At 42.2% G+C, this 72089-nt stretch overlaps 3 protein-coding genes, 4 long non-coding RNA genes and 1 pseudogene across 25 annotated transcripts; 3 read left to right on the top strand and 5 right to left on the bottom strand.

The window, feature by feature from the left end:
- The first annotated feature begins 33337 nt into the window (after positions 1–33337).
- LOC127297645 (acetylserotonin O-methyltransferase 1-like) lies at positions 33338–34571 on the top strand. The gene is made up of 2 exons (XM_071818385.1): positions 33338–34123; positions 34563–34571. The coding sequence occupies exons 1-2, from the start codon at positions 33338–33340 to the stop codon at positions 34569–34571; spliced, it is 795 nt and encodes a 264-aa protein (XP_071674486.1).
- Positions 34572–34987: 416 nt separating this feature from the next.
- LOC127297646 (uncharacterized) lies at positions 34988–40701 on the bottom strand. Of its 19 annotated transcripts, none has more exons than XR_007849351.2 (8): positions 40529–40701; positions 40216–40445; positions 39504–40106; positions 39265–39386; positions 36984–39177; positions 36581–36668; positions 35652–36494; positions 34988–35429 (listed from the first exon to the last, which is right to left on the bottom strand). It is a non-coding gene; the product is annotated as an uncharacterized lncRNA (long non-coding RNA). The 19 variants fall into 19 exon arrangements; XR_007849352.2 differs by having other exon boundaries at positions 34988–35371; XR_007849361.2 differs by having other exon boundaries at positions 34988–36134; positions 36327–36494.
- Positions 40702–40719: 18 nt separating this feature from the next.
- Positions 40720–41722, bottom strand: LOC139830750 (uncharacterized). The gene is made up of 2 exons (XM_071819547.1): positions 40896–41722; positions 40720–40756 (listed from the first exon to the last, which is right to left on the bottom strand). Exon 1 carries the CDS (start codon positions 41551–41553, stop codon positions 40999–41001), a length of 555 nt encoding a protein of 184 aa, XP_071675648.1. The 5' UTR covers positions 41554–41722; the 3' UTR covers positions 40720–40756; positions 40896–40998.
- Positions 41723–44243: 2521 nt separating this feature from the next.
- On the top strand, positions 44244–45113 carry LOC127297648 (uncharacterized). Its single transcript, XM_051327963.2, has one exon. It carries the CDS (start codon positions 44333–44335, stop codon positions 44873–44875), a length of 543 nt encoding a protein of 180 aa, XP_051183923.1. The 5' UTR covers positions 44244–44332; the 3' UTR covers positions 44876–45113.
- Positions 45114–47606: 2493 nt separating this feature from the next.
- Positions 47607–50054, bottom strand: LOC127297649 (uncharacterized). The gene is made up of 4 exons (XR_007849368.2): positions 49835–50054; positions 49592–49746; positions 48549–48712; positions 47607–48050 (listed from the first exon to the last, which is right to left on the bottom strand). It is a non-coding gene; the product is annotated as an uncharacterized lncRNA (long non-coding RNA).
- A 5020-nt stretch (positions 50055–55074) lies between these two features.
- Positions 55075–58057, bottom strand: LOC127297650 (uncharacterized). Its single transcript, XR_011744183.1, has 2 exons — positions 57968–58057; positions 55075–56267 (listed from the first exon to the last, which is right to left on the bottom strand). It is a non-coding gene; the product is annotated as an uncharacterized lncRNA (long non-coding RNA).
- A 1941-nt stretch (positions 58058–59998) lies between these two features.
- LOC127348262 (strigolactone esterase D14-like) lies at positions 59999–60730 on the top strand (annotated as a pseudogene).
- A 6616-nt stretch (positions 60731–67346) lies between these two features.
- Positions 67347–67973, bottom strand: LOC127349333 (uncharacterized). Its single transcript, XR_007880202.1, has 2 exons — positions 67793–67973; positions 67347–67700 (listed from the first exon to the last, which is right to left on the bottom strand). It is a non-coding gene; the product is annotated as an uncharacterized lncRNA (long non-coding RNA).
- Positions 67974–72089: the final 4116 nt, after the last annotated feature.

Below are 72089 nucleotides of genomic sequence, written 5' to 3'. Positions count from 1 at the left end.
TAAACAATTAGATACAGAACATGTTGCTCAAGCTTGGGAAAGAATGAAATCTCTGGTTAAAAATTGCCCAACCCATGGACTGACTACTTGGATGATCATCCAAACCTTCTATGCAGGACTAAATTTTTCTTCACGGAATTTATTGGATTCAGCTGCTGGAGGTACCTTTATGTCCATCACTCTTGGTGAAGCAACAAAGCTTCTTGATAATATGATGATCAACTACTCTGAATGGCACACGGAAAGAGCTCCACAAGGTAAGAAGGTAAATTCATGAAGAAACCTCTTCCTTGAGTGATAAGATTGATGCTATTATGTCTATGCTTGTGAATGATAGGACTAATATTGATCCTAATAATGTTCCATTAGCTTCATTGGTTGCACAAGAAGAACATGTTGATGTAAACTTCATTAAAAATAATAATTTCAACAACAATGCTTACCGGAACAATTCTAGTAACAACTATAGGCCATATCCTTATAATAATGGCAACGGCTATGGTAATTCTTATGGGAATTCTTACAACAATAATAGGAGTTCACCCCCTGGACTTGAAGCCATGCTTAAAGAATTTATTAGTACACAAACTGCTTTTAACAAATCTGTTGAAGAAAAGCTTGGGAAAATTGATATACTTGCTTCTAAAGTCGATAGTCTTGCTGCTGATGTTGATCTTTTGAAATCTAAAGTTATGCCTAATGAGAATCATCATAATAAAATTGTTACTATAGCAAATGCCATCCAAGTTAGAATTAATGAGAATATAAGATTAATGGCTGAACTGCGTGCTAGGTGGGATAGAGAAGAAAATGAAAAACTAGCTAAAGAGAAGAATGTAGCTAAAGTTTGGACTATTACCACCACTAGTAATGCTAATGCTACACATATTGCTGCACCTCCTACTAATACTAATAAAAGAATTGGTGTTAGCAATGTTTCCACTTCTAATGCAAAGCGCGAAAAAGCTAAATCGCTAAAACTCATTAAACTGCACAGTGATAAAGCTGCTGAAATTTTTTCCAACATTGGGGATGATGATCCCATTGCTTTAGATTATTATGGTTTGAATTTTGATGATTGCCACATCTCTGAAGTTATAAAGTTCTTGCAAAAACTTGCTAAAAGTCCTAATGCTAGTGCTATAAATTTGGCTTTTACACATCATATTACGAATGCTCTCATAAAAGCTAGAGAAGAGAAACTAGAGCGCGAAGCCTCTATTCCTAAAAAGCTAGAGGATGGTTGGGAGCCCATCATTAAGATGAAGGTTAAAGATTTTGATTGTAATGCTTTATGTGATCTTGGTGCAAGTATTTCTGTTATGCCTAAGAAAATTTATAATATGCTTGACTTGCCACCGCTGCAAAATTGTTATTTGGATGTTAATCTTGCTGATCATTCTACAAAGAAACCTTTGGGTAAAGTTGATAATGTTCGCATTACCGTTAACAATAACCTTGTTCCCGTTGATTTTGTTGTCTTGGATATTGAATGCAATGCATCTTGTCCCATTATATTGGGAAGACCTTTTCTTCGAACTGTGGGTGCTATCATTGATATGAAGGAAGGTAATATAAAATATCAATTTCCTCTCAAGAAAGGTATGGAACACTTCCCTAGAAAGAGAATGAAGTACCCTTTTGATTCTATTATGAGAACAAATTATGATGTTGACACTTCGTCTCTTGATAATACTTGATACACACTTTCTGCGCCTAGCTGAAAGGCGTTAAAGAAAAGCGCTTATGGGAGACAACCCATGTTTTTACCTACAGTACTTTGTTTTTATTTTGTGTCTTGGAAGTTGTTTACTACTGTAGCAACCTCTCCTTATCTTAGTTTAGTGTTTAATTGTGCCAAGTTAAGCCGTTGATAGAAAAGTAAGTACTAGATTTGGATTACTGCGCAGTTCCAGATTTCTTTGCTGTCACGAATCTGGGTCCACCTCCCTGTAGGTAGCTCAGAAAATTAAGCCAATTTACGTGCATGATCCTCAGATATGTACGCAACTTTCATTCAATTTGAGCATTTCCATTTGAGCAAGTCTGGTGCCATTTTAAAATTCGTCAATACGAACTGTTCTGTTTTGACAGATTCTGCCTTTTATTTCGCATTGCCTCTTTTGCTATGATGGATGAATTTCTTTGATCCACTAATGTCCAGTAGCATTATGCAATGTCTAAAAGTGTTAAGAATGATTGTGTCACCTCTGAATATGTTAATTTATATTGTGCACTAACCCTCTAATGAGTTGTTTCGAGTTTGGTGTGGAGGAAGTTTTCAAGGATCAAGAGAGGAGTATGATGCAACATGATCAAGGAGAGTGAAAGCTCTAAGCTTGGGGATGCCCCGGTGGTTCACCCCTGCATATATTAAGAAGACTCAAGCGTCTAAGCTTGGGGATGCCCAAGGCATCCCCTTCTTCATCGACAACATTATCAGGTTCCTCCCCTGAAACTATATTTTTATTCCATCACATCTTATGTGCTTTTTCTTGGAGCGTCGGTTTGTTTTTGTTTTTTGTTTTGTTTGAATAAAATGGATCCTAGCATTCACTTTATGGGAGAGAGACACGCTCCGCTGTAGCATATGGACAAGTATGTCCTTGGTTTCTACTCATAGTATTCATGGCGAAGTTTCTCCTTCGTTAAATTGTTATATGGTTGGAATTGGAAAATGATACATGTAGTAATTGCTATAAATGTCTTGGGTAATGTGATACTTGGCAATTGTTGTGCTCATGATTAAGCTCTTGCATCATATGATTTGCACCCATTAATGAAGAAATACATAGAGCATGCTAAAATTTGGTTTGCATATTCGGTTTCTCTAAGGTCTAGATAATTTCTAGTATTGAGTTTGAACAACAAGGAAGACGGTGTAGAGTCTTATAATGTTTTCAATATGTCTTTTATGTGAGTTTTGCTGCACCGGTTCATCCTTGTGTTTGTTTCAAATAAACCTTGCTAGCCTAAACCTTGTATCGAGAGGGAATACTTCTCATGCATCCAAAATACTTGAGCCAACCACTATGCCATTTGTGTCCACCATACCTACCTACTACATGGTATTTTCCACCATTCCAAAGTAAATTGCTTGAGTGCTACCTTTAAAATTCCATCATTCACCTTTGCAATATATAGCTCATGGGACAAATAGCTTAAAAACTATTGTGGTATTGAATATGTAATTATGCACTTTATCTCTTATTAAGTTGCTTGTTGTGCGATAACCATGTTCACTGGGGACGCCATCAACTATTCATTGTTGAATTTCATGTGAGTTGCTATGCATGTCCGTCTTGTCTGAAGTAAGAGAGATCTACCACCTTATGGTTAAGCATGCATATGTTAGAGAAGAACATTGGGCCGCTAACTAAAGCCATGATCCATGGTGGAAGTTTCAGTTTTGGACATATATCCTCAATCTCAAATGAGAAAATTATTAATTGTTGTTACATGCTTATGCATAAAAGAGGAGTCCATTATCTGTTGTCTATGTTGTCCCGGTATGGATGTCTAAGTTGAAGAATAATCAATAGCGAGAAATCCAATGCGAGCTTTCTCCTTAGACCTTTGTACAGGCGGCATAGAGGTACCCCTTTGTGACACTTGGTAAAAACAGTGCATTGTGATGATCCGGTAGTCCAAGCTAATTAGGACAAGGTGCGGGCACTATTAGTACACTATGCATGAGGCTTGCAACTTATAAGATATAATTTACATGATGCATATGCTTTATTACTACCGTTGACAAAATTGTTTCATGTTTTCAAAATCAAAGCTCTAGCACAAATATAGCAATCGATGCTTTTCCTCTATGGAGGACCATTCTTTTACTTTCAATGTTGAGTCAGTTCACCTATTTCTCTCCACCTCAAGAAGCAAACACTTGTGTGAACTATGCATTGATTCCTACATACTTGCTTATTGCACTTATTATATTACTCTATGTTGACAATATCCATGAGATATACATGTTACAAGTTGAAAGCAACCGCTGAAACTTAATCTTCTTTTGTGTTGCTTCAATGCCTTTACTTTGAATTATTGCTTTATGAGTTAACTCTTATGCAAGACTTAATTGATGCTTGTCTTGAAGTGCTATTCATGAAAAGTCTTTGCTTTATGATTCACTTGTTTACTCATGTCATATACATTGTTTTGATCGCTGCATTCACTACATATGCTTTACAAATAGTATGATCAAGATTATGATGGCATGTCACTCCAGAAATTATCTGTGTTATCGTTTTACCTGCTCGGGACGAGCAGAACTAAGCTTGGGGATGCTGATACGTCTCCGACGTATCGATAATTTCTTATGTTCCATGCCACATTATTGATGTTATCTACATGTTTTATGCACACTTTATGTCATATTCGTGCATTTTCTGGAACTAACCTATTAACAAGATGCCGAAGTGTCAGTTGCTGTTTTCTGCTGTTTTTGGTTTCAGAAATCCTAGTAAGGAAATATTCTCGGAATTGGACGAAATCAAAGCCCAGGGGCCTATTTTTCCACGAAGCTTCCAGAAGTCCGAAGATGAAACGAAGTGGGGCCACGAGGTGCCCGGACTACAGGGCGGCGCGGCCTAGGGTTGGGCCGCGCGGCCCTGTCATCTGGAGCCCTCGTGTGCCCTCCTGACTTGCCCTTCCGCCTACTTAAAGCCTCCGTGACGAAACCCCCAGTACCGAGAGCCACGATACGGAAAACCTTCCAGAGACGCCGCCAACGCCGATCCCATCTCGGGGGATCCAGGAGATCGCCTCCGGCACCCTGCCGGAGAGGGGAATCATCTCCGGAGGACTCTACGCCGCCATGGTCGCCTCCGTGTGATGTGTGAGTAGTCTACCCCTGGACTATGGGTCCATAGCAGTAGCTAGATGGTTGTCTTCTCCCCATTGTGCTATCATTGTCGGATCTTGTGAGCTGCCTAACATGATCAAGATCATCTATCTGTAATTCTATATGTTGCGTTTGTTGGGATCCGATGAATAGAGAATACTTGTTATGTTGATTATCAAAGTTATATCTACGTGTTATTTATGATCTTGCATGCTTTCCATTACTAGTAGATGCTCTGGCCAAGTAGATGCTTGTAACTCCAAGAGGGAGTACTTATGCTCGATAGTGGGTTCATGCCTGCATTGACACCTGGGACAAGGATGAAAGTTCTAAGGTTGTGTTGTGCTGTTGCCACTAGGGATAAAACATTGATGCTCTGTCTAAGGCGGTAGTTGTTGCTGACATTCCGCACCAGACTTAATGCCATTGTCTGTTGCTTTGCAACTTACCACCGGAGGGGGTTCGGATGATACCCTGAAGGTGGACTTTTTAGGCATAGATGCAGTTGGATGGCGGTCTATGTACTTTGTCGTAATGCCCAATTAAATCTCACTATACTCATCATGATATGTATGTGCATGGTCATGCTCTCTTTATTTGTCAATTTCCCAACTGTAATTTGTTCACCCAACATGCTGTTTGTCTTATGGGAGAGACACCTCTAGTGAACTGTGGACCCCGGTCCAATTCTCTTTACTGAAATACAATCTACTGCAATACTTGTTCTACTGTTTTCTGCAAACAATCATCTTCCACACAATACGGTTAATCCTTTGTTACAGCAAGCCGGTGAGATTGACAACCTCACTGTTTCGTTGGGGCAAAGTACTTTGGTTGTGTTGTGCAGGTTCCACGTTGGCGCCGGAATCCCTGGTGTTGCGCCGCACTACATCCCGCCGCCATCAACCTTCAACGTGCTTCTTGGCTCCTCCTGGTTCAATAAACCTTGGTTTCTTTCTGAGGGAAAACTTGCTGCTGTGCGCATCATACCTTCCTCTTGGGGTTCCCAACGAACGTGTGAGTTACACGCCATCAGGGCCCCCCTCCTCACTGGGCGGCGCGGCCAGGCCATGGGCCGCGCCGGCCTATGGTCTGGGCCCACCTCGGGTCCCCTCGGCTCCCCCTTCTGGCTTCCTTCGTCATCTGGAAAAATAGGATTTTTGGTATAATTTCCATCAGCTGTTGATCTTCCGAAATATTGCATTCTGACGGTGCTTTTTCCAGCAGAATCCTGGCTCCGGTGCTCGATCCTCCAATAATCATGAAACATGCAAAATAGATGAAATAACATAAGTATTATGTCCAAATATGAAATATATCAATGAATAACAACAAATTATGATACAAAATAGTGATGCAAATTGGACGTATCAACTCCCCCCAAGCTTAGACTTCGCTTGTCCCCAAGCGAAACTGAACTCGGTAAACAGGACCACATGTTTATAGAGTGAAGAGTCGATAAATAAAATACGGACAAGAAGCATCATATTCATTCACACAAGACATTCTAGTAAACAACTTCCTCATATAACTCAACTTGAAACAAGTATAAGGTAATCACAAATAAAGGTGCATAAGAAATCATAGTTGGTGATGGCAAACTTCGTTCTTGGTCAGAGAACAATTAACAGATTATACTTATCTCATTGAGTAGCGCTCTCATGTTAAGGTTTATATTGCACAACTTGCATACTCAATCATAATAGTCTCCTCATGATCATTGATAACTTGCAAAGCTATATTCATTCAGATAAAACTTGTACATAAACAAGGAAAAATAAAAGACATGATGTAGTAAATCACAGTATAATGATTTGATCACGACTACTCAAATGCTTGCTTGAGATGGAGGGAAATAGGTTTACTGACTCAACATAAAGTAAAAGACAGACCCTTCGCAGAGGGAAGCAGGGATTAAATCATGTGCTAGAGCTTTTTCAGTTTCGAAATCATATAAAGAGAATAAAAGTAATATTTTGAGAGGTGTTTGTTGTTGTCAACGACTGGTAGCGGGTACTCTAACCCCCTTGCCAGACAACCTTCAAAGAGCGGCTCCCATTTTATTTTTATTTTGTGTGGCACTCCTTCCAACCTTTCTTTCACAAACCATGGCTAACCGAATCCTCGGGTGCCTGCCAACAATCTCATACCATGAAGGAGTGCCTTTTATTTTAGTTTTATTATGATGACACTCCCCCCAACCTTTGCTTACACAAGCCATGGCTAACCGAATCCTTCGGGTGCCGTCCATCAATCACATACCATGGAGGAGTGTCTATTTAGTTTAATTAATTCGGGACTAGGAATCCCATTGCCAGCTCTTTTTGCAAAATTATTGGATAAGCGGATGAAGCCACTAGTCCATTGGTGAAAGTTGCCCAACAAGATTGAAAGATAAAACACCACATACTTCCTCATGAGCTATAAAACATTGACACAAATAAGAGATAGTAAATTTTGAATTATTTAAAGGTAGCACACGAAGTATTTACTTGGAATGGCAGAAAATACCATGTAGTAGGTAGATATGGTGGACACAAATGGCATAGGTTTGGGTTAAGGTTTGGATGCACGAGAAGTATTCCCTCTCAGTACAGGTCTTTGGCTAGCAAGGTTAATTAGCAAGCATAAGAGTTGAAGGAAACAAACAAATATACATGTGATAGAAACAATCATGCATCTTCCTTGCAAGCACAAACAATTTTAACTTCAGAATAATAATCTATGAGCTAACAAGAAAGAAAGGCAATGAAACAACTACATGTATTTCTCTTTTCTACTTAAACCTCAAAGTGTTGTTGCTATTGACCAATGCTAAGTTTGCCTAAACCAAATAGATTTATTCAATGCTCCCAAAGTGATACCAATACTAAAATCAAGATCAATCATATAATAGAGATTGCAAACTAAAATAAGATGTGCAATATGTAAATGATAAGACTTCTCATTAATATTCCATAACGATAACTCACACCAATGGATACATAGACGAATAACTAAAGGAGAGATACTTCCAAACTGCAACCCATCTTATATGATAACTTCCCTACGCATGATATGACACTACTTGACAGTAAAAAGTAAAAGATAGTGATGATGTGATATCGCGGCACTCCCCCAAGCTTGGAACAAACCATGGGGATGCCAATACCGATGATGAATTACTCCTTCGGCGATGGTGGTGATGAATTCCTGACAAGCTTCTCAACAAGCTCCTGAAGCTCATCAATCTTGTACGTGAGGTTGCGAATCATCTCCGAATTGTGCTCGACGCGGTTCAGAAGTATGTCCGACGGCGAGTCCCAACTCTTGGAGTTATTTCCCCACTCTTCACCCTCAGGCTTCGTCCTTCCTGCAGTGTTAGAATGATCTATATCCCAATTGCTAGGCAATGCTGCCCTGGGAGTCCTTTCAATTTGATTATTGAAAATTAGATTGCGGAAGGGATGGTGAGTGCCTGAGAAAGATGTCTTCGGAGCTAGGTAATGACGTGGAACCCCTCCTCCAGTGCGAATTCTTGCGCTCTTGTTTGCACTAGAAGGGTTGTCCACCACCTTGACACTTGCGATGGTAGCACGCGGGTGTGCGCGCGAGTCTTCCTCCACCTCTTCTTCATCCTCTTCCTTGACGCTCTTGTCCTCCTCTTTCCACTCGGGATCTTGAATATCTTCATCCGAAAGCTTCTTGCCCTTGTTCTTGGAGACCATGGTGCTTCTAGACTGAAAACAGATCCTGGCAGAAACAGCTCGAAACAAAACACATCGAGAAAACGATATACGGACCTCCAGGGGTCCGGGGGATTATATAGCAAAACATTTCACGACAAAAGGAAAGTACCAGGTCGAACCAGAGTCGGAAAGGGGCGACGAGGCGGCCAGCTCATAGGTCGGCGCGGGCCAAGGCCAGGTCGCGCCGGCCTATGGGGGCACGCCCTCGTGCGTCTCCTCCACTCCGTTTCGATCTCGTAATTTTTCATACTTTCCAAAAACAGCAAAAATATTGTTCGGAAAGTAATCATTACCAGTACTGTTACCTATTCAAAGTCGAGTTCTGGCGGACTGTCAATTTGTCCTTTGATGAAAGCCTCCGGTGTTTCCACTCGAATAATATCAACATCAACATTATAAGAATCACCTGAGATATAATGCTTGAGTCTTTGTCCATTCACCACTTGCGTGGCATTGCCTTGGAGAGAGCTAATTTTAATTGCTCCTGAACGATACACCTCCTCAACAACATATGGTCCTTCCCACTTCGAGAGTAATTTCCCTGCAAAGAATCTGAGACGAGACCGATACAATAGGACTTTATCCCCAATATTAAATTCTCTTTTGATAATCCTTCTATCATGCCATTTCTTAACTTTCTCTTTAAAGAGTTTAGCATTTTCATAGGCTTCACTCCTCCATTCATCTAGAGAACTCAATTGCAGCAATCTCTTATTACTGGCAAGGTTAGGATCTTTATTTAATTCTCTAACTGCCCAATAAGCTTTGTGCTCTAGTTCTAAAGGTAAATGACAAGCTTTCCCATAAACCATTTTATAAGGTGACATTCCTATGGGATTTTTATAAGCAGTTCTATAAGCCCAAAGTGCATCCTTCAATTTACTAGCCCAATTCTTTCTAGTTTTATTAACAGTCTTTTGCAAGATAGATTTAATTTCTCTATTTGATAGTTCTACTTGCCCACTAGTTTGAGGATGATAAGCGGAAGCAATTCTATGATTAATACCATATTTAGCAAGAGTTTTTCTAAAACCACCATGAATAAAATGAGAACCTCCATCAGTCATAATATATCTAGGAACTCCAAATCTAGGAAAAATAATATCTAAAAGCATTCTTAAAGAGGTCTCACCATCAGCACTTTTTGTAGGTATGGCTTCCACCCATTTAGTAACATAATCAACAGCAACAAGTATATGAGTGTTACCTTCTGAAGAGGGAAAAGGTCCCATGAAGTCAAATCCCCAACAATCGAACGGTTCAATAACAAGAGTATAATTCATAGGCATTTCATTGCGTCTGGAGATATTACCAACCCTTTGGCATTCATCACAAGATAAAATAAACTTTCTTGCATCTTTGAAGAGAGTCGGCCAATAAAAACCTGATTGTAGAACCTTTTGCGCGTTTCTTTCTCCGGCGTGATGTCCTCCATAGGCACTACCATGACATTTACTCAATATCTCTTGTTGTTCATATTCGGGAACACATCTTCGCAGAATACCATCCACTCCTTCTTTATATAAGTGTGGGTCATCCCAGAAATAATGCCTCAAGTCATAAAAGAATTTCCTCCTTTGCTGAGCTGAAAAGGTTGGAGGCAAGTACTTGGAAACAATAAAGTTAGCATAATCAGCATACCAAGGACTGTCTCGCGAGCTCACCTTTATTACAGCCAATTGTTCATTTGGAAAACTATCATTAACAGGAACAGGATCATAAGCAATATTTTCCAATCTAGACAAATTATCAGCAACGGGATTATCAGCACCTTTCCTATCTACAATATGTAAATCAAATTCTTGCAACAGAAGTACCCATCTAATAAGCCTTGGCTTAGCATCTTTCTTTTGCATAAGGTATGTATAGTAACTTTTGAATCAACAATATAAGATCTAAACTTATCACAAGCAAAGACTACAGCTAACAATTTTTTTTCAGTAGTAGCATAATTTCTTTGAGCAGCATCAAGAGTTTTACTAGCATAATGAATAACATTTAATTTTTTGTTTACTCGCTGTCCAAGAACAGCGCCTACAGCAAAATCACTAGCATCACACATAATTTCAAATGGTAAATTCCAATCAGGAGGTTCAACTATAGGAGCAGTTGTTAAGGCCTTCTTTAGAGTTTCAAAAGCTCCCTTACAATCATCATCAAAAACAAAAGGTACATCTTTTTGAAGAAGATTAGTAAGAGGCTTTGAAATCTTGGAGAAGTCTTTAATAAACCTCCTATAAAACCCAGCATGACCAAGAACACTACAAAAACCTTTAACATCCCTAGGATAGGGCATCTTCTCAATTGCTTCGACTTTAGCTCTATCAACTTCAATACCTCTCTCGGAAATTTTATGTCCCAATACAATTCCTTCATTAACCATAAAGTGGCATTTCTCCCAATTAAGAACAAGGTTAGTTTCTTCACATCTCTGCAAAACTTTTTCAAGGTTCCGCAAGCAATTATCAAAAGAATTCCCATAGACAGAAAAATCATCCATGAATACCTCTACAATACTCTCGCAAAAGCCATGAAAAATAGCAGACATGCATCTTTGAAAAGTAGCAGGAGCATTACATAAACCAAAAGGCATACGTCTATAAGCATAAGTTCCATAGGGACAAGTGAAAGTGGTTTTCTCTTGATCCTTAGTTTTAACAGCAATTTGTGAAAATCCAGAATAACCATCAAGAAAGCAAAAATGAGTATTTTTAGATAACCTTTCTAACATTTGATCAATAAAAGGCAAAGGGTAATGATCTTTTTTAGTTACCTTATTAACTTTCCGATAATAAATGCACATTCTATACCCTACAACTACTCTTTGAGGTATGAGCTCATCATTACCATTAGGCACAACAGTCATTCCTCCTTTCTTAGGAACACAATGCACAGGACTAACCCATCTACTATCAGCAATAGGATATATAATACCAGCTTCAAGAAGTCTTAATACCTCATTTCTTACCACATCCTTCATCTTAGGAATTAGACGACGCTGAGGTTCAACAACAGGCTTTGCATCATATTCCATATTAATGGCGTGTTGGCAAATAGAGGGAGAAATCCCCTTCAAGTCATCAAGAGTGTAGCCAATAGCTCCTCGGTGCTTCTTCAATATTTCCAATAACCTTTCTTCTTCAAACTCTGTAAGCTTAGAACTAATAATAACAGGATATATTTTCGTATCATCAATATGAGCATATTTAGGATTATCAGGCAAAGGTTTTAAATCAAAGACGGGATCTTCCTTTGGTGGCGGTGTTGTACCCAAATCTTCCACCGGTAAATCATGCTTAAGAATAGGTTGGCGAAGAAAAATTTCATCAAGCTCATCTCTTTCTTTCCTAAAAACTTCACTCTCGCTATTCTCCAAATGTTGCTGTAAGGGATTAGTAGGAACAAGAACAATAGATGCACACTGTTCCATTTTAAAATCATTATTAGGCAAATCAGCTTTATAAGGAGTTTTGGTAAATTTAGAGAAGTTAAACTCATAAGATTCACCAGCAAATTTAGTCAAAATTTTCTCTTTCTTGCAATCTATAATAGCTCCACAAGTATTTAGAAAAGGTCTACCAAAAATGATAGGACAATATTCACTAGCAGCAGAACCAAGTACCAAAAAGTCAGCGGGATATTTAATCTTACCGCATAGAACTTCCACATCTCGAACAATACCAATTGGAGAAATAGTTTCTCTATTAGCCAGCTGAATAACCACATCAATATCTTCAAGTTCACAAGAACCAATTTCGTGCATAATCTCCGTGTAAAGCTCATAAGGAATAGCACTAATACTTGCACCAATATCACATAAACCATAATAGCAATGATCACCAATTCTAACAGATAGCATAGGAACACTAGCTTGCTTGGGTTTATTAGGATGTGAAACAATATTAGAAGCATCTTCACAGAAAATAATATGACCATCCTCCAAATTTTCAGTCACAAGATCTTTAACTATTGCAACAGCAGGTTCAACTTTTATTTGTTCTTCAGGTTCTATAGGTTTCTTTTCACTTTTATGAACCGCACTATTTATAACAGAGTACTCCTTCATTTTAGCAGGGAAAGGAGTTTTTTCAATATAAGCTTCAGGAATAACATGATCAACAGTTTCAACTACAACGCATTTATTAATAGATGAATCAATTTTATCTTTATACGGTTCATGATACTTATCAAAATTCTTCTTAGGCAATTCATAATGAGAGGCAAAAGCTTTATAAAGATTTGCAGCAACTTGAGAATCAAGACCATAAGTAGCACTCATATTACGAAATTTATCAGTATCCATAAAAGCTTCAATGCATTTATAATCATAATTTATACCTGATTCTCTATCTTTGTCATTCTCCCATCCTTCGGTATTTTCCTGGATCCGATTGAGAAGGTCCCTTTTAAACTCTTCTTTGTTGCGCGTGAATGATCCAGAACAAGAAGTATCCAGCAAGGTCTTGTCTTCAAAAGAAAGTCTTGCATAGAAATTATCAATAATAACATTACCAGGAAGCTCATGAATGGGGCATTTGAGCATTAAAGACTTCAATCTCCCCCAAGCTTGGGCAATACTCTCTCCATCATGAGGCCAAAAATTATATATGCGATTCCGATCCTTGTGAATTTCACTTGGAGGATAGAACTTAGAATAAAACCGGGGCACAATATTATTCCATTCAAGAGAATCCCCATTATCCAATAATTTATACCAATGCGCCGCTTTACCAGACAGCGATATAGAGAATAGTTTCTTCCTTACTTCATCCATAGCAATACCTGCACACTTGAATAAACCGCATAATTCATGCAAGAACAGTAAATGATCTCCAGGGTGGACAGTTCCATCCCCTGTATAACGGTTACCCACTACGCGTTCAATAATTTTCATAGGTATTTTGTATGGTATCTCTTCCTTACCTGGCGCCTCATCCACTACCTTTGCAGTAGTAGCAGATTTCCCAAATAAACATTCAAAAGGAGATCTCTCCATAATGAACTATGGCAGCAGGCAGAAATAAAGTCAGCACAAACAGTAGAAATTTCCCTTACCAATTCCACTTACCAATAGCGCTTCACTCCCCGGCAACGGCGCCAGAAAATCGTCTTGATGACCCACAAGTATAGGGGGTGTATCGTAGTATCTTCGATAAATAAGAGTGTCGAACCCATTGAGGAGCAGAAGGTATTGACAAGCAGTTTCGATGAAGGATTCACTGTAAATGCTCACAGACAAGTATTCAGGGGGTTTTGATGTAGCAGTTGAATAAAGTACGACTAAATAAAGTGCGAGAGTAACAATTGCAGCGAGTGGCCCAATCCTTTTTAGCACAAAGGACAAGCCGGTTTGTTTACTTATAATGACCAAACGTTCTCGAGGACACACGGGATTTTAGTCTAGTGCTTTCGCTACATACGGCTAATTAATCTTCATTGTTTTGATAAGTGTTGTGTGGGTGAACCTATGCTAATGTACCGACCTTCCTAGGACTAATACATACTTGTGATTATACCCCTTGCAAGCATCCGCAACTACAAGAAAGTAATTAAGATAAATCTAACCACAGCCTTAAACTCTGAGATCCTGCTATCCCTCCTGCATCGATATACCAACGGGGGCTTAGGTTTCTGTCACTCCGGCAACCCCGCAATTGGCGAACGAGTACAAGATGCATTCCCCTAGGCCCATAAAGGTGAAGTGTCGTGTAGTCGACGTTCACACGACACCACTAGAAGAATAACACCACAACTTAAATATCATAACATTGAATATTACTCAACCATACTTCACTACTAACATTTAGACTTCACCCATGTCCTCAAGAACTAAACGAACTACTCATGAGACATCATATGGAACATGATCAGAGGTGATATGATGATGAATAACAATCTGAACATAAACCTTGGTTCAACGGTTTCACTCAATAGCATCAATAACAAGTAGAAATCAATACCGGGAGAGTTTCCCCTATCAAACAATCAAGATCAAACCCAAATTGCTACGGCGGTGACGATGTCCAGCGGTGGAGACGCCGGTGATGATGGTGGAGATGATGATGATGGTGATGGAGATGATGTCCAACTTGATGGCGGTGACAATGGTGTCGATTTCCCCCTCCCGGAGGGAATTTCCCCGGCGGATCTCAGCCCGCCGGAGAGCTCTTTTCTCTCTGGTGTTCTCCGCCCCGCAGAGGCGGCTGTAACTCTTCGCGAGGTACCCTCTGTAGCTTAGGTCTTCAGGACGAAGGATTTCGCGAAGAAAAGGAGGCGAGAGGGGCTGTGGGCCCCCCTCCTCACTGGGCGGCGCGGCCAGGCCATGGGCCGCGCCGGCCTATGGTCTGGGCCCACCTCGGGTCCCCTCGGCTCCCCCTTCTGGCTTCCTTCGTCATCTGGAAAAATAGGATTTTTGGTATAATTTCCATCAGCTGTTGATCTTCCGAAATATTGCATTCTGACGGTGCTTTTTCCAGCAGAATCCTGGCTCCGGTGCTCGATCCTCCAATAATCATGAAACATGCAAAATAGATGAAATAACATAAGTATTATGTCCAAATATGAAATATATCAATGAATAACAGCAAATTATGATACAAAATAGTGATGCAAATTGGACGTATCAGTAAGTTAGGTAAGGAATGTTGACTCAAGTGTGTCAGGATTATTCTCAAGTGAATATCCATCTCAAGTCATAAGAAGTATTTGGTTTAGCTAAAACAACTTCCTATAGACACTACCAATCCTATAGGTCTCCTTTAAAGGGTTTTAATCCTAAGGTCAAAGCATTAGCTCTGATACCAACTGTGGTGACCCGGCATACCACTGCATGGTGTAGTATGCAAGTCTGATATAACACCAATAAAACACCGTTTCACTAGTATTATATCGCTCAGAGTGGTACAACAGAAACATATGCGGGTCCAAGGAATGTCTATAGAATTACAACATCGACTCTGTTACATAAGATCATCATAGCCTCCTACTTTACAATGAGGTAAAACTGTGAATAAACTCCAGAAGAACGACTGTAGTCTAGTCTTATCACGAACTCTATTTGTAGAGTATTTCACTAACTACAGAGGCTAAGAATAGATTCTAGCTAAATAGGAGCTAGGTCTAGGAAGCTAGTTCCCTTCTATGGCTAAACTAGGTTTTCTCCTTGTTGGATGTGGTATCTGACTCCTCTGACAGGGTCCTGTTTCTTGAAGTAGTTGTTGACTCCTCGGTCTTCGAGTTGCACGGTAGATCCTCCTTCGATGCCTCCATATCTAAGCAGGGGATTCAAGAGTGGGATGAGTACGAGCGTACTCAACAAGTTCATTATAGGAAAGAGGTGTTTAATGCACTAGCTACAGCATTAGACCAGAAAGTCTAATACCAATGCAAGTTTTTATAACCATTTCTTCAAAATGTTGCTTTTATTCAGAAGAACTATGTCCGTCAGCCTTCACCGGTTTACTAGAACTTCATGGAGCTCCTTTCCGGCCGCGTTCGCAGTTCCATATCCTGGAACAGGGAGTGACAGGTCACGGTTCTTTACACTCTGCAGAGGTGTGTTGCTTTACCCATAAGAGATCTTAACCTTGGTGCCAACCGGGGGCGACCCGTCCACACTTCCTTTGGTGTGAGGCCCGGTATAAGGTCATAGCCAATCATATTCCTCCGCTACCTCGCACACCCACCCTTTGTTGCAAACCCCGACCCTGGGTCCTCGTCGGTCCACTTACACCATTTAAGGACGGACCCCGACCACGACAACAGTCTGGGATCAAACCAAACTCCTTCGCCGGTAGCTGCAACCCATCATAGACCACATTACCGTGGGGAATTAGAGTGGGATCCCCACCCTCAAGTTGTTCCGCAAGCCGCAACCGCTACGGTATGCACAGCATAACCGTGGGGACTTAGAATGGGTTCCCCACCCACAAGTTGCTCCGCAAGATACAACTGCTACGGTAAGCGCATCCGTTGATGTACAAGAGGTGGAAATACGATTGACTAGTCCGTCCCATTTCAGATCTTATGGTTAACACGGTTATTACGGCACAAGAATCATCAAGACATTTGTTGTTTAATCCTAGATGGATATAAACCCTTGCAATGGAACCTCCACCATATCAACACAATCCATGGTTCCATTGCCCACCACATAGTCATATTCATAGTTATGAAAATAGTGGTTTTGGTTTTTATGCAATAGTGATAACCATAGTACTTTGCAAGTAATTTGATAGAAATACTCAAATGACATGAGCAAGTGATGAACTTGCCTTTCTTGACTGCAAGATTATGCAGACAAGGTCTTCGATACGCAATAACTCCAAATTCTGAAATAGCATCATCGTCCGGTAAGGACGATGTTTAAAAGATGGGCAAGGATGCAATAATGCATAAGTATGAGATGCAATCGTTCTAAGCGTGTCGTAACCCCGATGATTTAGGATTAGTGAGTGGTAATGATTAGTTCAGGGTGTGTTTCACTTTTAGTTTGATTCACAAACAAGGTTCTTATTATGGTTTTGTTGTCTTAGAATCATAAACAAGTGGTATAATGCAAAGTAACAATCATACACACCAAGGAATAGTAGTTGTATAATAAGTAAAGAGCAGTTGTTAATTCTAAAGTCCTTTAGTGCATGGTTGATGATTACTTGTTATATAATTCAAAAGAATAACTTTTGAAGAACATGTTCTATAATAAAGAACAAGTATGATGTCTAGGTTTGTGGGGTTCTATGGTTTTCTATGATTCTAATTGGTTTCTAGAGTAAGTAGTAGATGGATCACAACAATGTTGGATTCATCAATACCTAGGGCTGGTAAGACTGAGTTAAGTCTAGGCATCCTAAGCAAGTATTTATACATAGTGCTATCAAGGTTGCTTCATCTGGCTGGTGATTGCTAGCTAGGGTTTATAGGTCCTTATAAGCAGGGTTGGTGATGATTCCTTATTTTCTTTAAAGGAATAACTTTTGAAGAACATACTTCTTAAGTAATAAGAAGTATATCAATTAGGTTGAGGTTGTTTAGGTTTGCTATTTATTTCCTTAAGTAAAATAGTTGGTTTCTAAATAGGATGGTTCATAAGTATCCAACACTGGTAAGGTTTAGTGGAACAAGGGTATGTAGTGCAAAATAATAGGTATGGTTACTATTAGGGTTCATCACCATGGTGTGATGTTAAGCATGGATAATTAAGGAGGATTGTTTTTGGTAATAGGATCTAGGGTTTATACTTGGTTAACCCTACTTGATTATCTAGGTCTGATGAAGATGAACACATGGGATGCTAATTAGTAGTGATAGGGTTCCTATATTTTATGTGGATTTGAATTAATATTTAGTTGCTAGATATGAATCTATGATTAATAATGAAGTAATATGATCACATGTTACTTGGGGTTTAGGTTTGGAAACCATTTAGGTTTCACACATAAAATAGTGGAGCTAGGGTTTCTAGTGAATTAGGGTTTGGGGTTTCACATACAATTGTGAGATTGTAATCTTCATTCAATCTGAAATTAGGGTTTCCTAATTACCATGTAGTTCTATGATTAATAACTTCATTTTAAAGTTGAAGTTATTAGTAACTTGGAATTAAAAATAATGTTGAATGGGCATTATATTATTTTTAATGAATTAATACTTAAGGTAATTATTAATTAAGGTTTAAATCCTCTTATTAAGGATTTAATAAATTAAAAATAAAGGAAAATTAGTTTTAATATTTTCCTGATTTACTTACTGGTTTTTATTAAATTTAGAAGTTTTTCCTAATTATTGAATTTTAATTTAATTAGGAATAAAAGAAAAGACTTAATTATTAAGTATAAAACAATTAAATTTTTATTAAAAATAAAAATTTCATATTATATTTTTATTGGATAGAGTTTACTGTTCTATGAATTTTGATGTATCATTTATATTTTTCTGACTTAATATTAATTTTATATAAATTTGTAAAGTTGCAGTAATTATTGAAATGAAATTAAAAGAAAATGGCTTAAACTACTATCTGTATTCTATATACCTACCCACCTACCACTGATCAGGCTAATGCCACATTGGCTGCCACGCGGTGCCATCGTGGCAACCAAGTGCACCACCGGCGGCCAGTCAAGGACGGCACCGGCATTGGAGGGCTTCCGCGAGTGCGTGTGCGTGCTCAATCGAACAAGGACAACGAGGTGAACCGAATGGCGGTGGCGCCGCCCCGGTATGGTCACCGGAGCGTGCCCGGCGGCGAGGAATGGTGGCAGTACATGCGGGTTAGTCGATACGGCGAAGCTACGGCGTGCAATTGAGCTCAGCGAGCATGCTGGGGAGATCAGTGGCTCACCAGGAGCACAACGCGCTTGTCGGCGAGGCAAGGGAGGGTCGGCATCGCCGAAATTCGTCGTTCCCGGCGTTGGGGAAGACGAACTCGACGGCGTCGATTTTGAGCGCGATGGCTCAATTCCTCGGGCAGGTTGGGCATGTCGAGGACGGCGGACGCGATGGCAACCACGGCGAGGCCTGAGGCTTCCTCTATCGCCGGCGGTGAACGGATGTTGGCGAAGCCAGGGTTTCGGTAGGGTGAGAATTTGAGACGAGGAGAGGGAAAACGGTGCTAGGGTTCGTCCAGGGCCTTTTATACCGTGCTTGTGGTGCGCCTCGTCACGAATTCGAGGAAGGAGAAGGCGCCAGCGAGGGGGAGAAGGAGAACACGGCGTCGCGGTGGCCTCCAGTGCACGGAGGGGATGAGGACGAGCTCGTCCTCGATCTTTTTTGTGATGAAGGGGTATTGGGCTGCGAAGTGGTGCTGGGCCATGGGCTGCTGTTGGGCTCGGTGGCTTGTGGTGCTGGGCTGCTCGGCCAGGTAAGTATTTCCCTCATTTTTTCTCTGTTTTTATTTTTCCTATTGTATATTTTCTATTTTAACTCAAATTTGAATTCAATTCTATTTGCAGATATTTTTAATTATGCTAATCCATTCAAGATTTAGTATACTGACTATTGTTTGACTATTTTATTTGAATTCATATCTTATATTAGATTATTTGTATATTTGTGAACTTATTCAAAATAACCTTTAAATATAAACTTATATTTTTATTTTTATTCACTTTCTATTATGCAATCAATTCTGTTTAGAATTATGAGAGTGGGTACTTTCATCTTAAAGCATTTCAGAGATTGTTATTATGTCTTGGTTTCCATTTGAGGAATTAATCACTTGCATATTATTTTATGTGAGCAACATTTATTAAGGCTTTATGATTTCTATTACAACCCCCTTGTAAAGTTAATGTTATTATTATCTTTGACAGGATCTAGGGTAGGTATTGTTCCATCATGGTTGTGCTTGGTTACCAAAATAAATAGTTGATCACTACATATATGGTTTGAACCATATAATGTAGCACAGGGTTTTTCTTATGTTCAAGAATTGAAGCATAAGATTTTAACTAGTGAGCAATTCTAGGGTTATAAGCATATTCACCTAATGGCACATGGTTTGGAATTTAATTGTGGCTTAGTTTATATTTTGATCACCATAGTGATACATAAACTAGGGTTGAGGTTTAATTCTAGGTTATCGAGATGAAATGGCACCATATTGCATGTGCTAAGGTGAATCTCTCCTAACCATGGTATTATGGTTACTTGCTTCACATCTTATGTGCTTCCTTAATCACTAAAGATTTGAGAACTGGTTTTATCTTCTACCAATTACTTCTATCTTTATCTCCAATTTATCATTAAAGTAACTACACTAGTTATAGTTCTTTTTATAGTTAACTTTGGTCATATAGATTAATGGTTCCTCACTATATAAGGTATGGAGTTTTACTCTAGGTATTTCTTAGGTACTTTATTTGAGGAATAGATGGAATGTAGATGTGATAGAGTTCTACTTATGGTCACCAAGTGATTCACAAGTAAAGGTTGGGATATAAGTCTAGGGTTGCTTACTAGTGATCTCCCTATGATTTCATGTGGTGAATGATACCTGCTTATCTTATTAGGATTAACTTATCCTCACATACCTCAAGAGCATGATCATGGATTAGGCATGATCAACTTGTTCTTAATATCTTTTCCTCAAGTTCTTAGGGTTTATGATCATCACTCAATTTATAATGATCAAGGTTTGGCTTCCTAAGGATCTCTCATTAAATGGAATTCTTACTTCCATGATCAAGCATTGTCTTGATCAACTAGGGTATAGTACTTCTAATTTACCTTCTTGAATGGGACTACTATGGTTGCCTCTAAAGTTTATATCCCAGGAGAATGCCTGAGATATTAAGTTAGAGTTCTACTTAATCAAGGATGATATTATCATCTGGGTATAAGGATAGTTCTCTCCCTCAAATCCAAGTGTTGCTTCAACTTACTTGAGAGTAAAACCATGACTTGAGCTCTCTTATATAAAAACGGATTATTCTAGGTTATGGTGTACTCCTAATACTCTAGTTCAATGGTTGTCCTTTATTCTTAAATAGATAAAGCTAGGTTTAGTATGAATGCTCACTCTCATTTGGGAATGACTTGAATAATACTCTAGGGTTCCTCTTAAAGATGATGATTTGAATACTTGGATGTATATTCAAGGTTTAACTCAAGGTTTGTTATTGCTTCTCTAATAATTAATAGAACTCTCACCTCTCTAGGTTTGATACTTAATAATTTGGAATAGAGAATAATTATATTCCTTAGTTGGATCTCCTTGTCGTGTTTCCAAGATTAAAGTAGAATGGACATCAAAGGGTTTATAATAAGAGCATGGATTAGTTTAAGACATGGAGAAGATAAGTGAAGAATGGTTTCTTCATTTATTCTTACTTGATTCCCAATTAAATGGGTGTTCATATGTTATTGCAGGGAATATCATGTTGTGATCTTTAATAAGATCAAGTAATTGATCCTTGTTTAATAAGTTCTTGTGTTGATTTTAATTCCATTTGATCTAACCCCTTAGATCAAATCATCTCTACCCAAAACAAGGTTTTAACAAAGTCACTTTGAGGTTTATAGCGCTTGACTTGATGAGCTACTTCAATTCCACCAAGGTCAAGTGAAACTTCAGTTACTGTGACTGTTTTACTTTAAAGCGCGAAAATTTCCCAGATTTTCTATGCATGAATGCAATGCACACATCTGTTTCCTCTATTGTTGTAACCCCATTACCTGGGATATTACAGACATCCATACCGGGACAACATAGACAACAGATAATGGACTCCCCTTTTATGCATAAGCATGTAGCAACAATTAATTTTCTCATATGAGATTGAGGATATTTGTCCAAAACTGAAACTTCCACCATGGATCATGGCTTTAGTTAGCGGCCCAATGTTCTTCTCTAACTATATGCAATGCTCTAACCATTTTAGTGGTAAATCTCCCTTACTTCAGACAAGACGAACATGCATAGCAACTCACATGATATTCAACAAAGAGTAGTTGATGGCGTCCCCAGGAACATGGTTATCGCACAACAAGCAACTTAATAAGAGATAAAGTGCATAAGTACATATTCAATACCACAATAGTTTTTTGGCTATTTGTCCCATGAGCTATATATTGTAAAGGTAGATGATTAGAAATTTTAAAGGTAGCACTCAAGCAATTTACTTTGGAATGGCGGAGAAATACCATGTAGTAGGTAGGTATGGTGGACACAAATGGCATAGTGGTTGGCTCAAGTATTTTGGATGCATGAGAAGTATTCCCTCTCGATACAAGGTTTAGGCTAGCAAGGTTATTTGAAACAAACACAAGGATGAAGCGGTGCAGCAAAACTCACATAAAAGACATATTGTAAACATTATAAGACTCTACACCGTCTTCCTTGTTGTTCAAACTCAATACTAGAAATTATCTAGACCTTAGAGAGACCAAATATGCAAACCAAATTTTAGCATGCTCTATGTATTTCTTGATTAATAAGTGCAAAGTATATGATGCAAGAGCTTAAACATGAGCACAACAATTGCCAAGTATCACATTACCCAAGACATTTTAGCAATTACTACATGTATCATTTTCCAATTCCAACCATATAACAATTTAACGAAGAAGAAACTTCGCCATGAATACTATGAGTAAAGCCTAAGGACATACTTGTCCATATGCAACAGCGGAGCGTGTCTCTCTCCCACACAATAAATGCTAGGATCCATTTCAAACAAAACAAAAACAAAAACAAACCGACGCTCCAAGCAAAGCACATAAGATGTGATGGAATAAAAATATAGTTTCAGGGGAGGAACCTGATAATGTTGTCGATGAAGAAGGGGATGCCTTGGGCATCCCCAAGCTTAGACGCTTGAGTCTTCTTGATATATGCAGGGGTAAACCACCGGGGCATCCCCAAGCTTAGAGCTTTCACTCTCCTTGATCATGTTGTATCATCTCCCTCTCTTGATCCTTGAAAACTTCCTCCACACCAAACTCAAAACAACTCATTAGAGAGTTAGTGCACAATCAAAATATACATGTTCAGAGGTGAAATAATCATTCTTAACACTTCTGGACATTGCACAAAGCTACTGAAAGTTAATCGAATCGAAATATCCTCAAAACAGGCAATGCGAAATAAAAGGCAGAATCTGTCAAAACAGAACAGTTCGTAAAGACGAATTTTATTGAGGCACCAGACTTGCTCAAATGAAAATGCTCAAATTGAATGAAAGTTGCGTACATATCTGAGGATCACTCACGTAAATTGGCATAATTTTCTAAGTTACCTACAGAGAATTTTGCCCAGATTCGTGACAGCAAAGAAATCTGTTTCTGCGCAGTAATCCAAATCTAGTATGAACCTTACTATCAACGACTTTACTTGGCACAACAATGCACAAAACTAAGATAAGGAGAGGTTGCTACATTAGTAAACAACTTCCAAGACACGAAATAAAAATAAAGGTACTGTAGTAAAAACATGGGTTGTCTCCCATAAGCGCTTTTCTTTAACGCCTTTCAGCTAGGCGCAGAAAGTGTATATCAAGTGTTATCAAGAGATGGTGCATCTATAGCGGGGTGTGGAGTTTTCTATACCATGCATAGTATATTGGATACATAAGTTTCAGCGGCTCCCTTTTCATTAGTCTTGGGCTTGCTACTCTCATCAAACAAATTTTCAGGAACAAGCCAAGCGTAGTTATTTTCTAGTTCCTCATGCATTGCTAGGAGCTTACATGGTATTGGTGCTTTAATGTCCCCACCATTATTAACATTATTAGTATACTTAATTCTATCCTTATCCATCTTTTCAAGTGTTCTTTTAAAATCGGTGATCATGCCAAGCCTATCATGCTTACTAAAAACTTTTCTAGCTTCTTTAGCTATATCCGCAAATTCTCGCACTAAGACTTTTAGAACAAAATCTCTCTTCTCTCCCCTCTCCATATCAGAAAGTGTAAGAAACATGTGTTGTATCATGGGGCTGAGACTAATAAATCTAGCTTCCATCATGCGTACCAAACAAACAGAGGCATCTTCATAAGTAGGGACAGCTTTTGCAAGGGGTATATCTTTAAGATCTTCATGCATACTAACATGGGTGAAAAATTCTTCTATATTATCTCTCCCAATTATAGACCCTTGTCCCACAAGTATATCTTTTACAGTAAAATTAAAAGGAAACATGTTGAAATAAGTAAAGCAAATGCAAGTAACTAATTTTTTTTGTGTTTTTGATATAGAGTGCAAGATAGCAAATAAAGTAAAACTAGCAACTAATTTTTTTGTGTTTTGATTTAGTGCAGCAAACAAAGTAGTAAATAAAATAAAGCAAGACAAAAACAAAGTAAAGAGATTGCGATGTGGAGACTCCCCTTGCAGCGTGTCTTGATCTCCCCGGCAACGGCGCCAGAAAATCTGCTTGATACGCGTACAGCACGCGTCCGTTGGGAACCCCAAGAGGAAGGTGTGATGCGTACATCGGCAAGTTTTCCCTCAGTATGAAACCAAGGTTTATCGAACCAGTAGGAGCCAAGAAGCACGTTGAAGGTTGATGGCGGCGAGATGTAGTGCGGCGCAACACCAGGGATTCCGGCGCCAACGTGGAACCTGCACAACACAACTAAAGTACTTTGCCCCAACGAAACAGTGAGGTTGTCAATCTCACCGGCTTGCTGTAAAAAAGGATTAGATGTATAGTGTGGATGATGATTATTTGCAGAGAACAGTAGAAAAAGTATTGCAGTAGATTGTATTTCAGATGTAAAGAATGGACCAGGGTCCACAGTTCACTAGTGGTGTCTCTCCCATAAGATAAATAGCATGTTGGATGAACAAATTACAGTTGGGCAATTGACAAATAGAGAGGGCATGACCATGCACATACATGATATGATGAGTATTGTGAGATTTAATTGGGCATTACGACAAAGTACATAGACCGCTATCCAAAGATGCATCTATGCCTAAAAAGTCCACCTTCAAAGTTATCATCCGAACCCCTTCCAGATTAAGTTGAAAACAACAGACAATTGCATTAAGTATGGTGCGTAATGTAATCAATAACTAAATCCCTCGGACATAGTATCAATGTTTTATCCCTAGTGGCAACAAGACATCCATAACCTTAGAGGTTTCTCACACTCCCCGCATTCACGGAGACATGAACCCACTATCGAGCATAAATACCCCCTCTTGGAGTTAAGAGTAAAAACTTGGCCAGAGCCTCTACTAATAACGGAGAGCATGCAAGATAATAAACAACACATAGATATAAATTGATAATCAACATAACATAGTATTCTCTATCCATCGGATCCCAACAAACACAACATATAGCATTACAGATAGATGATCTTGATCATGTTCGGCAGCTCACAAGATCCGACAATGAAGCACATAAGGAGAAGACAACCATCTAGCTACTGCTATGGACCCATAGTCCAGGGGTAGACTACTCACTCATCACTCCGGAGGCGACCATGGCGGTGTAGAGTCCTCCGGGAGATGAATCCCCTCTCCGGCAGGGTGCCGGAGGCGATCTCCTGAATCCCCCGAGATGGGATTGGCGGCGGCGGCGGCTCTGGAAGGTTTTCCGTATCGTGGCTCTCGGTACTGGGGGTTTCGCGACGAAGGCTATTTGTAGGCGGAAGGGCAGGTCAAGGGGTGTCACGAGGGGCCCAGATGACAGGGCCGCGCGGCCAAGACCTGGGCCGCGCCACCCTATCGTCTGGCCACCTCGTGGCCCCACTTCGTCAGCTCTCCGGTCTTCTAGAAGCTTCGTGTGAAAATAGGCCCCTGGGCGTTGATTTCGTCCAATTCCGAAAATATTTCCTTACTAGGATTTCTGAAACCAAAAACAGCAGAAACAAAGAATCGGCTCTTCGGCATCTCGTCAATAGGTTAGTTCCAGAAAATGCATAAATATGATGTAAAGTATGCATAAAACATGTAGATATCATCAATAATGTGGCATGGAACATAAGAAATTATCGATACGTCGGAGACATATCACAGGGTGCCGGAGGCGATCTCCTGAATCCCCCGAGATGGGATTGGCGGCGGCGTCTCTGGAAGGTTTTCCGTATCGTGGCTCTCGGTACTGGGGGTTTCGCGACGAAGGCTATTTGTAGGCGGAAGGGCAGGTCAAGGGGCGTCACGAGGGTCCCACACCATAGGGTGGCGCGGCCAGGGCTTGGGCAGCGCCGCCCAATCATCTGGCCACCTCGTGGCCCCACTTTGTTAGCTCTCCGGTCTTCTGGAAGCTTCGTGTGAAAATAGGCCCCTGGGCGTTGATTTCGTCCAATTCCGAGAATATTTCCTTACTAGGATTTCTGAAACCAAAAACAGCAGAAAACAGCAACTGGCTCTTCGGCATATCGTCAATAGGTTAGTTCCAGAAAATGCATAAATATGATGTAAAGTATGCATAAAACATGTAGATATCATCAATAATGTGGCATGGAACATAAGAAATTATCGATACGTCGGAGACGTATCAGCGCCACAGTAGGGCGGCGCGGCCCAAGCCCTGGACGCGCCACCCTAGCGTGTGGGCCCCTCGTGACTCTCCCGACTCTGCCCTTCCGCCTACAAATAGCCTTCGTCGCGAACCCCCAGTACCGAGAGCCACGATACGGAAAACCTTCCAGAGACGCCGCCGCCGCCAATCCCATCTCGGGGGATTCAGGAGATCGCCTCCGGCATCCTGCCGGAGAGGGGATTCATCTCCCGGAGGACTCTACACCGCCATGGTCGCCTCCGGAGTGATGAGTGAGTAGTTCACCCCTGGACTATGGGTCCATAGCAGTAGCTAGATGGTTGTCTTCTCCTAATTGTGCTTCATTGTTGGATCTTGTGAGCTGCCTAACATGATCAAGATCATCTATCTGTAATGCTATATGTTGTGTTTGTTGGGATCCGATGGATAGAGAATACTGTGTTATGTTGATTATCAATCTATGTATTGTTTATGATCTTGCATGCTCTCCGTTACTAGTAGATGCTTTGGCCAAGGTGATGCTTGTAACTCCAAGAGGGAGTATTTATGCTCGATAGTGGGTTCATGTCTCCGTGAATCTGGGGGAGTGACAGAAACCTCTAAGGTTATGGATGTGCTGTTGCCACTAGGGATAAAATATTGATGCTATGTCCGAGGATGTAGTTATTGATTACATTACGCACCATACTTAATGCAATTGTCTGTTGTTTGCAACTTAATACTGGAAGGGGTTCGGATGATAACCTGAAGGTGGACTTTTTAGGCATAGATGCATGCTGGATAGCGGTCTATGTACTTTGTCGTAATGCCCAATTAAATCTCACAATACTCATCATATCATGTATGTGCATGGTCATGCCCTCTCTATTTGTCAATTGCCCAACTGTAATTTGTTCACCCAACATGCTATTTATCTTATGGGAGAGACACCACTAGTGAACTGTGGACCCCGGTCCATTCTTTTACATCGAATACAATCTACTGCAATACTTGTTCTACTGTTTTCTGCAAACAATCATCATCCACACTATACATCTAATCCTTTGTTACAGCAAGCCGGTGAGATTGACAACCTCACTGTTTCCTTGGGGCAAAGTACTTTGGTTGTGTTGTGCAGGTTCCACGTTGGCGCCGGAATCCCTGGTGTTGCGCCGCGCTACATCTCACCGCCATCAACCTTCAACGTGCTTCTTGGCTCCTACTGGTTCGATAAACCTTGGTTTCTTACTGAGGGAAAACTTGCCGCTGTACGCATCACACCTTCCTCTTGGGGTTCCCAACGGACGCGTGCTGTACGCGTATCAGGGGCACGGGGGCTTGCAATTGGAGTTGGACGCTCGATGTCTTGCTGAGGAGGCGAGGTTTCATCCCCATCAGGCTGAGCTTCAGAGACAACTAAAGTACGCGACGTACTCGTTCGAGCAGTCGCGTCAATAGGTGGATCTTCATCCTCGTCGCCACTACAATAAAAAGGCGACAATATAAGAAACAACATAGACAAAATATTGAGAGCAAACAACAAAGAGCAGCAAGAACTTACGAGCTGACAAGGGCATCTTCGTAAGGGTTGAAAGTTGTCCTTTCCTCGGTAGGAACAACTTCTTCGGTAGGAGATGCACCGGCTTTGGAGGTGCCAGAATCGGCAACTTCGTCCCTTTTTCTCTTGTTCCTTGGAGAAACAGCGGAGGGGAGGGAGTGTGTCGATGCGGTAGCCTCGGATTCATATTCCTTTTCAGAGGAAGCTGCGGGTTTGTGAGAAACCGCGACTTCGCTCTCAGGATGAGGAGGAACCTGGGTGTCTTCAGTAATGATTGCGCGATCTTCGACCTCTCCACCTTCGGGAAGGGAAGGAAGAGGCGACGCAGTTTTGTGGTTCTGGACAAAAGATAGGAAAAGTATCGACATGAATTTGTATCAATAACAGCAGTCGAAGAAATAGCAGTAAAAAAGAAAGAGAAGAAGAGAAGTGAACAAATAAGCAGACGATAAAAATATTACCTGCGGGAGCGCGTTGGTGGTTCTATATGGTGTCACACGGCAAGATGACAGGACGGTGTCTTTCTTGCTAAGCGACGAGATTTTTCGGACAAGTTTTTCTAAGTCCTTGACCGGTAAATCTACCGACAGGCGATCCACATCCTTGTCGCCAACATTCATCCAAAGGGGGTTTTGCGAGCTTGCAAAGGCTGCACCCTAATCCTAAGGAAATATGCCGTGATTTGGATACCCGACAATTCTTGTCCACGGGTATTTTGAAGCTCGTGGATGCGTGTCATCAGCGCCTCTGTCGTCGCTTTTTCTTCGTCGCTAGCCTCTGCATCCCAGGACCGGCGGCGACAGATTTTTTCGTTGCCATCGAAAGGGGGAATGTTGTGTTCCGCCGAGTCGTGACTTTCCTCGTGGATATACAACCATTTTTTGCGCCACCCTTGAACTGAATCAGGGAATTTGACATCGAAGTACTCGACATCAGGGCGGACGCAGATAACAACGCCGCCTATGTTATAGGCAACATTGGGAGAGCCATTACGGCGAAGAAGGAAAATGCGCTTCCATAAAGCCCAGTTAGGCTGGACTCCAAGGAAATATTCGCAAAGAGTGATAAAGATCGAGATGTGGAGGATGGAGTTGGGAGTAAGATGGTGAAGTTGCAATCCGTAAACAAAAAGCAACCCACGCAGGAAATCGTGAATGGGGGAAGAAAGACCGCGGATGAGGTGGTCAACGAAACTGACCCGGTACTCGATTGGAGGAGATGGATAGCCCTCCTCACTGAGGAAGCACATCGAATCTTTCTTCTTGCTGATCCCAAGCTTCTTCAGCAAGTTGATATCTTGGGCGGAGATTTTGGATCTCTCCCACTCAGTGCTCCCCAGATCCGCTGTCGCCATCTTTGCTTTGGGGGTGGTGTGCCTTGAAAGTCTTGGCCGCGGCGGCATCAACAATGGTGTGGAGAAAGTGGAGCAGTGCGCGTGCGCTAGAACTTGGCAGTTTGCAATGGAGATTGGAGCAGAGGAGGTATGAGCACAGGTGCGGCGAAGGGGAATACGCGAGGAAGAAGGAGATTATTTATAGCAAGCTTAGTCGGAACGCCGCACCATTGGATGTTCTCCAAATAGGCTTGATGCTTTACATGTGGATCAAAGGGTACAATGGTACTTTTACCATGATGGAACTAGACAGGCGCTACAGCGCGTGGAGCAGAAAAAGCGGAGGACGTGTGTCCCCCACTTGCGTAACGTATCAACAGGTCGCAGGTTTTGGGCCCGCGGGTCAGTGAATGGACAGCTCTCGCGTCTTCCCAATACAAGGATCGTGGCTATCGTCAGTAGTGATGTCACCTTTTTAAAGAAAAATCTCGGCTATGAAGATTATTCAAATTGGCGGCAGATAAAGACTATTGATTATTTTGACAAGCCTTTGATCAAATACAAGTTTTTGCTCAAACGCTCGGGGGCTACTTTGGAAAAAAGAAAAATTCGAGTATGACAAGATAGAAATGGCGAGAGCCTATGACCAAATACAAGCATTTGTTCATAGCCTCGGGGGCTACTCCCATCGGAAGCGCTGGTCGCGCACCCGATAGATATGAAAAGTTCGAGAAAGAATAACAATATAGCGACATAAGGCGTTAAAGTGTTGAGCCTACAACCAAGCACTAGTCCTTGGCTGTAGCCTCGGGGGCTACTCCCATCGGGAACACTGTTCGCGTGCCCGATGAAATTATAAAAAAAAGAGAGAAAAGAAGAAGAAGTGAGCATATTTCGAGTTATACAAATAACCCTGCATATACTCCCATCGGGACGGCAAGATAAGTCATACGTTGACTCAATAAAATGTGCTATTCCATCAGCCGAAAAAGCACTCGACAATATATTCTCAGAGTGCCAAAGTTGCGAATAAACTCTGAATGCCGCAAAATTTTGCGAAGGTAAGACCCCAGATCCGTTCTGAGCGGCGTGACGCCGTCTCTGACGTCAGTTTGCTACTTTTTTCCGTATCAACAGATACGAAGAAAAATCCTAACGGACGCGTTAGGTACCCGATAAAATATGACTGGGACTCGACAGATGGTAAGACCTTAATCGGCACCTGTCGAAGTTAACACCGGTATCCCGAGATCATGTCCAGGGATGTGATCTTGAAGTAGGTTTTTGCGGATTGCCACTAGAGCAGTTAACTAGTACCTGATCCGTCAGATGAACTAGCCCCAACTACCATTATCCCTGTACAATATATAATTACATGTCCAAAGATATGTGATAAATTCGACAGAGTTATTGAATGACTATAAAGTTGGAGATTTTCCCTGATTCTTCGATTCAAGCAAAATCTCGGGGGCTACTGACATAGGCATCCCCAATGGGCCCGCCGAAGATAGTACCTGGGGTTTACTGAAGGCCCACGACTCGATGAATATGAAGATTCAGAAGTCCAAGTTATTACTAAGGAAACATAGAGTTGTATTAGGAAATACATACTTGTAATCTTACGGGAGGATTTGGAAACCCTCTCGGATTATGTAACTTGTGTATTATAAATCTCTCGACTCCACCTCCTATATAAGGGGGAGTCGAGGGACAAAGATAGCATCGATTCATTGTTTCACGCAACCCTAGTTTTCACATCGTCGAGCACTTTTCGGCTGAAACCTTCGAGATCTACTTGCCCTCTACTTCCGACTAAAACCCTAGTCTACAATCTGTAGGCATTGATAAGTTAATCCCTTGTCAAGAGGCGACACGTGACCAAAAGAAAAAGGCAAGTTACCAAATATGAGGTGGCAAAAAAACTCCAAGAAAAGAAAGTTGATTGCACATAGAGGATGACATGCGGGTCCCATTTAGCAGCATCGATCTCAACGTTTTCAAGGCGGCACAGGATCAAAAGAAAAAGAAAGTAGCCAGAAATCAGGGGGGTCAAAAAAATCCAAGAATAGAATGAATTTTCGTTCATAGAGGATGACATGCGGGACCCATGATCCTGCATCGTAAACGGCTCGATCGGAGAGCGTTGAATGAGATGGCGCGATCGTGAAAAAAAAACAATGCTAGAGAGGCCGCCATCTGGGGCCCTACATCCCTGGGCGGTGCGGATTTGCGTTGACTCTGCCGGCGAACCCGTGAATTCGTGACGCACCACGTCCCGGCCACCATACGCGACGTTTTGGACGTTTTCGTCGCGTTAGGTGGCCTCAAAAACGTGATTTTTTTTTTGACATGCACAACGAAGAGACAAAAAATCGTCGGCCATGGTACAGCAGAAACCACGACGCGACTTCAATTTCGTCGGCCATGGCAACTTTTCTTGTAATGGCGATCCCCAACCTCGTGACCTTACCAGGTGCCCAGCGACAACAAGGTGTAGCATAGGGTTAGGGTTTTAGAAGGCCTTTTTTTATATTTTCATGTTTTTTGCACTATATAAATTAGTATATTTAAAAAAATGAGACAAATGCGTCGCGTCACTGGGACACCCTAGCGCAAACGGTCAGCTGATCCTTCTCAGCCAATTTCACATCCGTGATCCGACGGAAACAAACACGTGCGGTCATTTTTAATGTTAGTTCTGTGTCGGGCAAGACACCCTAACTGTTTTAGTTGCTCAGGAAGGACACTATTTTCCAATAGCCACTACAGGAATGGTGCGCTACGCTGACGGCCCCGAGCCCTCGGCATAGCCTTAAAAGGCCATCGGCGTAGGCTATGCCGAGGGTCACCGTCGGTGTAGCTCCTCGGGGAAGGCCCGCTTCGGTAGAGACACGTGTGCCCTCAGCCTAGACGCGGCCGTCAGCGTAGCCCTATACGCTGATGGTGGCCATCGGCGTATGGACCCTCGACATAGGCCACACCGTCCTGTCCGTTAACTTCAAAAATTATAAAAATATTTCAAATTGTTTTTCACATTTTCTTAAGTCTCCCACATGGATCATTTTAATTCTAACAATACACTTAATCTTAGGTCAAACTATCCCCCATAGTCAAACTTCCCACCCGATTACTTCTACCCATCCTCACATTACTCCAACCTACACCTGGGCATTTCTCGGGCCGGGCCGGGTTTCGGGTCGGGCCCGAAAAAGCACGAACTGAAATTCCTAGGCCCGAGCCCGACCTTCGGGCTTACAAATTAGGCCCGAACCCGGTCCGAACTGCCAAAAACCCGGCCTGGCCCGACAAGACCGGCCCGAACTAGGCTTAAATTGTGTTTTATGCAAGCCGGAACCCGGCCCGGCCCGACGTTCGGGCTCAAAAATCAGGCCCAAACCCGGCCCGATGTGCAAACCCGACCCGGCCCGGGATTTTCGGGCCGGGCCGTCCGGGCCGTGCTGCCCATGCCCAACTGTACTCCATCCCTAGCACGCTTAACATCTTGGTTTCTTCTGGATTGACCTTCCATCTTCTTCACGAACCATATCAGTCCTATTAACTTTTAGATCATGATATCACAACTCTTTTATTATTTTAAATTTTAAATAATTATTTAAATAAACATCAGTGGTTAAGTAATAATAATCTCTACCGAGGATGCAATTTTTTATTTTTTAAAAACAAAAAATATAAAATCTTGAATTTCTAAAAAACAATAATCTTACTAGTTTCGTACCGTTTCCTACGCCGACGGCCCCGACTTTTGGTCGTCGGCGTATGAGAAGGCCGTTGGCGCAGCGCGCCATTCCTGTACCGAGCGCAGTGCTGCTGCTCCTCCTCTAGAAAAGGGCCTTGGTAGGACTTCGCTAGGCAGGCCAAGAACTAGAGTCTACATCCACGCTTACGTTTGCAGCAAAGTGGTAGCTAAACTAGAAAGATGACGCTCAAACTATTGGCCGAAGTGAGCCCACAGGAGTTGCTCGTAAGCCTCGCCGAGCTCCATAACCACTTTCTCGGCTACGTCAAGTCCATGTCGCTCAAGTGCGCCGTGGATCTGGGCATTCCAGAAGCCATCCACCGCCGCGGCGGCACCGCCACCCTCGCCGACATCGCCACCGACACCAAGATACATCCGGCCAAAGTCGCCGACCTCCAGCGCGTGATGGAACTGCTCACCGCTTCCGGCATCTTCAGCACCAGCACCGCCGGGGAAGACGACGTCCTGTACGGGCTGACCACCACGTGCCGCTTCCTCGTCGGCTGGCACAGCCTGTCCCCTATGGTGCCCTTCCTGCTGAACCCTCTCGTCGTCACGTCCTTCTTCAGCATGCCCGACTGGTTCAGGAGTGAGCCGGCGCCGGCAGGCGCCGGGTCCCTCTTCGAACTGGCACACGGCTGCTCCCAGTGGGAGAGGGCTGGCAAGGACGCTGAATTCAGCGGCGTCCTGAACGGTTCCATGGCTGCCGATAGCCAGGTCTTCCTCGAGGTCATTATTATGGACAAGGGCCGGATCTTCCGCGGCCTGAGCTCGCTCGTCCACGTCGGCGGCGGCAAGGGCGCCGGCACCAAGGTCATCGCAAGTGCCTTCCCGCGCATAAAGTGCACCGTCATGGACCTTCCTCACGTTATCGCCGACGGCGCCGGCGCCGGCCATGAAAACCTGCTGTTCGTAGCCGGTGACATGTTTCAATCCATTCCATCAGCGGATGCCGTCGTACTCAAGGTATCCATATCACACATGCATCGCTCTTATGAACACTCGTCAATTATTCAATTAATGGAAATTACATATCCTATTACGGTATGTTTACGAAAATGGAAACCTTCATTCCTTAAATGCGGCATAATTCCTATATGGAGTATATACTACGTTCAAAGAAGAAACTAATCCGAAAGACTTTGGGGTTCGACGCCGAGATGGCGAGATGTCAGCTCGGCATGGATGAATGAAAAAACTGTTGTCTATATATGCATGCATGCACAAAGGATAAACTGCTGGTGTCATCAAAACACCAATGTAGATTCACATAATAAAACGTCTAGTAATAAACTGGCACTCCAAGTCCACATACTACCAGACAAGAAGTCCACGGTGATGAGAGAAAAACATCATCTATAACGGAGTTTTTGCCTATCACTGACTTATCACCGATACTTATCAGGGGCTTTGAAAACAAATAAGCAAAAATATGGGATGTGCCGCTCAATATTGCACCAGTCCGTTCTATTTAATTAAGTTGCATTAGACGACGTACGCCTGTGTAACCGTGAAGGTTCACTCTAATACACAACTAGATTTAAATGTGCGCCTTGGCGCACAATCCCGTGGCTCTCGTACTTTTTATATATTTTGTATGACCTACTAAAACACATGTGAGAAAACAATGATGAGTTTATGCTTTGTGAGCAGACTTAAATCAGCATGATCACTCTAATCACCAAAAGACATCTGCATGACCCTTCAAAATAAAAATGTGCACGTTTGTATTTTAGACCTTAGTTGTTCAGGCCCTGTTTTGATAGACATTAGAATAGAGCAAACAGAATCATGAAGAGAGTAGCAAACGCTTATATACAACCATCAAAATAAAGAAATAAATTGGATTAAAGCACTTCCGTCTAATAATCAACCATCCCACAAACTATCTGCAGTACTAAAATAGCAAACCATGTTTGCTCCGGAAGCAATAAAGCACCTACCATATGCGTATATAGCATATTTTTGCATGTTCTTATCTAGCTGTGCACCACCCATCAATGTACATGAAAAATTATCTACAGAACACACACTGCTATATGGAGATCACTAACATATCCCATGTCGTCATACATGTACTACCATAAAGGCTAGTCATCCAAATGTCAGGTATGGTAGGCAGGTGACCATAACTTTCTGAGTGACTCCAGTAGTAACCAGGGTACTGTTCACCGTCACTTGAATCAGAGTGTCATAAGGATATTTTCCCACATTCTGCAGAAAGCATCGATTTAGCAATGTTTGAGAAATCATCAGGGTACTTGCCCATTTTCTGTAGAAAGAATTGATTTAGCAACACTGGAGGTAGCGATGTTTGAGAAATCATCATTGGCATTTGAGATGTACTACTCTGTTCCAAAATGTAAGGCATTTTTAGCTTCCTAAAATGGCTTATATTTTGGATCAGAATAATAACTAACATACAGGAAGCTAACATATATTTGTTTTTTGGATTACCTAAATCGATTGCATGATTGTTAAATGAAAACAATACCTTTTAGTCTTTGATGGCCAGTGAGTGCAGCATCTCCCACATCATACACAGTATCATGTACAATCAATAAAAAAGATTTTAATCCATCACAACCGTTACAAAGAGGTAGGAGAATCAAGAAAATTACATAGTAGCAAGCAATACTAACATCGTGGAGTTGCTCATTTGAGGTCATAATCAATGCGAAGATTGTTTTGTGTAAATGGCAAACTATTTTGGTGTCAATGAAGCTATCACAGTTCAAAGCGTACAAATAAAGGCAGAATTGACCATAAGCTTAAGGGTATGCCTAAATAGGAATTGAACATGGTCATATTTATTATGCCACTAAGCTAACTATTCATTAGAACACATCCTAGTAGAAATTTTGTGCAAATCAAGGTAGGCAAAACCAAATATTTTCACACATCATGCTGCATGGGAGTAATTAGTCATTTTCTCACATAAAAATGCTGCAATCCCTTTTTCATAACAATTCCGCACCTGTATTATACCACCAAAAGCTCAATTTAGTTAGTGATCTGCAATTATCTTAACTATTACAATGTTGCCTAAAAGATCCTAAAAGAAAAGACCAGCTAGTAACTTATATTGTTTGGTATTTCACACTTTAAAAGAAATATGTGGACATTATATCATATTTTTATCGAAACGTAGCCTCAACATGTAACTTACATTTCTGATATCAAAAAGGACTTTTGCTGGAGGTGTGCAAGCAATTGGAAGGGAGAGAGGCAGTGGCGGTATTCCGATCCTCCCACCGACGGCGACCGCTTTTGCTCCTCCATAATAGTCATGTTGAAGACAAGCTTCTCGGGGGGTCAAATCCGTGTCCAAAGTAGTCTGGAATTAAATCGAAGCATGACAGTCAGTTGCACCAAGAGGTACAGGGAGGAATTCCAACAAATAAAGAGGTCCAGAGAGATTACCAAGCCGCTCAAACTGGAACTTGTCACCTAGGACTGTGGTCGAGAGCGATGGTATAACATAGGTGCCCTTTAAAATGTCCCTTACAATCTGGAATGCATACCTAGTAATTAGATATACAAGTACCATGGTGTAAATATGCTAGCCCACAGTAATATTTTGAGTCCTTGAGGCGAAAGTCAGTTCTCAATGTAGACAGTTCTTGAGAAAGGAGCATGTAGATAGGTAGCGCATAACAAATTATGAAGCACAGACATAAGGTAAAATGTATAAAGCATCAGAATTAATCAACTAAATATTTCTGCTACTATAAATTTTATTGTATTCTTCTGAATGTATTTTAAGCAAGTCGCTACATAACAACAAAACGTATTCTTCTAATCATATAGTGAACAAGAGAGGCACCTTGCAGTAGGATGAAGCTGTCATTAGCAGGAGCATCAGGCCACTTTTTCTATCAAGGTCTATGACTTATCCATCCTTCAAGTTTACAACCTAATTTAGCAAATGGAAGCAACATCAGTTTGGTGGAAACTTCTAAAGACTGAAGCCATATAGTGGTTTGCACCTGCAGCAAGAACAGAATGCCAAACCTATAGAGGATGCATAATAAACATGGTTTGAGAAGCTGTTTTAAAAGGTTCTTCTCTGATATGATATTCAAGATGGCCATATAGTGGTTTGCACTTGCAGCAAGATTGCAAGGAAGCAATAAAGCAGAGCAATAGCAACAGGGTAAAAAAATACGGAGGTATCTCCACAATGGCTATAGTTGGTGCTCACATAGTAACCCAATAGCAAGAATATTAGATAGGTGAACTTTACTTAGATAACCAGCGCAAATATCTCAGAAGCACTATCACTTCCATGCAGCTAAGAAATTTAGATTAGATGGCACAAATGCATCATTTATAGATCAATATCTTAGAACAATATATGGAATTTATTATACGATATGTAGGACAGATAAACTTAACCTTTCTCAATCCTTTTTCTTCTCCACATTAATAGATCTGCACCGTAACGAAAGAAATGCCAAAATAAAAAGAAATGCTAGATAGTGTCATTGGCTGCATCATCTCCCGCCTCCCCGTGCTACACGATTGTTAATAGAAAATTGGATGACAAATGTGGTATTATCAATGTTCATGTGAAATCAGTCTTTAATCAGAGCACATTACGGTATAAGATTTTTTTAAACAGAAGAAAAGGCTTTGTTCCGCTTGGATGACATTAACAAAAAGAAAATCCATTTCACAATTAATATCAAGCACATAATAAACATGGACAACATCTAGAGAAACAACATGAGCCTTCATAGGAACAAATTGCGGCTGGAGGTAGATATCTGGATGTGGCGAGATGCCTTGCCACCATTGACCACTGCAATACCCATGGTCGCAATGCCAACGCTTATGCCACGACGCCCTCCTGTGCCTTCTTCAGCGGCAAGTGCATGGTGAATCTGCAGTGTCGCCTCTCCTTGGCCTGGTGACCTCATTCATCTCCTGGGTGAATCTATGCACTCTTAGAAATTATGAGAATGCTAGAGTCGGAACCTGAGTTATAATTTAATTTCAGAAATGAAAACATACAAAGGTAGAATTTGTACAATTGCATATTTGCGTGTGTCAAAAAAATTCAGAAATGACACCACACAAAGGCTAAGCTATAATCCTTGTGTGTATCTCAAACAATCTATCACAAATATCTTTTCCCATGAATCACTAGGCATTTAGCAATAATAGCTTGCACGGGAAGGCTAAACTCTTTTACATAAGATCGAGTATAAAATTGAGCACTATTCTGTATGGGCCTCTAATCATCCTTGGCTCGTTCTACATCAGAAAAAATGATCACAAAAGTCACGTAAATTATCCAATCGGAGCATGCCATGTGTAAATGTAAACCCTTTTTTTTACTGCAAATAGATGTGTGAAATGCATACTCCGCCGAACATCAGCCTAACTTGCATGCTAATGTGTCTGTTGTAAGAATGACACACACACAAAGAAGGTTGTCTATAGATGTTTTCGGTCACAACAGACATATAGAAGAACTGAAATCAGGAATTCAAGGCAGGCAGCTGAACCAAGCACAACACGTACAGTAGATCAAAAGTGGAATCAGAACATGAAGGTAAAGTACATGATTTCTTGATACCTTGAAGAGTCAGCAAGCAAGGAAAAAATATGAACTGTTATGATCACTAACCCAATAATTAAAGAAAATATCTTCGATGTTCTACTTTTCCCAACTACATTAGTACAATGAAATAAAACCGAAGTCAGAATTACGATCACTTGGTCACTCAATAAGATTCAACGTATCATTGATTTAGCACTTAAATCTGTAGGATTACATCAGCATCAAATTTATCTAAAAGAAACATCATTGTTTAAATATCTCAGCTGAACCAAAAAAATAGAAAACCTACAATTGAAACCCACTTTTGGTCTCAAACTCCGGACATACACGAAAAAAACCAAGCAGGAGACATCTGACGTTTAAATCATCACCATTTAATTGAGATAAATGAGGCCTATTTCCAGAGCAGCGAGCAAATCCATTAGATGCTTCTAAGAAGCTGCATTTCCATCTTTAGACTAATTAATTAGGATGAAAAATATGTATTTCTTATAAAAGTTAATGAAATCATTTTATATGACAAAGGTTCTCTTAGTACCTCATGAATATGCAATGCATATTAGCAAATAAACATCGCCCTCCCAATAGCATCTCCTTGTCGTTAATACACCGGTAATCGAATAGGCGTGATGTTTATACAACCAACAGACCGAGCAACACCTGCAACACAAACACGGCATGGTCAGACATCAAACTTTAAGAAAAATCCAAAAGGGAGGAGTTGAGAAACATGAACAAATGGACATGCCTAACTAAGAATCCCAATTGATAGCTCACCACAACCGACATCAAATCTTGTGGGGAGATGCATCACAACACGCCGAAGTGTTTTGGCCAAGAATTGTGATCCCCACCAACAGGAGCATCGAGACAAGCTTCAGATTCTATTCTGAAGGATGTACAAAGTAACAAAAAAGCATGGACTCACACCTGAGCTACCTACGGATTTCTTGCACAGTGACAACCGCTACAACCACTGAAGCAACAATGTCCTCAACAATAATTGCATCAGCTTGCGTTAGGTAAAAAATGGAAACGTTTCAGACTTATAGATGAAATATATACAGAAGAGATGTTCAGCATGCACTCCCTGCCGAACACTACACATAGAAAACCAAAAGAAAACCCATTGGACATAATCAACTGTAATCGTAGTAACATTTGTCAGAAAGCAGATAGGATAGAAAAATATGCCGTTAAGCCCAGTACTAAAATTCATGAAGATAAAAGGTTAGCATGTCATTAGCAATACAGGATAAAAGATTAGTGATGATAGATCAAGATTTCACCTGCTCCATTATTAGAAGCTATAGCACTCAAATAGCTACATCATCTACGGTACGGCCACAACATCACTTGTTAGAACTTTCACCATTTAATCTGCATAAAGCAGGATGGCTGCTTCAACCAGGAGGTTTTGACATATAATACATGTAAGCTGTAAATAAAGTAATGATTTGCTTTTTTTTGTAGCTATTCCAGCACGTACCAATGAAAATCTTGATATTTCTGCCTTTTGTAGACCCCATTGCTTAAGGCACATCCGTAATCAAAACAGCTGGCCATACAAAAGATCCAAGGGAAGTACCAGTCAGATATCTGAAAAGCACATTGGTATTAATACAACTCCCATTCATGACCAATGGAAAGGGGAGCGAAAGAACTCCAGGGTGTAATTGTAATCCTAGACAACCTGAATTTAGCACATAAGCTTTCGTCCTGCATGATCAAACACGCACAGATCTGCACTTTCAGTGAAAGGGAGCCAAAATAATGGGATGTGAAAAGCATTAAATATCTACCTGAAACAAGAAAGAGTAGGAGACCTCATCCCTGAATTTGCGGTTGCCGGATACCTCGAACAGCTTTCTCTTGTCTTTGATAGAGTTCCTCACGATACAAAACAAGTGATTCCCACATGTTCATGTTGAGTGAATCACCAACAAACGACAGTCTCTTTCCTCTCTGTCTCTCTAACACATCAGCTGGGTTCATCCTCACATAAGCACCAGCACCATGCCATCACATAACTGTAATTTTTGGGCAAAACAGGACGTTACCAGCTGGCTTTTGGGATTTGTGGCCTGGAAAGGGGCTCTCTAATCTAAGCATCAGCATCATACCAAACTGAAAAACTTGGAAACAACTTAAACCACACTAGTGCATTACCTCATTCAGTATCCTATGGAGATCATCTGTTACATCTGTAGCCTAAAAAAATACTCCAGATGCAAACAATGGAGCTGCTTCCTGATGTATACAAAGCAACCACCTAGATGAGCAGAGGTGGGGCGGCGGCGGCCGGCTGGGCGGAGCGGAGCAGACCACGGAGACGACGCATCTGGACCTGGCAGATCTGACCGGTGCTCGCCCTGCAGGCCGTCAGGGTCGGTGGCTCGTTGTGGAGGTTCCCGCGCAGCACTCCGCAAGCGCCATCCTGCTCGACCTGCTTCACCCTACTCCAGTGCTCGGCGGCAGTGCTCCCGCCGGCCACCACCTGCTCGTCCGGAGACATAGCAGCAGCACCTCCTCCTGTTGCTGCTCGCCCCTGCTGGCCCGAGCAGGGGATGCGGCGGCCCCCTATGGCGGCCATGGAGGCGCATGGAACAGAGGAGGAGAGGCGCATGAGGGCGCTGAGATAGAGGAGGAGAGGCGGCAGGAGGACGTCGAGCGGGTGAGGAGGCCCCTTCCCGTCCACCTCCTCTCGCATCCCGCAGGAGGCTGGCGACGGAGGCGTGTGTCCAGAGACAAGCTCCACGGGGCGGAGAGAGACGAGGGACCTCGAGTGGGGAAAGGAGGGCGAGCGGGACAGCACCGGCGGCGCCATGGGGACTGGAGCGGGAGAGAGAAGGGGATGCGGGAGGAGAGACGAGCGGAGGCGGCGGCTGTGGGGATTGATTGGGAGCTGGCGGCGGCGGTGGCGGCGATGGGAGGGGCGCGAGGGGGAGAGGAGGACGTGCGAGGCGGGTGAGAGCGGAGCGAACGGGCCGCGCGGGCTTTCACACGACCCGTGGATAAAACGCGGGTTCGTGAGAGGGCCTCGCGCCCTGGACGAAATCGACGGCGGAGATCGCGCCACGTCAGCTCGATCTGATGGCCCAAAATCCAAAGCGCTGTAAGGCCCCCTATGGGGGGCATCATATACACCTTTAGATGTGTTACCCAAACCATATTTTAGGGATGAGAGTTCCTATTTGTTTTAGGAACATAGTACAGATTTGGCTGGCAAGCTTCTAGGCTGCCAACTCTCCAGGATATCTAGACTAGCAACACATACCATTACACTTTTTTTTAGCATATTTTGTCCTCGCTCATTTTCACTAGGGAACAACTTCCCAGTCGGTGAACGATTTTAAAATTACCTCATGCCAATCACGCATCACCTGGAGGTTCTTTGGAGAGGAGCTTCCAAAAAAATATCTTCTCCAAATGGGACATGATGTTACAAGTTAACTCAATTAATATGTGAATATCTATGCAAAGGATATTTCAGAAAAGAAAACAAAAAATACCATGACAATTGTGATGGATTATATTAAAATGGTAACAATCTAAAAATTATAATAAATAAATTCTCTTCATGTACAAAATATGGCTTTAGAAGAAATCGTGATGGAAAATTCGCATGTACAAGCATAATAAAAATACAAATTAAACTCTACACATGTATATGAAAGTAACTACGAATATCGCATTATATGTGGTTGCTGAGTTTAATCTGCAATACTGGCCACATTTGAGGAAAATGGAGGGCCGGTGGCTGTCAAAGTGTCGAGATAAGAGAAGTTCGCTGATTTATTTGTAGAAAGAAACAAATGAGATGACAGTGCAGCAAAAAACATTGACGAGTCAAATAAAGTAAATATAATTGTGACGAGAATAACATGTAATTTATATTCATATGTACATGAAAAAAAACACATAGTGCATGTCAGAGTGGCAACGTCCAATGAGATGTCATTGAGGACCTGAACGGGGCACATGATCAAGGTACGGAGGAGAGTATGCAATGAAATATATTTATGATACGAACATATACGAAAAAATATGAATTCGATCGACAAGTTCGCTAAAAAATATTGGCTTATATCGTGAACACCTAAGGGGATATGCCATACAAGATGGCAAAAATAATTATTTCCTTATGCTAATGAGAAAAATGACAATTCAACAATTAGATATTTAAATTATTTAAATACCAATTATTACATTTTATAAATAAAGCAATGAAAATTATATCACCTCAAAGTGTTGTTTTAGGCAACTATAGGTCCCAAAATACAAATCTCACAAATATCTTGTTGCCGCATATATGTCAAAGTCCTTACCAACATGGCAATGAAAATAATAAAATTTGTTTTCCCAAATCAAATCATATTACTTGAAATATAAATTTTAGATACGATATTTTGACAGCATTATGGGCAACGGCAATTGTATTGAGGATTATGTCGAATAACACATGAGGGCATGAGCACATATCTTGCATTAAATACAGTATCAAATGAGTCAATATGTGGTACGTCTGTAATGTAAGTTGGTGGGTCACCCATCTAGTTTTTATTTAAACCAAGCAACTCTAAGGTTTCATCACTAACTTCAATTTGATTCTATCGTTACTTATCAATATTTCTGTTATACCAACACTGCATTGGTTAGGAGTTACTTTTCTAATACACATCATTGGTTTATAGTGCAATGTTTCATGCTTTCATCTTTCACTAAATTTCTTACATATTTCTCCAATTTGTTTATGCCTATTTGTTCTAGAACATCTTACATGATTGGGGCCATGATGACTGTGTCAAGGTACTTCAGCGTTGCAAGGAAGCCATCCCTGCTAGAAACTGTGGAGGAAAGGTGATAATCATAGATATGGTAAGAGGATTAGCACATGACGAGAAAAAGATAGCAGAGATCGAAGCCATACAAAACCTATTCATGATGTACATCAACGGGGTGGAGCGAAACGAGAGTGAGTGGAAAGCCATCTTTTCCGATGCCGGGTTCAGCGGTGATTACAAAATCATGCCGGTGCTGGGTCCCTACTCAGTAATTGAGATATACCCATGAAGCCTTGGCAAAGTACGTACCGCATTAATGGACAAAATAACTTGCGCATACCTGGACTCCATCAGGTTCATTGGTGTGTGTGTTGTTAATAAGCAGGCTGCCTTGTCCACCTGCCTGTTTGCCATTTCACATCTTATATGTTAAGCATACTTTCTTCAGGTGTTTGTAAAACAACATTTCAAGAAACTATATATGATGTTGCGATTTACGATTCGCATACGGGAGTTTTATGTGTGGTTTTTCTTCATGTGATGAACATACATATCTAGCTTGCTGGCAGCTGCATTTCTCTTATTTGGTGTATGTAATGATGTTGTCCACCCAAAAGAATATCTCGCCAACGCAATACTGAAATGGTTCAAGGACGAAACTGCAAAAAGACCATCCCGTTCCCGGAGGAAGACTCCATCCAATCCAATAAATAGCAAGTCTCGTCGCCCCCGCCGAGTCAAACCTCGCATTCCCCAAAGCCACAAAATTTCCCCACCAACACGCCAGCACCGCCCCCAAATCCGATCCGCCACCGCCTCGCCATGGCCGCCGGCGCCGCCCGCCTCCTGCTCGTCCTCGCCGCGGCGTCCCTCCTCGCGTCGGCGTCCGCCCGCCCCTGCGGCCACGCGCAGACGCTGCTCATCTCCTTCTCCTCCTTCTCCCGGCCCAACCCGGACCCGGCCAACCCGGCCCCGCTCACCACCACCGTCGTCACCGTCCTCCGCGTCCGCCGCCTCGGCCCGCACCTCCAGATCCGCCGCCCCGCCCACCCCGAGCCCCTCCCGGCCGCCGTCGCCGCATCCGCCGACACCGCCGCCGCCTCCTCCTCGTCCTTCCAGGACCGCGCCAAGGACATCCTCGTCGTCGTCTCCGGCCTGCTCTTCGGCTTCGGCTGCGGCGCCCTCACCGCCGCCTCCATGTATCTCGTCTGGTCCCTCATCGCCTCCACCGCCGCCTCCCCCTACGACGAGCTCTACAGCGACGACGACGACGAGGAAGTCCTCATCTCCGACTCCGAGAGCCCCAAGAAGGCCGGCTACGTCATCATCCACGACACCGAGGACTTCGTCGGCGGTAAGAACTAGGATCGGTCTTGCCAGATGCATGATTACATGGAAAAAAACTGTCGAGTATATATAAGACTATTCGCATCTATCTATCTAATGCGTGTGTGTGGGTGTGCTGCGCCTGTCTGACTCTCTCTACGTGTATGGTTGCGGAAACGATGTTATCAATATGCTTTCTGTGTGTTCTTAGATATGCTCAATGCCAAACTGAAGCAAGCATGCTTATTTATCTATCCTGAAAGATGGAACTTGTTTGGTTTCCGATGTTTAGCAGAATTGCTACATCCTCTGTTCCATGATGGTGCATGTTTTGCCAAACCAAATTAGTTTGCTAAAACACGCCACTACATTATGCAGAAGACGGAATACATGTTAGGCACCGCGGTAAATTGTAGTAAGCTGTTTCTGCACTTCTGGTCGCCGAAAATGTACAGAATTCTCACCCCTTACGTCTGATATTTTCTTCATTAGTTGGGTGATCTGTCCATTTTCTTGTCATCGGGTCCTGATGTGGACCGGTCTGGAGTGATCAATCATTTGCCTGCATTGTGGCTTCTGATGTTTCCATCGTTTCTTGCAAAAGCTTGTACTGTGAGTGTGACTCTGGAACCTATTTGGAAATGTACTTGACTTTGAATTAGGCAAACTTAGAGGCAGTGCATATGAAACTGGGAACCTAACATTAGTTTGCTAGTAACAAACTAAATGTTGACGGGCCCTTGATTTTTTCAATGCCTCTACTTATCATTGAGCTTAGACCTGAGATGGAATTTTGTGAAACTTCAACTCTTGAATTGCTCTAATACTTTCTTTTTACCCATGAGGCCCAGACCCGTACTAATACCTTAATCTCCTAACATTTGCTTTACTGTCCAAGCTACTTCACCTTATTGCACCAACGTTGTTAGTTGTGTGATTTGTCCATTTTCGCAGGATGTGGTCCTGATGTGGACAAGTCTGGAGTGAACAGACATTTATCTGCATTCTGATATCTGCTGTTTGCATCATTTCTCACAGAAATTTGTCCTACGACTGTGACTCTTGAACCTCCTTGGTAGTATAAGTGACACTGAATTTGGAAAGGTTAGGTGCAGTGCATGTGGAACTAACAACCTAACACTAAGATGGCTAGTAGCAAACTCCACGCCTCTACCTATCATTGAGATTAGAGCTGACATTGAATTGTATGCAACTTAAACTGTTGAAAACTTTCTCTTTAGCCCTGAGGTACTGACCCATTCTAATAACTCAATGTCCAAACATTTGCTTTACTCAAAAAAGCTACATCATCTTAGTGTACTAATCCATGTGGTAGATGAGTCGATGTGGTATATTGCCCTGCCTCACTGATCCAAATTATGTGCACTTGCTTTGTACATTACTTTCTGGTTGTCCTTATGAGCTAGGTACTTGAACAAACTGTACCTTGCTTTTTTAAGCACTATATGAAGCAGTTGATTTTTGTTGGAGTACACATATTTGTTTCAATCCGGTAGGTTCTAAATAATCAAAATCTAATGCTCTTTTAGTATATATCCCTGTCTTGATCTGTAAACTGTTACCTGTTTTCTATGCATATGAATTATGGTATAATGATTACATGGACTATCGAGTATATGTACTATTATGGCTAAGCCCTAAACCCTGAGTATGCAGTACAGTTGTGATTTATGAACGTGACAAGTTTCTCCCTGGTGGGGCTATTTTGTGTGGTAGTCTGTACATTTTGTTGGAATGGGTGATGATGTGATCTGGAGGGATCGATCATTCGCTCTTATATGACAAATTGCTGGGCGTCTGTTTGCTAACTAGAGTTGTCCAGCATATCCTTGTATTTGGTCAAATCATCGTGGTAAATGATTCAAAAATTACACATGATGTCATTCTATTCTAAATTATTTACACTTCGCTCGTCCTTAGAAATTAGGAACTCAGCAAACTGTAGCCTTGACTTCTCGACCTTACCATTGGATTGTCCTCGTCTTACTTTTTGGTTGTTCTTGTGAGGTAGGCGGTTGGACAAACTGTAGATTGCAACTTCTGAACATTAGGTGAAGTAGTTGTTTTCGTTGCAGTATGAACGTTTTTGTTGGTCGTGCTAGACTGGTTTGGTGCCCATTGATATAAAAATTGTTCTACTTATTTGTATGAAGCTAGTCCCAGTTCTTCGTCCTTGTATCTTTGCTTATGAAAATTGTTGCTTTGACATGCTGCACATATTAGTTAATACTACTTTGTTATCGATCTGGTTATTAAGGTAGGTTTGTCCAGTTATGTGAAAGAAGAGCGCTGGAACTGTTCGTTGGGTTTGAGCTTCTTGCTATTGGGTGAGAGCACACGCTGCCATCAATTTCGAAACGATGTCGTGAATATTGCCGCTGGTGTGGGAGTAGAGTTGAGGTTGATTTATTATCCCCACGCTCAACAACATACAAACCCTAACCTTAACTATCAGTCCGGAGGAATGAGGTTCCCCCTCCCTCCTACCACTGAGGCCTTGTTTGGTTCCAGAGTATTAGCGGGGATTAGTGGGGATAATCCGCTAGAGTATTGGGTGAAACCCCAGCCTTCACCCAATCCCCACTAAACCCCATCCCATTCAATCCCTAATCCCCACTTCTAAAAACTGTCATTTGGTTGGCAGGGATTGGTGCACACAGCGGAAATTGAATTTTTACGTCATTGGCCAACATATAGTAGCAAACAACATATATTAGCAAAGATTAAATTTTTACGTCATTTGGCCACATGGCACTGACATTAAAATCTGAACTAAAGATTATTTGAGGTTCTGATAACATTTACGTCACTATGTCTGTCCATATGTATCAGGTCCAGTACAGAAGTGAGACTAGAAGTCCAAAATCCAGGATACAGATGTTTATGCTAAGACTAAATAAAGTAGACTCCTAGAAAAGGAACTCATGTTGTCACAATTCTCATCATAGTAGACAACAAAACATGTGAACTTTGCAACTTCTGAGCAACCATGACACTACAAAATATCATAACAGATTACACAAGTCAACAAACAGTCTTTTGACCAACATCAGACGTGAGCACACATCATAGGTGCCATCACTGGTAGAAATTGTTGCTGATGTCAACGATCTCCTGAACTTTGATGTCGAGGTAGCTGCGGTGGGTCTTGGGGACGAGGTTCTGCACACCGTGGATGCCTCCTGCACCCAGCCTTCAGATCCACACGTAGAGGCACGACAATACAAAGATGAAATTAGCATCGCCACATATGTTACAGAAAAGAAAAGTCAATTGACAATAACCTAAACGGAGCATACACAGACAGCTAGAGCTGGATATGGACGGGTATATCATGAACAACAAATGCTCATATTCCTACTTTTCTTTCTCACTTAACTATTTCCATGTGTTTCAGCGAAGTTTAGTTGCACTTTTCTTGCATTCTGTATGCCTAAAAATACAATTTCAATGGAATGGGAAGACATAGGAGTATAGCATTTCAAAAAGAAAATGATGTTAGTTTGCAAAATATCAAGAGGACAAAGGAAAAGCAACAGAGAAGAAACAGACAGGAAAGAGGAAAGGGATTTTTCTTAAAACTTCAAGATTCTTGGACCAAATGACTTGCAATATATAAATGAAGCATTAAACTTGGACCAAAATATTGCAAGTAGAATTCTAGTAGAATGACAATTGCACAATAACTTACAATTGCCAGATTATCCCATAGATGAGGTTCAGCATCCAACATGAGCTCGCTATCTTTCCACCGAACTCCACTTTGCCCAAGGGCATCTTTCAGCATTCTATAATCCCTTCATCTTTGTTTTTCCTCTTCCTAACACGTTCTACACTCCGCAAGTCCATGACAACCTATATTAACATGGTTTAGTTTAATGGAATTCCTTATGTTTCAGGGAGTAACAATAGTACATTATTCAAAACAGGGATCAAAAGCATCTACTTTGCACATACATTATTCAAAACAGGAAGCAGATGGCATACAATAAATATTAAATGGAGCAGCTCGACAGTAAACCAGAGCAATAAATAGGAGACAAACTGAGATAACTTATATACCCAGAGATGAAAATTGAGGAAACATGAATAAACAGAAAATTGTTTAACAAACCAGCACTCAAAACAGTTAAACTCAATCCAATAATAGAGTGCTACTTAGCATGTACATACCGAATTTTGGAAAGTGGGCTGCATACTCACAAGAGCATATAGTACTGATGTAAAATTTTGGAAATAGAGCTGCATACTCACAAGGGCATATAGTACTGATGCAACTCACACAAATTAGGAATAACTTTCTATCAAAAAAAAAAAAAAGGAATAACTCAGATCACAGAGAGAGACGCGAGTGTATTTTTTGGTGTTGCATACTGCATGCAACTTGTCCTCTTTGCTCTCCTTATTATCAACAGAAGGAAACGGTCTCTAACAACTCAACTGACTAGCTAGCTGACTAATTCCCACAGCTAGCCTAACTGAATTTAGAACATGCAAAGCCTAACAACTTAACTGACAGAACTACTAGCTGTTGCCGACAATAGGCTGAAACATGCACCTAAACTGAAGATGCACAAGAATTATTCAACAGTTCTAACTTTTCAGAACTTCCGTGTAGATTCAGGTGAGACAAAAATAAAGTAACGGATAAATGTGAATACAAGTGAAATTCTAGGGAGGTTCAGTCACAGGGTATCATTAGGAACAACATATACATGAGAAATATGTGATTACTTCCTCTGTATTTGCACACCAGCACAAGTAGTAGAGAGCTGTAGATGGTGAAATAGAGCACAACAGCAAGTCGTTGGCCCTCGCGTTGGTGTCTCTGCACGCCATCGCCGCCGTGCTGCTACTACTGCCTCCCGGAGCTCGTCCAGACCTAGCACCTGGAGAGGGAGAAAGAGAAGGGGGTTACCTGAGAGGATGCAGAATGGAGTACAAGACCAGCGGGAGGTGGTGTCACCGGTCAGATACCAAGAACGGTGGCGATCTGATGTGGAGCGGCTAGGCGGGATCCATCCTTGTGTTCGTCGGCAAGGTTCTCCGCCTCTCCCGCCCCTCCTGCAGTTCTCGCCGCCGCTCCTCTCGCTGCTCGCCGCCGCTCCGCTCGATGCTCACCGCCGCTTCGCTCGCTCGCCGCCGTCGCTTGCGTGCAGTCTGGGTAGGGTTTCGGTCGGGGACGAGCGGGGACAGGGATAATACGCGAGGTACAGGTCCGGGATTCGGCCCAAGTCAAAAAATGGGTCGGGGACGGGGTTAATCGGGGATGGGCGGGGATTGTTTGGCCCAAAACTCCTCTACCAAATGGGCTTCCGGGGATTAGCGGGGTTTCGGGATTGGGCCGGGATAATACTCTTCCATCCCTGCAAATACCCTCATACCAAACGAGGCCTGAAGCAGCAAGTGGAGGGAGAGGGGACCAACGGCTGGCCAATGGAGATCGAGGGAGAGTTGCTGCTGCCCCTGTTGCCTAGATGAGAGGAAGAGCTGAAATAGTTCGTATCCTGCAAAATTGTTAGCACCTCTCAGCGTACAACCATAATGGAATTTTTTTTTCGAGGTTACCATAATGGAAAATGAACGAGGGAAAAATAGTCAGTTCCAATAGGACGAAGACGTGACCTAAATGAAAACACTCAGGCTATACAAATTAAGTTGACGAAATCAGAACTAACTCTTGACTACCTTCGGCTGCTGTGGAGAAAATAGGTAGCATGATTTCTTTAGAGGCCACAATTACCGATACCCATCTGTACAACGGGAAAAAAGGTGTCCCTAGCAAGTGATTTTCAACGCGAGTTGACACTGTTTGTAACTTTACCGACGTGCTCTTTCTGTTTCCTTCTTATCTCTCCTCCATGTCGCCAAATATTCTACTCCACAGATGTATCTGGTGAATAAACGCATTAGATATATCCATATCTACGCAAAATTGAGTCAAATAATTTGAATTGGAGGGAGTAGCTAATCGGAGGTAGTAACTAGCTTTGTTTACAGACAGCTTATGTATGACTATTGTACATGTCATAAGAAAAGAAGAGAGCCACTAACAAACTACTTCACCGTCCCAGCTGTGAAGAAACGAGAGAAGCGAGAGAGATTGAAGCGAATGGAATCCTTTATTGATAGAGACTGCGGCTATTTATAGTAGGCCAACAGTCAGGTTACAAGGTCGGTTTCTTTACATGCGTCTGTTCGGAAGGGACGCAACTTTTCACAATGCACAGCGATTGGACAAATTACTAATGTGCTAACTGCCATAGGGAATATTCCAAGGAATCTGCTAACTGCTTGATTAGCCTAAATCTAAAGCTAATTTATTCCTAACACTCCCCCTTGGACAACGCTGTCTTCAAAATCCATAGCGTCTTGAATGCGAACGTCCTGATAGTCCTTAATCTTGACTTGATTTTCTTCAATCCAAGTATGTCCTCCAAAAATCCTGTGGAAAAATAAAAGGAGAATATAGGAATCCGATATACCGTTGGTATAATAATTGTATCACTAAAACCTATATGAGGAATCCGTTGGAGAACTCATAAGGAAAGAGTACAATATATTATTATCGGATGATAGATAGTAAGTTCAGTCCTGGGAGATTTCTCCCCCTGAACTTTGCAAATTTCTAAGTCGTCTCATACCAATGCCATGAATGCATTTTTGAAATGCAGCTGCTGGTAAAGACTTAGTGAACAAATCTGCAAGATTGTTACATGATTTTGTTTGCAAAATATCAATTTCTCCATTTTTCTATAATTCATGAGGAAAGAACAGCTTTGGAGCAATATGTTTTGTGATATTACTTTTAATATATCCCATATGCATTTGAGCAACACATGCAGCATTATCTTCATATATAATAGTTGGTGATTCTAATGAACCTATGCCGCATGAGGTCTGGATATGGTTAATCACTCTGCGAAGCCATACACACTCACGTGAAGCTTCATATAATGCAATTATTTCAGAGTGGTTAGTGGAAGTTGCTACTAGAGTCTGTTTAGTTGACTTCCATGAGATAGCAGTTCCACCGAATAAAAATACAAATCCAGTTTGTGATCTAGCATTATGGGGATCAGAAAGATAGCCGGCATCAGTATAGCCAGTCAAAGTCATATCTTGATTCTTCTTATAGAATAAACCAAGATCTTTGGTACCTTGTAAATACCTGAAGATATTCTTCACTCCAGCCCAATGGCGTTTTGTTGGAGCTGCACTATGTCTTGCCAGTAAATTTACTGCGAAGGCAATATCTGGCCTAGTACAATTAGCAAGGTACATTAGTGCTCCTATCGCACTAAGGTATGGAAACTCAGGTCCCAATACATCTTCGTTATCATCCCTAGGTCTAAAAGGATCCTTTTCCATATCAAGGGATCTAACGACCATGGGTGTTTTTGATGGATATGATTTATCCATATTGAATTTTTCCAAAACTTTCTGAATATATGCGGGCTGATAAACGAGTATTCCTGAGGGAAGATGCTCAAGTTGTAAACCTAAGCAGAATTTGGTTTTTCCCAAATCCTTCATCTCAAACTCCGTCATTAAATGATTGCGTGCTACAGATATATCTGTCGCGTTACCAATGATGTTGAGGTCATCAACATAAACTGAGATGATACAAAATTCTTTTGAGGATTTCATTATGAAAACGCATGGGCAATCATCATTATTTGAGTATCCTTTCTGAAGAAGGAACTCACTAAGCCGGTTATACCACATTTTACCCGACTGCTTTAAGCCATAGAGTGACTTTTGTAATTTTAGACAATACATGTTGCGATTTATATTTGGATTAGGGATTTTAAGTCCATCAGGGACTTTCATATAAATATCCGCATCGAGTGACCCATATAGATATGCGGTCACTACATCCATTAACTGCATTGATAAATTTATTTGTACTGCCAATGATATTAAGTATCGAAACGTAATTCCACTCATTACAGGAGAATATGTATCGTCGTAGTCGATACCGGGTCTCTGCGTAAACCCTTGTGCTACTAGTCTCGCTTTATATCTCGCCACCTCATTATTTTCGTTCCTTTTTCGAACGAAAACCCATTTAGCTCCCACAGGGAAGACTTTTTGAGGAGTAGGTATTACTTTAGAGAATACCTCTCTTTTATTAAGCGAGCGCAATTCTGCCTCAATTGCCTCCTTCCATTTAGGCCAATCCGAGCGCTTCAGGCACTCTTTCATAGATTTTGGCTCTGGATCCAGTTGAAGGGCTTTAGCAATTTTAGAGGAGAAATATGTGTCGACAATTGTAGTCTTTCTATTATATGATTCTCCCGAATCGATATAGTTTATGGAAATTTCATTAGTTTCTTCAGGCACCGTGTGATTTCCCATAACAACGGAGTCTGGTTGTTTCGATGTCCCAGCAATAGAATTTGTGTGCACATTTATGCTAGGTTCTTGATGTTGAACATCATCTTGGTGTCTATCAACTTCAGGTTGATTTGCATTTACCGTCATAGATTTTCTTTGTTTCCGCGGTGGCTTTGGAGAAGCCTTTTCCCCTGAGACCAGATTTCTCCCCCTTTTATTTGCAATTGGGAGTTGAGTAGTTTTATTTGGTACCTCTACTCGTTCTGGTGCATTGACTGCAGGGATATATGATTTAGTGACACCTTTGTGATCAGTAAATGCGTCTGGCAAGTTATTTGCAAAGTGTTGCAAATCTATTATTCTCTGAACTTCAGATTCAGATTCTTTAGTACGTGGATCTAAGGATTGGATGCCTGTTACATTCCAATCTATTTCCTGGCATTCTTTGTGGTTTGTTTCTCCCCCTAATGCCGGGAAATGATCCTCATCAAAAATTGAATCAGCGTACCGGGCTGTAAACAGGTCCCCTGTTAGGGGTTCTAAATATTTTATAATTGACGGAGATTTATATCCCACATAGATTCCAATTTTTCTATGGGGTCCCATGGAGGTACGCTGCGGTGGTGATATCGGTACGTATACAGCGCAACCGAATTTTCGCAGGTGGGAAATACTTGGCTGATTGCCTCGTACTATTTGAAATGGGGAAGTTTCATGATATGCAGTTGGTCTGACTTGTATCAGATCTGCGGCGTGTAAAACCGCATGTCCCCAACAAGAGGTTGGTAAATTGCAATTCTGCAACAATGGTCTAGCAATTAATTTTACTCTTTTGATTAAAGATTCAGCCAATCCATTTTGAGTATGAACATAAGGTACAGAATGTTCTAGATGAATGCCTAAGGCAATACAATAATCATTGAATGCGCGTGAACTGAATTCAGCCGCATTATCCATTCTTATTGTTTTAATCCTGTGCTCAGGATGATTTGCTCTTAATTTGATAATTTGAGATATTAATTTGGCAAAGGCATGGTTACGTGTTGATAATAAACACACATGTGACCATCTAGTAGATGCATCAATTAGCACCATAAAGTACCTAAATGGTCCAGATAAAGGTTGTATTGGACCACATATATCTCCTTGAATTCTTTCAAGAAAATTAAGTGACTCATTTTTAACTTTGAGGTAGGATGGCCTAATAATTAATTTCCCGGTAGCACATGCGGTGCATACAAAATCTGATGACTTGGGAAATCTTTTAATTGGTAAATTATGACCAATAGAATTGCTTATAATTTTTCTCATCATACCTATTCCAGGATGACCAAGGCGATCATGCCAAGTCTTGAATTTATCAAGATTTTGAAAAATTATTTTGTACGCAACAAAAGGTACGGGTTTGATGTATGTAAAGTATAATCCGGATGAAAATGAAGGGAATTTTTCAAGAGTTTGTTCCTCATATCCGTCACTTTTTGTTAAAAGCAAATATTCTTTCTTATCCATCTTAACAGTTTTAAGATGGAAATCATTTGATCGGATATCTTTGAAACTTATAAGGGTACGCGTTGATTCAGGATACAAGAGTGCATTCTGAATTACGATAGTAGTACCCATAGGGAGTGTGAATGTGGCTCTTCCTGAACCAATTATTGCTTTGTTACTCCCGGTTATAGTCATAACATCTTCCTTTCTCTTAGTAAGAGTTTGGAAGTATTTTGTTTCCCTTAAAATTGTGTTAGTAGTAGCACTATCCACTAAACATAATTCTTCTTCCATCGGATTTTTCCCATAAATTTCTAAAAATAGAAAGAGAATATTTTAGAATAAATTTATTTTATTCATATATTCATCAAATTACATATATAGTATTTATATTACATATTCGAAATATAAATACATTACAATATTATGTCTGATTCACATAATACAATACATGTAGTCTCAAATATTTTATTCTACTTATTGTTACACAATATATAACAAATCGTAGTATTTGAGTAGCTAAGTGACATCAATTGTTTAGGAGATCAATTGAGGTCTCCAAAAACATCTTGGGTGTAGTCCACAAGCATGTCTTCATCGAGGATGATGTTGTCCTTTGGCTTGAATTCTTCAACAGCGCTTTGAGAAGGACTAGCTTGAGGGTTGTCTTCAATGGCATTGAAGTGAGCTTCAGCCTTATTTCCATGAACTTGCTTCCCTTTTCCTCCATACTTCATGTATAGATCCACTAGGTGCTTGGGAATACGACATTTGGTTGTACGGTGATTCGCACATCCACACCTTTGACAAACTTGAGAGTTGTCATTTTGATCATTTTTCTTGAAATGACCTTTCCCCTTAAATTGACCATTGGTCTTTTGACCATTGTTTTTCCACTTTCCCTTGAATTTTCGGAAGTTCCTCTTACGGTTTCCAAATTTATTAGTAAAATGAGCATTAGCATGTGCTTCAGGGATCGGCATGGCACCCGTTGGGCGAGCATTGTGATTTTTCATGAGAAGTTCATCATGCTTCTCAGCCTGAAGTAATGTGTATATAAGCTCAGAATACTTCGTGTATTTGTGTTGACGATATTGCTGTTGCAATATCCTCATCGAGGGATGGAAAGTGCATAAGGTTTTCTCGATTAAATCTTCATCTGAAACTTGCTTGTTGCAAAATCTCAGTTTGGAGTTAACTTTATGCACGGCAGAATTATATGCCGCAACGGACTTAAAGTCCTGAAACCTTATGAGAGACCATTCTCTCTCGGCTTCCGGTAACATAACCGCTCTTTGTTGATCATATCTCTCCTTGAGGGAGTTCCATAAAGCTAGTGGATCCTCCTCCATCAAATATTCATTTTTTAAATCGGGATGGAGGTGGTGCCTTATGAAATGTAATGCCGCATACTTTGCCACTTGGGGTATTTCTGGAGCATTTTCGGGGGGTGTGATAATCACGGGACCAAGGCCACGACCATTTAAATTTATTTTCATATCCATGGCCCATGATAGATAGTTACTTCCATCAAGTTGTAGTTCTTGGAATTCTTTTTTACTGATGTCACCCATTTTTCCTGCATGTATGATCATGCATTTTAATTAATTTTACTTGATAGTAAAATTTATTTTGGTAAACAACAAATTTGTTCTTGATGAACAATTTGAAGGCGGATGAATTTACAGCGCGGGATAAAATTGTTGTACCAAACAACATGTTATTATATGCTAGAGGCAAATATACAAATAACATGTCATATTTAATTAGACATATGGTCTAGAATATTAATTTACAATGCAATACATTGTCAAACTAACTTGTCAAACTAAACAAGTACAAACTATGCTAGACATTGCTTTACAGTACACGATACATCTAAAGTGGTAGATGTGCAGATTCTGTACATATATGAACTAATCTGCTACAACATGTACAATAGCTAAATAAGCATTCTATTTATTTAATACGATCGTGGTGGCATGGAAAGCCCAGCACTGTCGGCAGCGGCACCGTTTGGACCAGAGGTCAAAAGGTGTGGTACAGGATAGACACAGACTACAGGATAAATAATCCCGTCGTCTCCTTCCTCTGTCCCCACGATTTATCTGCCTAGTTAGCACCGCGCCAGCGCCCGTGGCCAGCGATTTAGCGGCGGCCTGGTTTCTCCACGGAGGAGGATGGGAGGTGAGAGGCGGCCTCGTTGAGGCGGAGCTCCGCGACGCCGTTGGTGAGGCCGAGGGCCTCGGGGGACCAAGTCCCTCGACGGATGCCTGCGGGGCGGGCCGCCATGACCGAGGCGAAGCGGCGGAGAAGCACCCTGGCCTCCGGCGAGGGAGTGGGGAGGGCAAGGGATGGCGCTGGCGGCGCGTCCTCGTTCCCCTCCTCCATATCTTCTGCTTCTAGGAGGTTGAGGTCGGGGACGAGCGCGCGGGTACGAGCGGTTGCCACGGCCTCGTTCCCCTCCATCTCCGTCTGGAGGTTGGTGGTGAGCGCCAGCGGGAGCGCGTCCACGGGAGCCGCAGCCGGCGGTTCGAAGAACTCCGTCATGTCGGCGTAGCCCAGCGGCGCGAAGTGTTCCGCGACCTCGTCGGAGGGCGTCGGGGACGGGAGGCGCGGCCTGTTCCCATGGCGCTTGAAGTAGCGCAGCATCGGCGACGGAATCTCCAGTTCATCATCGTCGCGCTCGGGGTCGTCGGCAAGCCACCCGGCGCTTGGCCCGCCCAGCAGCCAGTCCATGGGCGGGACAGTGAATGCCGGCGGAGGAGGCAGAAGTTCGTCGGCGTCCGCGGTGACATTGGAGGCGGAGGCCTCGTTCTCGTACACTGCGTCAACTACATCTTCCGCGGCGACCTCCGGTGCTGTGACCTCCGGCGCGGCGACGACGACGGCCGGTTCGGCAGCGACCACCGGGGTTTGTTCCCGGCGTACAGCAGCCGTGGTGCTTGGCCCCGGTTCTCCATGGTAGCGGTGGCGCTGCAGCCAGCGGTTGCCGTGATGGTTGTGCTGCTGGGGCGCCCAGCGGTTGCCGCGGAGGCGGTTGCTGCGGAGGCGACGGCGGAGGCCACCGCCAGGGCCGAAGCGACGACGGGGCACCCAGCGGTTGCCGTGGTGGCGTCGGCGGAGGCCACCGTTCCACTCCCGGTGACGGCCGGAGTTCCAGCGGCGAGTGGCAGCGAGGGAGAAAGTCCGGCGAGGATAGCCACGGCGGTTTTCCCTGGCCACAAACCGAACGAAGCAAAAAAGCGAGTTTGGGCAGAAAAGCCATTTTCTACTCACCTTTCTCTGTCTCTTCTACTGTAGCCTATTGCTTTGGCAGATGCGCGTGCATGATAACGTGTGAAGAAACGAGAGAAGCGAGAGAGATTGAAGCGAATGGAATCCTTTATTGATAGAGACTGCGGCTATTTATAGTAGGCCAACAGTCAGGTTACAAGGTCGGTTTCTTTACATGCGTCTGTTCGGAAGGGACGCAACTTTTCACAATGCACAGCGATTGGACAAATTACTAATGTGCTAACTGCCATAGGGAATATTCCAAGGAATCTGCTAACTGCTTGATTAGCCTAAATCTAAAGCTAATTTATTCCTAACACCAGCTACGGTTTCATGTCCTCCCGTCCATTGTAATCTGGCAGTGAGTCCTCGTTGCACATGGCAACATACAGCATTGGAAAACTGATGACGAATCTTTGGTGTGTGCTTTGAAGCAAACCATAAACCAGGACGATGACAGTAGGGTTCGGAAATTCAATTCGACTCCCGGATGCATATGCTCCCTCTATTAAAAAATTATATTACGGAATGCAGGGCCGGACCTAGGAAGAAATTGAGCCCTCTGTGTCCTCATATAAGTGATAGGCACTATTCGTTCTATTTTTGGGGTGTCACATAGTACAAATACATGAAGTATAGTGAAGAATTACACTTTCTACCCAGTGTTATGTGATACCTGCTGGCTCTACATGGGTACGCCCCTAACGGAATGTCGAAAAGTTTTGACAAAAATTTTACATGAACATCTCCATAATATATGTGCGTTCATCAAGTTTTGCGAGGAACCAATATTTTGTATGCTCTATGGTGAACATGAGAAAATTTATCTTCTGAAAAGCCATATTTTTAGTATTGAATTTTATCTTGATACACACACCACACGACAAGTATATTTTTCATGAAAAGACTTCATGAGCGCGTAGCGCATGAAGATGTACATGCGAATTTTTCATTTCAGTTTTTTCAAATTTCAAAAAATGTGTAACATGCATTCAAAACAGAGGGAGCATATGCTCCCACGTGCCAAAACATCACCACTCCCGGTAGGGTTGCATAATTTACTTATTGGATACTAGCTCGCTAATCAGCGACCACTCAAGATCATATAGTTATGTGGACTGCCGAACTCGTATATATGTATATCTCACTTACGAGTTGGGATATATTATTGAGATTAGTTACTTCTCCACCAAATGTGCGAAGTGTTTTCTTCTTTACAAAAATATGTGACGCGCGGGAATGTTTTCCTGGTATCTCTGAGGAAATACTTTCGTGCACGTTGAAAAATGTTTCCGAATGAAAGACACAAGTGGTGAAATCTTTCTCGGGGCGAGCTCCTCGAAGATAGCGTAAGGCTCATACCAACGATATCTTCGAGAAGTTTCGCCACAGGAGATTCTCCTGCCCTCTCCTCCAGCCGCAGGAGCAAAGCCTGCGGCCCTCAGCGCTCCTCTGGTAAGCTTGGTGCTGAACCACGACGGGTGAAGGTGCCCTTTTATAGTCGGAGCGCCGCTTCCTCCATAGTCTTTCCCCAGCAAAGCTTCGTGCGCTACATGCCTCATCTCTTCGAGCAGTGTGCCCACGCACGGCGTCTGGTGGAGTGGGGACATTGGTTCTCATCATGCCGGCACTCGCTGATCGACGACTACTATATATTGTTATGCGACTCGTATGTGTATATATCTCAATTCGCACATACGTGTAGGGATATATTATTAAGATTAGTTATTTCCCCACCACCTATGAAAAAATACATTCATGCACGTGGGAAAATATTTCGGAATGAAAGACACGTGATCAAATCTTTTTAGATATTCTCTAACTAAAAATTAATATTCTTAATATATTATCTAAAGATTCACCATGCATATCTGCTCTATCTTTTGGGATCTCTAGAGATTCGCTCTATCAAATATTTTCCCAGCAGTTATGACCATGCAAAGAAATCTCTCCTATAAAATGGGCCCCTCCCGCTCTCCCTCTCACGCACGCACCCACACAAAACAAAGAGCATAAGCCATAGCTTCTAAGAGGATGCAGAATGGGAGGTTGAAGATCCAATGGATCAAGGACAGCAGGAAGCGCAAGGCAGCGCTCAGGAAGCGCCTCCCCAGTCTGCTGAAGAAGGCCCGTGAGCTAGCCACTCTCTGCGATGTCCCCATCTGCCTCATTGTGTACCGCCCCGGCGAGGCCAGGCCGGTGGTATGTGCATCGCAAATGTAGATATTATTAAAATAGGAAAAATAAAATTGGGAAATGGAAACATTAAAAGGGAAAATAAAGGAGAAAAACAAAAACAAAGAGTAAATAAATGTGTAGACGAAGAAAAAATACATGAAAATGAAAAATCAAGTGCGATGGGTATCGGGGCGCTATGGGCTGCCCGCCCCAACTTATAGGCCTAGTCTCACGGCTTGGGCACAGATCAAGTCGGTGTGGACCGGGTGCTGCCGTACCTCACCCGCGACCACCGAGTGGTGCTCTACGACCTGGCCTACGCCGGCAGCGTCAACCCGGACCACTTCGACTTCGGCCGCAACAACGGGTTGGACGCCTACGTGGCCGGACGACCTGCTCTCCATCCTGGACGCGCTTAGCATCAAGCGCTGCGCCCTGGTGGGCCACTCCGTCTCCGGCATGATCGGCATCGTCGCCTCCATCCGCCACTCCGAGCTCTTCGCCAAGCTCGTCCTCATCGGCTGCTCGCCCTATTTCCGGAACGACGGTGACTACCACGGCGGGTTCGGGGTGGAGGAGGTCCAGTAGATGTTCGACGCGATGTCGGCCAACTACATGGCGTGGGTGACGTTAAATAGAAAATCAGAAAAACTAAGTTTTAACTCACTTGCAACTAGAAAATCTCTGCTGCGTGCCATTTGCAACTTCCACGAAACATGAATCACAAGGCAAAATCCAATGGTTAGGATATTTTATCGATTGCAACCTACTTGAAACTGTAAAAAACATACTTGCAGCCCACTTGCAACTCTTATACTAGTGCAAATCGCAATGCAAATCCAATGCATATGAACATCATTATTTCTGAGTTGCAACATATTTGCAATAGGAAAAAACTCAATTTCAATCAACTTGCAGCTGACAAATCTCCATTGCAGGCTACTTGCAACTCACACGCTAGCACGAATCATGACATAAATCCAACACTTTCGGATTCGGTCGAGCTCTAACTCAAATATCGATCAACTAAGAATTAGCAAACAGTTGCAAAAAAATAGGAAAAACTCTGACATGAAAATGCTAGTAGTACATTTCTTTTAGAGGAAAGCATTAATGCATAAAGGCAAATGTAGATATTATAAAAATAGGAAAAATAAAATTGGGAATGGAAACATTAAATGGGAAAATAAAGGAGAAAAACAAAAACAAAGAGTAAATAAATGTGTAGACGAAGAAAAAATACATGAAAATAAAAGATTAAGAAAACAATTATCTTGACTTTCTTATAACTGAATGGAAAGAACAATGTGTGAATGAGAGACAACATAGTTATCGACCAAGCGGCGAGCACCAAAATACTACTCCAGCGAGCACCTTGGCTGACGTTATATATTGGATAGATTCCAACCAGTATGCAGAATAGCTGTCTAAACAGGAGATCGCTGTACCTTGGAGAAAGAAAAACACCGAAAAAAAGGCTAAGAAAACTTGTGGCAGCAGCAGCCCACACACACCCGACAACAGCAGCAGGCCATCACACACCGCACACGCATTTCGTGCACAAACCAAAAAGGTAATCAAATTGCACAAATCTTGCAACCTAAATCCAACGGTGACCAAGCTGAAATATTGACTACTACTCAAGAAAGCTTAGAATGGTATTATGCTGCTATAAATTTCTTGGAATATTCAAAAGGTTTCCTCTATTTAGGTTTTTATTTTCTTCAATATGTTTTATACTAATACATTTCCTAGTTCTCCCACGATTTTTTATGGAAAATGCTTCACTTCCTCCGGAGGCTGCGCTGATCGCAACCTCCGGGTCGTGGATCGTACGATCGGATCGATCGATCCAGCGACCGTTTGACGCGTGTCCAATGCGGGTGGGCCACGTTCTTATCTTCCTTTCCTTTTTCTCTTCGTCAGCAGAGGGCGCAATCTCAGGGAAAGCACAGCGTGTCGCCGCACACAGCACCGGCGCCCGACCTCCTCTTCCACCTCACCAGTAACAGCGACCTTCGCCGCCTCGCGTACCGGGCACCCTAGCTCCAGCAACCTCTGCTGCAACCTCGCCGGTCGCTGCCAGACCTCCACCGCGCCGCCCTATGGCCCAGGGGCATCGCGGCCAACCTCCACCGCGCCGCCCTATGGGCTATGCCCCAGGTTGCCGCCGCTGAACTCAACCTCGTCGACCTGTGCTCTGAGGGGGTCGCCGCCGACCTCCACTGTGGCGCCCTATGCCCCGAGGGGGCAACCGCTGACCTTCACAGCACGGACCACCATGAACCTAGAGGTCCATGCGCCGGTGCCCATGCAGCACCTCCTCCGCCACCGACGGCGCCGGTGTGCCCAACAAGGTCTCCTGACCTCCTCCGCCGCCAACGCCTGGGGGCTCCTCCGTAGCCGGTGCTGCTGCAACCACCCATCACCGGAGAGCGGCATGTGTCGAAGCTATGAATGTTCAACGTCGACGTAGTAAGCTGGGGGCGGTGTTGGGGAGTGGTGGGTAGCAACGGAGCTGCAAAGGTTGGGCCGCCCTGCTGCATGCGATCATCGGTTGAGCTGCAAATGTTGGGCCGTCCTACTACGTGCGGTCGGCGGTGGAGCTGGAAAGAAAAGGTCGTTGTGATGTGAGCAGTGGGCAACAGCGCAGCTGCAAAGGAAGAGCGGCGGTGTGCTACAAAAGGCGCACGACAAAGCTGCAAAGGAAGGTACTGCAAATGTCGTGTGTGTGTTCCAGCGGCGAGCTTCGTCTGGTGCGAAGTGATGCTACAATCTGTATTGGTATAAGGTCCCCAGCGAGATCGAATTTTAATATAATAGCGCAAATTTTGCAATGCTACAATTGTATATTTTTCCTGCTACAATAGTTTTACTATGTTGCTACTTTAGTACAAAAGTTCTGCTGCCAGGTCTCCGGCGAGGTCTCCGGTGGGTCTCTGGCTAAGTTTGGGGCTTCAGCGAGATCTCCGACAAAGTATAGTGCTCCGGCGAGATCTCCGTCAAGTCTTCCTTTTATTTTTAGTCGAACCGTCTTTTGTTTCAATGAAGCAAAAGCGAGGCTATTTATGCTGCAACGAAGTAAAGCTAGACTCCTTTTATTTTCAGTTGAACCGTTTTTTGCTTCAATGAAGCAAAAGCGGGTCTATTTTTGCTGCGACGATGCAAGGTCAGAATCTATTATATACTAAAAGCAAGATACATGGTCTAAAATAGAGACACCACATTGATCCACATCATTAAAATTATTTTAGTCGTTTGTCTATAAGTTTAATGGCTATGATTTAAGGATTTGACGTAACACGTACGGGCACAATTTGTAGAAATATAGAATATGTCACGTACACGCGACAAACCATAGGAAATAAAAAAGAAAGTAAAAAATCGTGCGTACATATGACATCCCATCCTTTCCTTTTAACTCATACTAGAACATGGTAGCACGCGTTGCCGCGCCTGTCCATGTTAGCAATACAATGATATAATTTCCACACGTTAAGACATGAAACTTATGATGGGTTGTGCGGCTAGAAGATAGTTATCATGTCACATTTTTTAGCATTATACATAAGAAACAATCTCAACTCGCGGGTGTGATGGGAGCCAGCGGAAACAGCAAGGTTCAGGAAAGCATAATAAAGCGTCGCTTATGCGCTGAAGCGCATTGCGGAGGCCTTCCGCATCGATCACATAAGCGCTTAACCAGAGAAAAACAGAAAAAGAGGAAAAAAGCGCCACTTATGCACGCTGAAGCGCTAAGCGGAAGGCTACCGCACCAATTACGCTTAACGCTTTCTTGAACCTTGGGAAACAGAGAAAGGTACTTCCCTCAAATAAATGAGTACAAAAATTAAATTTCTAAAAATTTGCCCATATAATGGTCACTAAAGGTGAGGTTTTAGAGGTAGGAGGGGGGTGGGCTAAAAGTATACCATGGAGGTGTTGCTACACATGTTAATCTTCACAGAACAAGATACATTTACCTAAAACATCACACATCAGTACAACATAGCAATGTTTAAGGTACATAATTACAAAAATGCACACGTGCATATTCTTCAAAGAGTTGACAAATATAAATATGTTTCATAATTTACTTAGTAATCTTTTTTGCGGGAGCTTCCTTCGTAATGTAGGAGGACGATGTGGTGTCGAAAGATCCAATGTATAGGATAAATACCTAGAGCAGAACTGATTCAGCGTCATGGAAGTGCATGCAGTGAGTGCAGAATTAATATATGTTATTAGGTGAGTATGTATAGTATAATCTAAATTAAATGGTAGAAATTGTGACCTTATTAAATAAGATAATCTGTGGGTGGGATGTGCAGCAGGTGTGTTATGTTGGGTAATCAAGAAAATTGTACCTATTGACCTCACAAGCTATCTCCTAAAGCGAGAATTTCAAAACCCTTACAATTATAAGGATAGTTCAGGAAAATGTGGTACATATATTAGGGCCATTTGAATATATATGATCTGAGACCGCATCCTAATCGAGCAAGTATGACATTCAATTTTGGTGAGGTAACATCACATACACAAAACCACAATGTGTATAAATTGTCAATGTTGTATAACTCAAACATGAAAGCATGCATTTCAGAGATATTTTTTAGAGAGAAGGCACGAGTGCCCAGCTTTAAATTAATAAAGCCTTTTACGCCCAGTACAAAGGTGCTGAAGAACAGCTTACAGACCAACGACCAAACAAGCACAACAAGAAAGAAAACTAAGCATAGCTTGAGGTAGCCGAGGCCCTCATCGACGAGCAGCGGCGGATTCTGGAGAGGCTAGCTGAAGAAGGATCCAGCAGACCTGACGCCATGGATTGCACCTGGGCACCGGAAACTGCACTCACACCCAGTCCAAGGCCGAAGAAGGCTCCCTGCCTCCTCGTTCTGGTTCGAAGGACGCCGTACCGTCGGCCGATGGCAGCGCTCTCCCTGAGCGCCTGGATGGGAAGTGCAGCCGAGACCCCCGGCGGACCACCGTGCACAGCCAGACACTGCTAGCACACATCCCGAGGAGAGCCTCCCTGTAGTCCCGTCGCTCGCCTCCGAGAAGAAACTGCACGGAAGCCGGAGAAGAAGTGGGCGCTGCCCACCGCTGCAGCACCGCTTACCGGACACTAGCACACCTCCACAGACCGCCAGCGGCCACAGACCCCCCTTTCTCGCCCAAGGCCGCGCCTTCAGCAAGGACAGCGACACCACCGGCGCCGCCGCGGCCCAATCAAAGATCTAGGCTTTCACCTGGGGAGGTAGGGGGAAGGGAGAGGAGAAGGACAAACCACGATGGCGCCCCCAAGGAGGTAAACGGCGTGAAGGGCGTCGCCGCCGTCGAGACCAGCAAGCTGGTCAAGGATTTCTCCCGGTCGTCGATCCCCTCGCCAGCACCCCGCCAGATCGAGTGCTGGACGCACCAGCCGTGGATCTGGAGGAGTGGGACGAGGTAGGAGAGGGAGGGGCTGGCGCTTCGGATCTGGGCATGGCGGCCACGCGGACCACCTGGCCGAGACCGACCCCCGTCGGCAACGCGCCACCCGCGCGGCCACGAGGCCATCCCGCACCTGCGAGCACCGGTCGCCGCCGAGCCGATGTCGCCACACCAGACGAGGCCGCCGCCTCGGATCCGGAGCCCCCACCGTGGAAGCCACCCGTCAGCTCGCCCTTCTCCTCAGATCTAGCCAGGGCCAGCCGTCGGAGGAAGGGGAGTCCATCGAGCAGCCGCCACGGTCATGGCGGTCCCGGCGCGGAGGTCCTCCACCTAGACACCGCGCGGGGGGCCAAGGGCTCAGATCCCCGCCGCCCCCTTCACCGGCGTCGTGGGCTTAGCCCAGCAACGTCTCTGGGGGCGACGAGGAGGAGAGGAGGAGGGAGGGAAGACGGTGGCGGCGCGGCTAGGGTTTTGCCCCCTCGGTCGCCTGGAGGGGGCGACCCGAGGAGAGCGAAGCTCAGAGTGTTCCCCACTGCATTTCAGAGATATTGGAGTTCAGAACAATCATTTTAAAGCAAGATGCAAATAAAATACAACCTTAATTAGTTTAAATTACATGATAATTGGAATAGAGTGTGGAAGGAACTTTTAGACTAAAGTTCATATATTAAATCCAAATATCAGAGCCACACTATGGGGAGGCAAACATGTTGGCCTGGATCATACCACAATAAAAATCAGGTCTTAACAAGGGTACTTCACGATCTAAATCAGCTAAAAACCACAAATCATGTGGGTGAGCCAACACACAACCTGAAGATTCATAGCACCATACAACAGTAATTTATTTACACCACAAATTATGTCTTAGATAGTGAAAGTACTCCTTACGGTCCTTTTTAATTGACTCAACTTTAGTAGAAAGTTGTACTAAATCTAAGTCAATTAAAAGAAACCGGAGGGACTCTATCTTTTCAAGCAAATAGAGCACCTTCATCTAGCGAAATTATACAGTCTAGTGGTTAGTTCCCTTATAACAGAAGATAAGCTCATGTTAGGAGGAAGAAACACATGCAATCCGTAGCTATGGATCATAGGAGTAGAGATTAATCACAGACAAAAACTAAGATTTCATTTCAAATGGAAGACAAGGAACCATACAATAGTAATTTATTTTCACCACAAATTATGTCTTAGATAGTAAAAGTATATCTGAAGAGACACATGTCATCCGTAGTTATGGATCATAGGAGTATAGATTAATCACAGTCAAAAACTAAGATATCTTTTGAAATGGAACACAAGGAACCATACAACAATAATTTATTTACACCACAAATTATGTCTTAGATAGTGAAACTATATCTAAAGAAAAATAGACCACATTCATCTTGTGATATTATACAGTCTGGTGATTAATTCCCTTATAACAAAACATAAGTTCATATCAGGAGGAAGAAACCGTCCACCACCAACATCTCATCTATCATCCTCACAAAAATTGCATGAACCAATTGCTAGAGGTAAGCTCATATATTCATGAGAAAATTCAGTAGCATAGCCTGAAGACTTAAGAGGGGGCTAAAATCAACATACCCTGCTTTGTTTCAGTAATACATATATGTTAATTTCGAAGTGACATACAATTATCAACTACATTTTGTTCTGAGTCTGGTCATCCATGAAAACACTTTCCGTTTTGTAAAAAGGTTTAGGTGCTATAAGTTATGGAAGACATGCAATTTGTGTGAGTTAGTTGCTCATATATTTTCTTCAAAATGGCTATTTTTTTTTATCTTCAACAGCAATAACAAATAGTGGCATGGTATGAATCATAGACAAAGCCAGTAGCATCAAACTTTGTAAATCGTAGGCACGCATACATGGATAATATGAGAGTACAGGTAAACTAACCTATAGCCAACAGCCATTTCAAATCATGAGCTTCTGGATTACCCACATAAAACCATCACAAATAGTCTCCATTCTTCAATACCTCGACTGAGAGCACCTACAACAAACTAAAAAAAATATTGATGGGAGAAGTGATGGAACTCATGAGGGTTAGGGTTCGCCGAACTAACACAAAAACCAGTGTATAATGCTTGCCTGACAGCACCTGCAACATATTGGTACAAAAAAAACTATATCAATCGGAAGGAATCGGTACCCAGATTTTTCACGAACAAACATCTGCCTGAGACCATTTACCTGCATCTCAATACCAATGATCAGGGGTAAATTTAGTAGTGACCACTTTCATGCTAAGACAATATTATCGTGCTGCGTACATGTTGGAGCAACAAAAAAGATTTCACAATAGCCAACAATCATATAAATTGTGGAAAAACGGAGAAAAATATTTTAGCAAGCCAAGATAATCAAGTATGGATTAAACACCAGTTGTTGCAAGTATGGATTAAACACCAGTTGTTGCAAGAATAAATTAAACACCAGTTGTCGCCTAATGCTCTGTTATAATCGTTCTGAACGTTAGCATTAGGCGACGATCCTCCCCCTCTCTCTCCTTTTGCTTTTTTCTTTCTGAGACATATCTGGGTGCTGTTGTATTTTCGTTATCTCCATGGTAATGAAAATTCGATCCTTCGGGGATCGCTTGGAAAAAAAAATTATTAGAGAAAATGTATAAGCAATCCAGCAAGTTTCTGCAGTAAAAAGACTAAGTTATCATTACAATATTACACTACTACAAGAAACTTATCTATGATAACTGAACTATACACACAAAAAATTATTCAACCAAGCCCCAGAATATCCTCATGTCAGGTTAATCGGGAACCTAGCAAAGTTCACTCCAACAATAGAACACACTATGATTCACCTCAAACCATGCAAATGTGCATCTTCTGTGACGCTCTTTTTTGTGTCTGCAGTAGCATAGCCATTAAGTGATGATCACTGCTGATGTACATTGATTGTTCCAACCGCCAGGACACAGATTTTGCAAATCTTGAAAGACATATGGACATAAAATATTACATGCGAACAGAGAAAGGTTTAGGTGAGAGTGGTGAAGGACCAATGTGTCCTCTTCATGTGGTTTCCTCATACATGCTTAATACTCTTCGGGATATACACCTACAATAAACATATCATCATGCGGGAAGATGCAAAAAAGTTATCATAACTGTTCTGGATGGATTTGAAAATAGAAACTCACTTCCCCCTTGGATTCAGCACACAAGCAGCACAGAATCATACTGGCAGGCTAGGAATACAACCATAAACATCAACTAAGCAAAATCTCATAATGAATCGAGGCAGGACCTGAGTGTTACCAAAAGGATATAATGATGAATGAGAATACTTATCAAAATCTGCAAGGCGTTGGAAGATCGTACTCTGGGAATTCGTAACCCGGAGGCATCTAAACTTGGCGCAGGAGGAGTGGGGTCGCTCAAAGAATTCTGTGGCTGCCGGAGTGTTGGCCGTCCCGTACAGATCGTGTGGGACAGGACGGCTACAGCGCCGCCGCCGCCGCTGTGCAAAAGCCCCAGGTCGCAATAGAAAGCACTCCTCCATATCCCTCTCTCAACGGCGGCTGTGGTCGCGTCAAGCTGGCGTCGATCGCACGCGGAGCAAGATGCCTTCATCGGCGTGGGAGGCGAAGGGTAAACGACAGCGGGACATTGGGAGAGGAAAGGAAACCTCTGGTGGTATCGACACCTCCGGTGCGGAAGGAAACAAGAGAAGGCCTGCAGGCAGCCCATTTGAAATTCTCGCAGCCCAAACAATTAGGAATTGCCTAAATCGACCTGCAGAATAGCAGTCCTTAAACGTAGGTGGCCCAGTTGGCGCGAATTCACGAACGAAACGAGAATGATCAGGAGCGTTGCTAAGTCAGATCCAATGGCACGGAGAGAAATCGCTGTGATGCCTCCTAGATGGTTGAGTTATACTGTTAACTAATTGATAATTTACATACCTAGGCAAGATACACGTGCACAAGAAGAAACCAACCCAACAAATATACTTGCCTATTTAAGTTGTGTGCCACTAGGAAAGTTATATAGTATCTTTACGTAAACAAATCTGACCTCAAATAGTTGTCAACAAAATAAACCTCAGCGAGTTAGCACCTACGAACATAAATTTAAACGTTTCCCAAAGAACTAAGTCAGCGATTCAAATGTTCTTTTAAATGGTTTTATAACGTGTGAACTAAGTTGTGTGTGCCACCACGAAAGTTATATAGTATATATCTTTATGCAAGAAAACCGGATGTCAAATAGTTGTAAAACAAAATAAACCTCAGCGAGTCAGCACCTGCGAACATAAATTCAAACGTTTCTCAATGAAGTTAGTCAGCGATTCAAACGTTTTTCAAAAAAATTGGTTGTATAACATGTGAACTTTTTTCCTTCTACTAATCTTAAATGACAGTAAACAAAATAAACCTCAGAGAGTCAGTAGATATGAACAGAAATTTAAACTTTTCTCAAAGAAGTTAATTAGTTCCCGATTCAAATCGTTTGACAAAAAAATTTGGTTGTATAAAATAATTTGGAGCTGTGAACATAAATTCAAACATTTCTCGAAGAAGTGAGTCAACTATTCAAACGTTTCTCAAATAATTTGATTGTATAGCATGGATTCTTTTTTCCTTCTACTAATCTTACAAGGTTGTAAACAAAATAAACTTCAGCAAGTCAGTAGACGTGAATAGGAATTCAAATATTTCTTAAAGAAGTACCCAACGATTTCAAATGTTTGTATTTTTTGTTGGTTGTATGACATGATTTTATTTCCTTCTACAAGAATATTTGAATATGTACATATTGATCGCACTATTTTACCTATCTCTCATCCTCTCACAAAATATGTTCTTATTGGTACCCAGTCTGTCCACAGGTGATGTCCTCTCGCGTGTATGTATCTAGCTTGACGATCAGACGATTCTATCATGTATGTAAGTACCTAGGTAGACCATAGCCAATGACCGAAATAGGTTAACACATAATGTTGTTCTTACATGTACTAAGTCTATGAGGATGGACATTCCATTGTGTATATTTGCATACCTAGCTTGACACAGCGGGCTTCAGTAACTGATTATTTCCAGCTATCCGGCAGACATGCTCGATATGACTATATGAATTATGATCAACAAGGTCAAGATATTTCATGGTAAAATAATAAATTATTTTCGTCAAATTATTGTATCATAATTATTTTTATTTCTTAGAAATAAAATCATGGGCAATATAATAGTCTCGAACTGAAGCATTTAGGAATATATCCATATCTAAAAATCATGTGTTTTCAATGACCAAGGAAGTAAATGAGACGAAAAGAGATTGTATAATCAAGAAAAAATAATAAATAAACTTAAAGTACTAAAGTTGATGCCCTCGCATTTGCGAGGGCCTATGTGCTAGTTTTGCTTAAAAGCGGACACGTGTCGGTCAGTGAAGCAGGAGGCTGGGAGGCTGGGTGCCTCCGGAGGATTTCTAGCCACTACGGGAGAGCCGCAGTCTGCCGACGGCCGCCAGCCGTCGGCACAGCAAGGAAGGCCGTCGGCACAGGATGTGCCGACGGTGACCGTCGGCATAGCATCGTCGGCATAGTTCTGGTCGGGGACTGCCCGATCACCGTCGGTACAGACTGGCCGTCGGCATAGATTGTTGAACCGTCGGCACAGTATTTCAAAATTTTCAAATTTATTTTCCAAAAAATTTCAAATTATGTTTTTTGAATTTTTTTTCTAATTTTCTTCTTATTCTTTTTTTACTTGTTAATCTTTCACAATCACACTTACTACACCTAATCTTAGGTCAAATTGCACTTGTAGTCAAACTTCCCAGTTGGTCACCCATCCTCACACTACTCCTAACCCAGCACGCTTAACTTCTTGGTTCTATTCGGATGAGCTTCCATGAATGAAATGATACCTTGTTGTTAATACTACCATATCAATCATATTAACCCTTTGACCGTGATGCCACACCTCTATATTTTTGAATTCAAAACAACCACTTAAGTAAAAAAATGAATATATATAAATAATAATAATATAGAATTTGGAAAACAATTAAATAATTTTATTTTTGTCTTTTTTATTTAATATGGAATAATTAATATGATCAGTAAATGCGAATTTGGCAAATAATATGTCTAAATTGATCAGAAAAATGAGAGGAATACAAATATGACATCCATATCATATTTTGAACCTACAAACTTAATTTACCCAAAAATCATGAGCATTAGATCCGACCCACGAGCGACCATCTTTTCATTTTTGAAAACCCCTTCACGAAAAGGGCTATCACGTCCGGAGTTATATGGATTTTAGGTGAAATGAGGTGGGAAACGATCTCGGCATGACATAGTTTGCTGAAACGATATCATATTTGGTACGTGTGTGGTCCCTAGGATGGGAAGAAAGTCCCCAGGTGCGGATTTCTAATCCGAACCACGGGCGACCATCTTTTCATTTTTAGCGTGCCCAAACGGTTTTAATTTGTGAAGCAACTACATGAGACGT

The sequence above is a fragment of the Lolium perenne genome, chromosome 4 (assembly GCF_019359855.2).
Source record: "Lolium perenne isolate Kyuss_39 chromosome 4, Kyuss_2.0, whole genome shotgun sequence".
Taxonomy (NCBI): Eukaryota; Viridiplantae; Streptophyta; class Magnoliopsida; order Poales; family Poaceae; genus Lolium; species Lolium perenne.
The sequence above is the reverse complement of the archived record's forward strand: the minus strand, read 5'-3'. Positions and strand labels throughout refer to the sequence as shown.

What these genes read in the sequence shown, in the direction of transcription:
- LOC127297645 (XM_071818385.1), top strand. Translation starts at nt 33,338, where the DNA reads ATGACGCTCAAACTATTGGCCGAAGTGAGCCCACAGGAGTTGCTCGTA.
- LOC139830750 (XM_071819547.1), bottom strand. Translation starts at nt 41,553, where the DNA reads ATGGCGCCGCCGGTGCTGTCCCGCTCGCCCTCCTTTCCCCACTCGAGG.
- LOC127297648 (XM_051327963.2), top strand. Translation starts at nt 44,333, where the DNA reads ATGGCCGCCGGCGCCGCCCGCCTCCTGCTCGTCCTCGCCGCGGCGTCC.